Source organism: Homo sapiens, chromosome Y, assembly GCF_000001405.40.
Source record: "Homo sapiens chromosome Y, GRCh38.p14 Primary Assembly".
NCBI lineage: Eukaryota > Metazoa > Chordata > Mammalia > Primates > Hominidae > Homo > Homo sapiens.
The window spans coordinates 16924076-16996164 of NC_000024.10; positions in this window are offsets into that span (position 1 = coordinate 16924076).

The following is a 72089-nucleotide window of genomic DNA, read 5'->3' on the forward strand; positions in this document are numbered from 1 at the left end:
TGAGCCAAGATTGTGCCTCTGTACTCCAGCCTGGGCAGCTGAGTGAGATTCTGTCTCAAAAAAATAAAATAAAATAATTAAATAAACATTTATGTAGATCATGATGCTATATTGGTGTTTTTAAAAATATTTTAAAAATCTTTAGATTTGGATATCCACAGGAACAAGTCTAGGAAGATACATAAATGATTCAATAGCAGTTATTGCTACCTAACAGATTTATACAAACATTTGAATTTTATTCTGTATCTTTTTCTACCTTCATGAAAATTTTCACAATGAGCTCCCCTTTGACATTCAGGAAATACACTTTTAAATAGTCTGCATATTGTATTTCCGTGAAATCTTGTGTTTGGAGATGACTAACAATGTACAACTATTTAAGTAAAAAATGTGTGTATTCTAGTTTTAATGAATGATCCCTTTCAATTTGCTAAACTCATTACTCCTGTTTGATTAGGTTTTTAATTTCCCTCCAATATGTTTTCGACCATTTGAGAATCAAAAATGTTGTAGAATTAACAATGTTGCAATATAAAACTGAGTTAAAATGCTGCAATGATTGGCACAGTTTTCCCAGTGGAACAAAATGGCCTTCCTCCATACTAGCTTTTTTCCGGCATTAATTAAGAGGAGTTAAGCTATTATACATAGTGGAGTGTAGAAGCCTTATTTTTTGGCAGTAGGGATTATATGGGGGCTCAGCACGACAAAATTCTGTAATTGGAGAAAAGCAACTGCTCAAAGGTTTTTTTTTTTTTTTTTTTTTTTTTTTTTTTTTTTTTTTTAATTTGAGATGGATCTCGCTCTGTCGCTCAGGCTGGAGTGCAGTGGCGCGGTCTCTGCTCACTGCAAGCTCCGACTCCCAGGGTTCACGCCATTCTCCTGCTTCAGCCTCCTGAGTAGCTGGGACTACAGGAGCCCGCCACCATGCCCGGCTAATTTTTTTGTATTTTTAGTGGACACGGGATTTCACCATGTTACCCAGGATGGTCTCGATCTCCTGACCTGTGATTCGCCCGCCTTGACCACCCAAAGTGCTGGGATTACAGGGTTGAGCCACCGCGCCGGGCCTCAAAGGGATTTTTTCTAGTTAATGGCTTTCAATCTGTGGTTGGATATGTCTCTTAACAATTTCTTCACCTTTTCAATTTCCTCTTCGCTCTCACTGCCTGAGGAGTGTCCACTTAAAGTACACATTCTCTGCATCTCCACCGAGCGGAATCTGTGAATTACATCTTTGACTGAAAAGTCTCTATCTTTATCAAATCAATATCTTCTTACCCTGTGCCAGCAATGTTTAGCCCAGGGTCTGACAGATGGACACACAGCTAACATACAAATACGTTTTTGAACTAACTAACAAACAAAACAAAACATAACAAAAACACACAAAAAAACCTCTTGATCCTATATCTAAATTGATTTTGACAAAGAGCTGAAGGTCAATGCAGATCTTACGGTAAATGTCCAAGGATAGAGAATTGCTATTCTCATTCTCTAATTTTGTGTGTAAAAAGGTAAAACGATTTGACTATGAAGCACCAAGTCTGACTCCCATTACCATGTGTGTTATTATCATGGTAGGGTGGTGAGAATAAAGATGTGAGGCACAATGACCCTATTGTAAGGCACCCTTCCAATTCAAGCTGGTCTTTCAGTCAGCTGTTAAAAGCCCCTGAAAATTTAAAGGATGAAAACTCCCTTGTGGTTTAAAACAAAGTCCCATGGTGAAGGGACAAAGTAATACAAATATATTATTATGTATGTTTATATAAATATATATAATATAAACATGGTATAATTGTTTATATTATATATATCATATATCTATTTTATATTTATTTTATGTAGTTTTATATTTGATTTATGTTTATATATTTATATATTATATATTATAATTTATATATATTCTCTATATATAAATCTATGTAGTTTCTATATAAAAATATATATAGAATCTATATATTTACATATAAAATATATAATATTTATAATATAAATATTTCTATAATAAATAACAAATATATGTTATATAACTGTATATTTTATATAAATATATATTTTATATTTAATCTACATACTTATATATAAACTAATATATAGAATATAGAGATTCATATTTATAGAGAGAGTCTGTATATGCACACACACACATAAATTCATTCGGGTCACTTATTGAGTCTTTCTATAATGTGTAAGATATGTTTTCATTTCATGAAGTCACAATTTTATCCAGGTTGGTTTCTTTCAAAGACACAAAGATTTTCTTTTCAATAGTAAATCTCTAATCCATTTAGACTTAATTTTTTCTCTTTTTTTGCTTCTTGTGGTGAAGAAAATGAAAGTACTTCACCGCAATATGTGGCTCCCTTAGTATAATAAGTATTTCACATTAAATACCCTTGGAGACCAACAAGCACTGGAAGAAACTTTTCTCCTATCAATATAGAGAGAGGACTGACCTACCAAGGAGAACAATTGTTCTTATTCCTCTTGTTTTATCTCATTATCTATTACCAAAAGTATAATTACACCACAACAGACCCTTTTACAAGATAATCACTGTCTCCAAGGATCATTAAATCTTTTTAAATAACCCTATATACAAGTTAATCTCTGTCCCCCGATCCAATCATTTTCCCTACTAATCATTTATTGACCCTCAATAGAATTCCTCCTCTCCTCCTCCCATCGCCTGTATTCCCAGGACCCAGAGCCCATCCCTCCTGCAATCTCACAATGGTATTTAAGCTTCTGGTCCTGATTGGGAAGTTGTGTCTTCATTCTGATAGCTCCTGTGTATATGCATTACATACATTTGTAAGCCTTATTTTCTGTTCATCAGTCTGCCACATGCCAGTGATTTTTTTGTCAATCTTTAGCTGGTTCTATGAACCAGAGCTTTTGGCTCCTACAGTGAATAGCTCCATGTCCAGCTCTGCAGAAACATTCCACTCTCTTACACTGAATTTTGATACCTCCTCTGTTAATGCCATACTTAATGCCATTCAATGAACTCTTTGCTGGGCTCTCTCAGTTCAAAATTGAGTTAGTGGTCTATCCCTACATAAGCACCACATCATTTCAACTAATATTACTCTTGAATAAAATTTTATTTGTTCAAAATTTCTGCTTCTTCACATTTTTCATGGTTCAAGTTGCTCCTTACAATTTCAAATGCTTTTAAGTATCTTGTATTTATTTTTATTTTTCAAAACCCTTCTTAGAACATGATTGATTTGAATTAACTTTATAGGCTATTTTGGAAAGAATTTCCATCTTTATTGTGTCTTTTCATCTATGAATATTTAGTACATTTCCATTTACTCAAATCCAGTTTTATATCATTTAAAGTATATAATTTTAATATTTTTTGATAAGAGATTTGGATACATTAGATCTATATCTAAATACCCCACAAATTGTGGGGTCTATTGTAAATGTATTGCTTTCTTCTTTCATACTATATTGTCAAAAAGTAATGAGAACAGTTGCGTGTTTATTCTTATTTAATACATTTATTCCAAGACACAGGCAGGAAAGGGAACAGTGTCAACTCTGGAGAAATAATAAAGGCTTATGTGAGAAATCACATCCAAATGGATTTGTTACAGATATCTGAGTTAGTCAGAATAACATGTGTGAGGATTGCTGGCAAGATGGCCGAATAGGAGCAGCTCCTAGATCAAGGCAGAAGGCAGCTTATTTCTGCATTTCCAGCTGAGGTACCTGGTTCATCTCACTGGGACTGGTTGGACAGTGGGTGCAGCCAACAGAGCGTGAGCCAAGTACTGTGGGGCATCACCTCACCTGAGAAGCACAAGAGGTCGGGGAATTTTCTCGCCTATCCAAGGGAAACCATGAAGGACTGAGCCGCACACTCCAGCCAAGTTACTGAGCTTGTCCCATAGTGTTCACAGTCCTCAGACCAGAAGAATCTCTCTGGTGCCTAGCCCACCAGGACCCTGGGTTTCAAGCACAAAACTGGGCAGCCATTTGGGCAGGCACCAAACTAGCTGCAGGAAGTGTTTGTTTGTTTGTTTGTTTCCCGGTGGCACCTGGAAGCCAGTGAGACAGAATGGTTCACTCCCCTGGAACCGGGTGCTGAAGCCAGGGAGCCAAGCGGTCTGGATCGGCAGGTCCCAACCCAAGGGAGCACAGCAAACTATGATCCACTGGCTAAGCCAGCTCAGCAGCCATCTGAGATTGACCTGGGACATTCATGCTTGGTGGGGGAGGGGTTACCGCCATTGCTGAGGCTTGAATAGGCGGTTTAATCCCCACAGTGTATACAGAGCCGCCAGGAAGTTTGAACGGGGTGGAGCCCACTGAAGCTCAGCAAGGCTGCCGTGGCCAGACTGACAAATTTCTCCTCTCTGGGCAGGGAATCTCTGAAAAAAAGGCAGCAGCCCCAGTCAGGGACTTATAGATAAAAACCCCATCTCCCTGTGACAGAGCACCTGAGGGAATGGGCAGCTGTAGGTGCAGCTTCAGGAGACTTAAATGTCCCTGCCTGAGGGTGCTGAAGAGAGCAGTGGAACTCACAACACAGCATTAGAGCACTGCTAAAGCTCAGACTGCCCCCTCAAGCGGGTTACTGACCCCTGTGCATCCTGACTGGGAGACAACTCTCAGTAGGGGACGAGAGACATATCATATAGGAGAGCTCTGGCTGGCATCTGGCAGGTGCCCCTCTGGGAAGAACCTTCCAGAGGAAAGAACAGGAAGCAATCTTTGCTGTTTTGCAGCCTCTGCTGGTTACATCCAGGCAAACGGTGTCAAGAGTAGACCTGCAGCAAATGCCGGCAGATCTGCAGCAGAGGGGCCCAACTATTAGAAAGAAAACTAACAAACAGAAGAGAATAGCATATCCATGCAAAGACCCCATCAGAAAGTCACCAACATCAAAAACCATGGGTAGATAAATCCACAAAGATGGGGAGAAACCAGCACAAAAAGGGTGAAAATTCCAAAAACCAGAACGCCTCTTCTCCAAAGGATCACAACTCATCTCCAGCAAGGGAAAAAAACTGGATGGAGAGTGAGTTTAACGAATTACAGAAGTAGGCTTTAGAAGATGATTAATAACAAACTCCTGCAAGCTAAAGGAGCATGTTCTAACCCAATGCAAGGAAGCTAAGAACCTTGAAAAAAGGTTAGATGAATTGCTAACTAGAATAACTAGTTTAGAAAAGAATAAATGACGTGATAGAGCTGAAAAACACAGCATAAGAACATCATGAAGCATAGACAAGTATCAATAACCAAACGATCAAGTGGAAGAAAGGATATCAGTGACTGAAGATCAACTTAATGAAATAAAGTTAGAAGACAAGATTAGAGAAAACAGAGTGAAAATAAACCAACAAAGCCTCCAAGAAATATGGGATTATGTGAAAAGACCAAATCTACGTTTGATTGGTCTAACTGAAAGAGATGGGGAGAATGGAACACAGTTGGAAAACACTCTTCAAGATATTACCCAGGAGAACTTCCCCAAATTAGCAAGGCAGGCCAAAATTCAAATTGAGGGAATAGAGAGAACACCACAAAGATACTCCTCGGGAAGAGCACCCATAGACACATAATCATCAGATTTACCAAGGTTAAAATGAGGGAAAAAAATGTTAAGGGCAGCCAGAGAGGAAGGTCATGTTACCCACAAAGGGAACCCCATCAGGCTAACAGTGGATCTGTCTGCAGAAACCCTACAAGCCAGAAGAGAGTGGGGGCCAATATTCAACATTCTTAAAGAAAAGAATCATCAACCCAGAATTTCATATCCAGCCAAACTAAGCTTCATAAGCAAAGGATAAATACAATCCTTTACAGATAAGCAAATGCTAAGAAATTTTTTCACCTACAAGCCTGCCTTACAAGAGCTCCTGAAGGAAACACTGCACATGGGAAAGGTTCAACTGGTACCAGCCAGTGCAAAAACATACCCAATTGTAAAGATATCAACACTGTGAAGGGACTGCATCAACTAACAGGCAAAACAACAAGCTAGCATCATGATTACAGGATCAAATTCACACATAACAATATTAATCTTAAATGTCAATGGGCTAAATGCCCCAATTAAAAGACACAGACTGGCAATTGGATAAACAGTCAAGAGCCATCGGTTTGCTGCATTCAGGAGACCCCTCTCACATGCAGAGACACACATGGGCTCAAAAAGAAGGGTTGGAGGAATATTTACCAAGTAAAAGGAAAGCAAAAAAAAAAAAAAAAAGAAAAAGAAAAAGAAAGCAGGAGTTGCAACCCTAACTTCTGATAAAACAGAAAACAGACTTTAATCCAACAAAGATCGAAAGAGACAAGGAAGTGCATTACATAACAGTAAAGGGATAGATGCAACAAGAAGAGCTAACTATCCTAAATATATATGCACCCAATACAGGAGCACCTAGATTCATAAAGCAAGTTCTTAGAGACCTACAAAGAGACTTACACTTGCACACAATAATAGTGGGAGATGGCCGGGCACAGTGGTTCATCCCTATAATCCCAGCACTTTGGGAGGCTGAGGCAGTTGGATCATGAGGTCAGGAGATTTAGACCATTCTGGCTAACATGGTGAAACTCCATCGTTACCAAAAATATGAAAAAGTAGCTGGGTGTGGTGGCAGGCACCTGTAGTCCCAGCTACTTGGGAGGCTGAGGCAGGAGAATGGCATGAACCCAGGAGGCGGAGTTTGCAGTGAGCCGAGATCATGTCACTGCACTCAAGCCTGGGTGACAGAGTGAGAGTCCATCTCAAAAAATAAAAAATAAATAAATAGTGGGAGATTTTAACATCCCACTGTCAATATTAGACAGATCAATGAGACATAAAATTAACAAGGAGGTTCACGACTTGATTCAGAACAGAGAATTAACAAGGAGCTCTGGAACAAGCAGACCTAATAGACATCTGAAGAACTCTCCCTCCCAAATCAATAGAGTATACATTCTTCTCAGCACCACATCACACTTATTCTAAAATTGACCACATAATTAGAAGTAAAACTCTCCTCAGCAACGGCAAAATGACAAAAATCATAACAAACATTTTTCAGACCACAGGGCAACTAATTTAGAACTCAGGATTAAGAAACTCACTGAAAACCACACAACTCCATGGAAACTGAACAGCCTGCTCCTGAGTGACTACTGAGTAAATAACAAAATGAAGGGAGAAATAAAGACGTTCTTTGAAACCAATGAGAATGAGGACACAATGTACTGGATTTACTGGGACACATTTAAAGCAGTGTGTATAGGAAAATTTAGAGCACTAATTGCCCATAAGAGAAAGCTTTAAGGAAAGATTTTAAATTGACAGCCTAACATCAAAATTAAAAGAACTAGAGAAGCAACAGCAAACCAACTCAAAAGCTAGCAGAAAAAAATAAATAACTAAGAACAGAGCAGAATGGAATGAGAGAGAGAAACAAAAACTCTTTAAAAAATCAATGAATCCAGGGGCTGTTTTTTTTGAAAAGATCAGCAAAATAGACAGCTAGCCAGACTAAAGAAAAAAAAAAGAAAGAAAAGATAGAATAATCAAATGAATACCATAAAAAATGATGTAGGGGATATCACCACTGATCCCACAGAAATACGAACTACCATCAGATGATAGTATAAACACCTCTACACAAATAAACTAGAAAATCTAGAAGAAATAGATAAATTTCTGGAAACATACATGCTCCCAAGTCTAAATCAGGAAGAAATCAAACCCTGGAATAGACTAATAACAAGTTCTGAAATTGAGGCAGCAATTAATAGCCTATGAACCATAAAAATTCCAGGACCAGATGGATTCACAGCCAAATTCTACCAGAGGTACAAAGAGGAGCTTGTACCATCCCTTCTGAAACTATTCTAAACAATAGAAAAAGAGGGAATCCTCCCTACCTCATTTTATGAGGCCAGCATCATCCTGATTCCAAAGCCTGGCAGAGACAAAACAAAAAAAGAAAATGTCAGGCCAATATCCCTGATGAACATCAATATGAAAATCCTTAATAAAATACTGGCAAAGCGAATCCAGCTGCACAGCAAAAAGCTATCCACTACGATCAAGTTGTCTTTATACCTGGGTCTATTTTCAGATAATTTGCATTTCTTAGAGAAATGCATTTCTTAGAGAAATGCCAATCAAAGCCACAATGAGATATCATCTCACACCAGTTAGAATGGTGATGATTAAAAAGTCAGGAAACAACAGATGCTGCAGAGGGTGTGGAGAAATTGGAATCCTTTTCACTGTTGGTGGGAGTGTAAATTAGCTCAACCATTGAGGAAAACAGCGTGGCAATTCCTCAAGGATCTAGAACTACAGACACCATTTGACCTAGGAATCCCATTATTGAGTGTATACCCAAAGGATTATAAATCATTGTACTATAAAGACACATGCACACACATGTTTATTGCAGCACTATTCACAATAGCAAAGACTTAGAACCAACCCAAATGTTTATCAATGATAAACTGGATAAATAAAATATGGCATATATACCATGGAATACTATGCAGCCATAAAAAGGATGAACTCATGTCCTTTGCAGGAACATGAATAAAGCTAGAAATCATCATTCTCAGCAAACTGTCACAAGAACAGAAAACCAATCACTGCATGTTCTCACTCATTAGTGGGAATTGAATAACGAGAACACATTGACACAGGGAGGGGAACATCACACACCAGGGCCTGTCAGGGGATGGGGAGCTAGAGGAGGGATAGCATTAGGAGAAATACCTAATGGGTGCACAAAAACCACCATGGCAAGTGTATATTCATGTAACAAAACTGCATGTTCTGCACATGTACCACAGAACTTAAAGTATAATAATAATTTAAAAAAAAAGGATCCCGTGTGTGTATATAGGAACAGGTACCTCAAGAAAAGGGAAAAGTCTGTCAGAAATATGTATTTCTGGGGTGGGCATAGTGGCTCTTGCCTATAATCCCAGCACTTTGGGAGGCAAGGCAGGATGACTGCTTGAAGACAAGAGTTTGAGACCAGCCTGGGCAACGTAATGAGATCCTGTGTCTAAAAAAAAAAAAAAAATTACCTGGGCATGTGGGTGTATATCTGTAGTCCCAGCTTTTTAGGAGACTGAGGCAGGAGGATTGCCTTATTTTTTGAGCCTGGGAGTTCAAGGATGCCATGAGCTTTAATCGTACCACTGCAGTCAGCCTGAGTGACAGAGTGAAATGCTATTAAAAAAAAAAAATGAGAGAACAGCCACCCTATGGATTCTTCTCACCCACTGCACAGATAAAACCAATTCACTGAGACAGCAGTATTGCAGTAGGGAAATAGTTTAATTAATGCAGGACTAGCCAAGCAGAAGATGGAAGTTTATTATTCTAATCAGTTTCTCTGAAAGTTCAGAGACTAGGGTTTTTTAAGGATAGTTTGGTGGGCATGGGGCTAGGGAATACAGATGCTGATTGGTTGGGTCAGGGATGAAATCATATATTGTAGAAAATGTCTTCTAGCTGTGAGTCAGTTCCTGGGTTGAGCTCACAAGATTAGTTGTGCCGGTTTCTTGGCATGGGTTACCAGTCTAGGTGGTACTAGCTGCTCCATTAGAATGCAGGGTCTGAAAAATTATCTCAAACACTAATCTTACATTTTTAAATAGTGCTGTTATCTATGGTAGCAGTTTGAAAGATTACCTTTTGATCTCTGGTTACATGACTCGTAAGCCATGATGCCATAATTCTTTTTTTTTTTTTTTTTGAGTCAGGGTCTCTCTCTGTTGCCTAGGCTGCAATACAGTGCACAAACATTAGTCATTGCAGCCTAGAACTCTTGGCATCATTGGCATGAAGCAACCCTCCCACCTCAGCCTCCTGTGTTTCTGGGACCCCAGGCACAAGCCAACATGCCTGGCTAGTTTTTGTAAAATTTTTTGTAGAGATAAGATCTCACCATGTTGCTCAGGGTGGTCTCAACTCCTCAACTTTCAGTGGTTTCACAAAGTTAGTTTCAGTCCCCCAAAAAGGAATGGATAGCTTTTGAGAGGCTTTTATCATCCTCACTTTAAGCTTAAACTATAAACTGAACTGAATTATTAAAGTTACCTTGGCCTATGCCCAAGAATGACTAAGGAGAGCTAAGAGGTTAGAAGCAAGATGGAGTCAGGTGTGTTAGATTTCTCTTACTGTCGTAATTTTGCAAAGGTGGTTTCAATAGCTGGTAAGTTCCAACAATTCACTTTACCACTCAATACCAGTGGCTCATAGCATGTGGTGAGAATACATAACATATGAGGTTGAAGAGGTAGATAGGAGGAGGTCATGAGGGATCATTTACACATTTTCAAGGACAGCAGGCTATATTCTCTGAGAGTACTGTATCTAGTATGGTAGCCACCAACTGTATTGGGCTATTCAGCACAGGCAATGCCACAGGTCTATCTGTGATATGCTCTAAATGGAAAATACAACCTGTGTTTCAAAGAATTAATATGAAAAAATAAACTATTTCATTAATAATGATTATATTTTTTCATGTTAAATTTTGCCTATGTTAGGTTAAATAGTTGTATTTTAAAGTTATTTTTTCTTGTCTCTCTTTACAAACTTTAATGTCACTGCCAGACAATTTAAATGACTGTTGATTCCTCAAATTCTATTTCCAACTCATTGCATTAATTTAGAAAAATGCTTTTCCTGTAATGGCCTGACAGCACTACAGATGGGATAAGAAGGCTCTGAGAGGATGACAGTTTGGAATTTGGAATGGAAGTGATGAGAACACAGATCTTACCCTCACCTTACCTCCCCCAGAGTAGCCTCACACCATCTGTTTCAGACAGGATCAGGCTATGCTAGCAGCAGGTCACAACCTTGACTTAAAGAGTTGTGTCATGATGTGGCTTTGCAGATGACAAACACTCCCCAAATTGCCTGTGAACCAGCTGCAGAATTGGCAACATCTCCATCAGACCAGTTCATAAGCTTTATTTTAGGCATTGTTCCTTGAAGATTTTCCCATAGCCTGTTCCTCTAGCCCTTCCTAACAATTTTGGCATCTATACAATATATTTTCACAGACCTCTTTCTGCTTAATCAACTGCTTTAGATGGTTACAATTAAGAACGCTGGCTAGCATAAATCTAGGTAAACACTTGGCCAGAATCTCTCTTGGAGATATGAAGTTTTCGGCAAGGTCTACTCCAAAACAAATTGACAGTTAATGGGAACTTATATATTTTTCCTTCTCAGCTTTCTTCAACTTTGACGAAGGAGCCAATTTATTAATTTTATTTTTTGAGACAGGGTCTTGCTCTGTCACCCAGGTTGGAGTGCAGTGCGATGATCACACCTCACTGCAGCCTCTGCCTCCCAGGCTCAAGCCATCCTCCTGCCTCAGCCTCCTGAGTAGCTGGGACCACAGACATGTACCACCATGCAAAGCTATTTTTTTGTATTTTTAGTAGAGACAGGGTCTCATGATGTTGTCCAGGATGATCTCAAACTCTCGGGCTCAAAGAACCCTCCTCCTCAGTCTCCCAAGTAGCTGGGACCACAGGAATGTGCCACCACAGCAGCTAATTGTTTGTTTTTTTTTTTTCTTAGATTTTTGTAGAGATAGGGTCTCATCATGTTTCCCAGGCTGGGAAAAAGCCAATATTTTGTGACACACAGAATATGATTCTTATACTTAACACTCCCGCATATCGGCATACTACTATATCAGAACTCATAATCCATAAGCATGAGTAAATACTATTTTTAGCCACCTCACCAGTATTGAACCTTCTGCAAGCTCTTTACACTGCAGTCATGTTTGTCTTCTGATTAGACTGTGGGTTATTGCAAGTGAGGACAGCTTCCTTTATGTATACGTGTGTGTGTGTGTGTGTGTGTGTGTGTGTGTACGTATGGGGTGAGGGGTTAAGACAGAATCTTTCTCTGTCACCCAGACTGGAGTGCAGTGGTGTGATCATAGCTTACTGAAGCCTCAACCACCTGTGCTTAAGCGATCCTCCTGCCTCAGCCTCCCAAGTAGGTGGGACTACATGCACACACCACCACAACACCTGCCTAATTGTGTGTGTGTATGTGTGTGTATATATATATATAAATATATATATACACACACATATATATAGTTAAGTATATATAGTTATATATAGTTATAGATATAGTTATATATATGGTTATATATAGAGTTATATATATAGTTATATATAGTTATATATAGAGTTATATATAGAGAGTTATATATAGTTATATATGGAGAGTTATATATAGTTGTATATAGTTATATATAGTTGAGTATATATAGTTATATATACATAGTTTTATATATGTGTTTTATATATGTGTGTATCTAGATATATATGTCTATATATATATGTCTAGATATATGTCTATTATATATATATATATATATATCTAGACATATATATATATATATAGAGAGAGAGAGAGAGAGACAGAGAGAGAGATGGGTTCTTTTTGTGTTGCCCCAGTATAGTCTCAAATAGGGCTCACACAATACTCCTACCTCTGCCTCCCATAGTGTTAGGGTTACAGGTTTGAGTGACTGCACCAAGACTACATTTTTAATTTAGCAACATTGAGTCTATGCCTCTGGCACAGTTATATATTCAATGCATTTTTGAGGGATGAATGTAAGTAGCAGAGTTGAAGTTCAGAAAAGAAAGAGTCCAGCCACTGTGGCTCATGGCTGTAATCCCAGCTCTTTGGGAAGCAGAAGCAGGCGGATCACCTGAGGTCAGGAGTTCCGTACTAGCCTGGCCAATATGAGTAAACCTTGCATTTATTAAAAGTACAAAAAACAAAATAGCTGGGGAAGCGGTATGTGCCTGTAGTCCCAGCTGCTCAGGAGGCTGAGGCAGGAGAATCACTTAAACCCAGGAGGCTGAGGCTGCAGTGAGCTGACATCATGCCACAGCACTCCAGCCTGGGTGACAGAGCAAAACTCCATCTAAAAAAAAAAAAAAAAAAGGTAGGGCAAAAGGGAATAGCAAGAGTAACAACAAAATGTTAACCCATTGACACTTTAAGCTATAGTTTACCCACATTTAGGGAAAATCAACTCACTGATGCTTGTCAACCTGCAGAGGCAATGTTTCAGCTGTGAGCAAATGCTGAGGAGACAAAATGGTAGAATTCTCTTTATGACTTTGTGTCCTGAAAGAACATTATTTTTTTCTGTCAAGTGCAAAGAGAATTTGTCTCCAAACATAAGTACACCCTGATGGACACACATGCACAAAAACTAGCAGAATGGAAAACAGCCCGTATGATGTAGAGACCATATGTAGGTCTCTACTCTAAAATATATGTGAGCAAATCTCTAGTAAATGCTCCTCCTTTATTCTGTGGCACAGTGCATGTTTACAATTGCTATTTATAATGGATCAACTGTTATACTCTTTCTCCCCTATTTATAAACCTCTTGAAGACATCAACAACCTATCATCCGCATGGACTTCCACCCACTTAATGCTGTAAGTTCCACATTCTGAAATAATAATAATAATAATAATAATAATAATAATAATAACTGCAATAACAATAATAATTATTATTATTTGAGATGGAATCTGGCTTTGTCAACCAGGCTGGAGTGTGGTGGTACAATTTCAACTCACTGCAACCTCTGCCTCTTGGGTCCAAGGGATTTTCCTGCCTCAGCCTCTCAAGGAGATGGAACTACAGGTGCATGGCACCACATCAAGCCAATTTTTTGCATGTTAGTAGAGACAGTTTCATCATGTTGGCCAGGCTGGTCCCAATCTCCTGACCTCAGGCAGTCCACCCCCCTCAGCCTCCCAATGTGCTGGGATTACAGGTGTGAGCCACCATGCCTGGTCCACATCCTGAAATTATTTAAAGACTTGTGGATGATGAGGAAATTAACGGCTTGGAATATTTGTGCTGTTTTAATTTTAAAAGAGGGTAGTCCTGAATATGAGTGAATTTAAGAAGGCTGGTAGTCTCTACGTAACATTTTAATGTAAATGCTAATGGTGATTTAGCTCTTTGAAATTTACTATAGAGTGTTATTACTCGGACTCTGTTGTATTTTTCATAGCATTCATTTTAAAATTTATTTTATTCTTTATTATTTATTTTTATTAGTTTTTTTGAGACTCCACTCTGTCACCCAGTCTGGAATGCAGTGGCATGATATTGACTCACTGCGGCCTCAGCTTCCTGGGCTCAAGCAATTCTCCTACCTCAGCCCCTAAGAAGCTGGGTCTCCTGGTGTACACCATCATGTCTAGCTACTTTTATCATTTTTAGTAGAGACAGGGGTTTCACCACATTGCCTACGTTGATACCAAACTCCTGTGCTGAAGTGATCCCCCTGCCTTGGCCTTCCAAAGTGCTGGGATTACAGGCAAGAGACATTTGACTATACTTGGACTTTTTTTTTTTTTTTTTTAAAGAAAGGCCAAAAGAGAAGTTGGCTGAACAGTGGAAGCATTATATGCAAAATATTATGAAACTGAAATGGGGCTTGGTGGTAAATCTAACTACTCACCACAGTTTGGAGCTGGCTGTAGATAAATTTATGTCCAATAACATGGTTCCTTTTTAGATCACTGACCAGGTACAAGACAGTGGTAAGATGGATTCCTATTTACTTTATTATCAGAACGCTTACTGTATAGCTTAAGAGGAAACTACACATAGAGAAAAATAAGTCTATCAAGATATATTTGAAATGCAGGGAGACTACGGTGCCATTATGAGTTCTGAAATACAAGGGGTTTTGCCTGTTTCCTAAAGACTTGCTCCACTGACCTTTTAATGCAGAACCTGCTTACACTCATACATGTCCAGAAATCCCAATTCAGTTCATTCAAACATTTTGCAGTGTTGGTGCAACAAATGTGGTTACTTCTCATTCATTCAGTCTTCCTCTTGTGTTTCAAGATCTTTTCTTACTGTGTCATGTGTCTTCGTTGTATCCATCCTGTGGTAACTCTACTAATACTTTCTGTAAATCAAAAATAAAATCATATATGCACAACTGACTGAACAGATGCCTCTTGACCAAGGGGGCCTAGAAAGGGAGGTCAGACACACCACACTTTGTATCCCATCCCCTTTGTGGTTTAGACACAAAAACTGGCCGGCATTAACGTTGAAATAAGACTGACATAATAGATGCTTTGAGGCAATAAGACACCAAATTATGAAAATGACCTAACTCCATGCTAGGGGAAGGTTAAGTCACACACCCCTACAGGTTTCTCTGACCCAGTGTATTGGTTAACAAACTTCCTTGTCTTAAACATTTTTTTCTACAGACTCCAAGTTTTTAGACAAAGCTTTACTCTTTTGCCTAAGTGCAAGTGAAAGCATCTCTGAATCCATCTCTGACTGCTAAGCCTCTGCTGCAAGATGTCCTGCCTTTTGGGGGCTAAACAACTGTATACCTTCCATGTATTAATTAATGATTTTGCCTATAACTTCTGCTTCTCTAAAATGCATAAAACAGTGTTGTGACCTACCAATCTCAGGACCACTTGTGCAAGGTTTCTTGCATTTGGGTTTTCTCCAGGCAGTTATCACTCTTACTGGCTAAAATAAATCTCATTTTTCCCTCCCTCCATCCTTCCTTTCTTTTTTCCTGCCTTTCTTCCTTTCTTGAATGTGATTCATTGATCAAGTTGTTTCAGCTAACAAAGAACTTCATTCTTTCCCTCCAGTCACATTCTGTCCCTAAAACTCTATGTTTAGATTATATTCAATGCACTTCTAAGCCATTTATCTCTCTTCCTTTAGCTGTAGACTCTTCAGTATTCTACCAGTAACTAGCTCAACTTTGTAGCTATGCTCATGGCCAGGCAACAGATTAGCTGTCAGGTCCTGGAGTGGCTGCCTTAAAAGACAGGATGAGGTGAGGTCAGATGTGGTGGCTCCTGCCTGTAATTGCAGCAGTTTGGGTAGCCAAAACAGGTGAATCACTTGAGCTCAGGAGTTCAAGACCAGCCTGAACACATGGCAAAACCCCATTTCTATAAAAAATATGAAAATGAGCTGGGCATGGTGACATGAGCCTGTGATCCCAGCTACTTGGGAAGCAGAGGTGGGAGGATCGCTTAAGCCCAGGAGGTTAGGCTACAATCAGCCAAAATCATGCCACTGCACTGCAGCCTGGACAACAAAGCCAGTTCCTGTCTCAAAAGAAGAGATGAGGGTCGGGCCCAGTACTTTGGGAGGCCGAGGGGGGCAGATCACAAGACCAGGAGATCGAGACCACCCTGGCTAACACGGTGAAACCTGTCTTTACTAAAAATACAAAAAATTAGCCGGGCATGGTGGCAGGTGCCTGTAATCCCAGCTACTCAGGAGGCTGAGGCAGGAGAATGGCATGAACCCAGGAGGTGGAGATTGCAGTGAGCTGAGATCATGCCACTGCACTCCAGCCTGGACAACAGAGTGAGACTCCGTCTCAAAAAAAAAAAAAAAAAAAAAAAAGAAAGAAAGAAAAGAGATGAATCTGGAGAACACAGGCAATGAGAGTTGCTTGTATACACCCAAAAAGTAAAATCAAGGAATAGGTAAAATCTCAAAAGCTCAATTTTGAATTTAAATGTGATATGCAATGGAAAGCATAAAATAAACTATTGGAAACAGCAGAATATCACTAAATTTTATTTTATAATAATTAGTTTATTTTAAGTATGCTGTTAGGTAAAAAGTAAGAATAATAAAAAGTTGAGCTATGGCAGAATAACTTAACACTTCTATCTAGGCTTATGTTCTTATAAACCAGAGTACAGGTTTTTATCAGGATGAGACATGCTGTATTGGATTTGTACATTTGTCCCTGGTAATAAAATATGACTATATTTCCAAAAGTGTTCCAGATTGTGTTTTGATGTTTGTGTTATTTTAAGATGCAATGTTTGGTATAAACAAGCTAACAAAAACTGTATGGATTTGTTAAAGTAAATAATACTTAAATATTTTGGCTTTATCCTGTACACTGATGCAGTGTTTAAACATTTGTTCTTTACTTTACTTTACTTTTCTTTTCTTTTCTTTTTCTTTTTTTTTTTTGAGGTGTGGTCTCACTGTGTCAACCAGGCTGGAGTGCAGTGGCATGATCTCAGCTCACTGCAACCTCTGCCTCCTGGGTTCAAGGGATCCTGCTGCCTTAGCCTCCCAAGTAGCTGGGATTACAGGCATGTACCACTACACCCAGCTAATTTTTTGTACTTTTAGTAGAGATAGGGTTTCACCATGTTGGCCAGGCTGGTCTCGAACTCCTGATCTAAGATGATCTGCCCACCATGGCCTCCAAAATTGCTAGGATTTCAGGTGTGAGCCATCACAACTGATCTATCATTTTCTAAGAGCTAAATTATTATTATCTATATATAATTCCTAAAGTGACTAATTATTTCCTGATATTTAAAATGGTGTATGGTGCCCTGACAGCTCAGGCCTATAATGCCAGCACATTGGGAGTCTGAGACGAGGATTGCTGGAGCCCGAGATTTTGAGACTAGCCTGGGCAACACAGGGAGACCCTAGTTTTACAAATAAAAAGTAAAAAATAAATTAGTTGGACATGGTGGCTGATACCTGTGTTCCCAGCTACTCAGCAGGCTAATATGGGAGGATTGCTTGGTACCAGGAGGTTGAGGCTGCAGTGAGACATGATTGTGCCACTGCACCCAGCCTTGGTGACAGAGTGAGATCCACTGTGTCATCTCAAAAGATAAAAAATGTAAAAAATAAAATAATGCATGATTTTCACTGATGCAGCATTTATGCTATCAGGAGATAGAACTTATTTTGGGAATCAAAATAATAAAATCAAACACACCCTGATGACATTATTTATTGAGTTCTTACAATGTTTATCTCAATAGTATTACATATAGTTTTCCAATTTTATAGCTAACACAATGGTGTGAACCTAAACCACAGTTGTAATTATTATCACAGACAATTTATTTATTTCATATTGTGGTATGTTGAGGATTTCTAATGCTTTAAATGTAGCAGTGATATGTTGTATATATTAATGATTGAATTTAATTTAAAAAGAAAATGTAGTTTTTGAAAAGGAAAGGTATAACAAAACACTCCCCTTTCTTGATAAAATGGCACAGGTGCTGTGATTTTATCAGTTGTCTATTTTTCAAAAGTAAAATAAATTTGACTTTTCCTATTTTAGTCTAATAAAGTCTTAGAGAATCTACCCAATTATTTTAAAAAGCAAGTAAAACAGACATCAATGGCTTATTTAAAAAACATATAGCATTTTCTTGTAGGTAGAGCCGTTATTCACCTCCTTGAGCTGTTTAACTTTTGTCCAATTCTGTACCCTCATTCAGAAATATATCTTTTGTACTACCTCCACAGAGTTCTTTTTTTTTTTTTTTTGAGACAAAGTCTCACTCTTTCATCCATGCTAGAGAGCAGTGTCACAATCTCAGCTCACTGCAGCCTCCACTTCCTGAATTCAAGTGATTCTCCTGCCTCAGCCTCCCAAGTAGTTGGGATTACAGGCATGCACCAACATATCTGGCAAATTTTTGTATTTTTAGTGGAGACAGGGTTTCACCGTATTGGCCAGGCTGGTCTCGAATTCAAGTGATCTGGCCAACCAAAGTGACAGGCTTACAAGCATGAGCCACCATACTTGGCTGCTTTTCCTTAATTTCTTACTTTATATTACTATCCCTATAACTTAAAATATAATTTTACATGTTCTTTTATTTTTATAACCCAATTGAACAAACTCACATCGACAGGATGCTCAGCATCAGCATTTTTTTATTGGCACTATTTCACTTTAGTTTTAACGATGCTTGGTAGAAAATATTGTCATAGTCTAGCCAGGAAAACAAGTTAGAGAATTTGCTTTAAATAGAATAGAAAAATGTAGGCAAACAGAAACAACTGAGTTGACTTGACAGCAGTGATGTTGAAAACCAGCCTCCAGTCCCTACACCTAGGACAGGAAAGAAAGAAGTTGATTTTATAAAATGTAGCAGCTTGTGTCATTTTCTATAGCATATTCCTAAGATAATATCATTGATCTGATTACAGTATCATTATAGCATGTCCTGTATGTGGTGGCAAATGATCTATATCATGTATTATGTCTCTCATTGATTTTCTCACTGTATTTTTATAATATATGATCCTATATGAACTATAAGATCATTTTCTCAATGCAAAAGATAAAACACCTTGCTAAGATACATATTTTTATTGGGGGAACCGCCCCTAATACATCAGTGTAGGTTATTTCTATTTTCCATAAGTGTTGGCTGGCTGAAAAATAATGAGAGACAGTACAAAGAGGAATTTTACAGCTGGGCCACCAGGGGTGACATCACATATCATTAGGACCATGATGCCCACCTGGGTCTCAAACCAGCAGGTTTGTATTAAGGGTTTAAAAAGTGAGGGGGTGTAAGAACAGGGAGTAGGTACAGACATCACATGCTTCAAAGGGCAAAAAGCAGAACTACTAATAAGGGTCTAACAAAGATCACATGCTTCTGAGGGAACAGGACAAAGGGAAAAAGCAGAGCCACTGATAAGGGTCTGTGTTCAGCAGTGCACTTATTGTCTTGATAAACATCTTAACAGAAAACAGGGTATGAGAGCAGAGAACCAGTCTGACCACAAATTTACCAAGGCAGAGATTTTTCTCCACCCTAGTAAGCCTGATGGTACTGCAGGAAACCAGGGCATATCTCAGTCCTTATCTCAACTGCATAAGACAGACATTCCCAGAACAGCCATTTATAGACCTCCCCGCAGGAATGCATTCCTTCCCCAGGGTATTAATATTAATATTCCTTGCTAGGAAAAGAATTTACCAATAACTTCCCTTGCATGTCTGTTTACAGGCTCTCCACAAAAAGAAAAATATGGCTTTTTTTGCCAGACTCCACAGGCAGTCAGACCTTATGGTTGTCTTCCCATGTTCCCTAAAAATCGCTGTTATTCTGTTCTTTTTCAAGGTGCACTGATTTCATATTGTTCAAACACACATGTTTTACAATCAATTTGTACAGCTAACAATTATCACAGTGGTCTTGAGGTGAGGTAAATCCTCAGCTTAAATCCTCAGGATTAAGAGACTAAAGTAAAGACAGGCATAAGAAATTATGAAAGTATTATTTAGGAACTGATAAATGTCCACATAATCTTCACAATTTATTTTCCTCTGCTGCGGCTCCAGCTGGTCCCTCCATTCGGGGTCCCTGACTTCCTGCAACATATATTGGCCGGGCATGGTGGCTCATGCCTATAATCCCAGTACTTTGGATGTGGGTGGATCACAAGGTCAGGAGATCAAGATCATCCTGGCTAATACAGTGAAACCCTGTCTCAACTAAAAAAAAAAAATAAAAAAATACAAAAAAGTAGCCAGGATTGGTGGCAGGCAACTGTCAGTACCAGCTACTTGGGAGTCTGAGGCAGGAGAATGGCATGAATCTGGGAGGTGGAGCTAGCAGTGAGCCAAGATGACAACACTGCACTCCAGCCTGGGTGACAGAACGAGACTCCATCTCAAAAAAAAAGAAAAAAAATCCATATTTTTATGACAACTGATTCATACATTAATTTTGGTAGAGGTGGCATTTTCATGATATATAATTTAAGCATTTGAGAATAAAACATATACTTCTATTTGTTTGGGTATTCTGTGTCCCAGTTTAATTTAATATATTTCTTCCCAGGGTCATTTTTATTATATGCACTGCTAAGTTTTTTTAAAAAATTACTGAATTATCAACAGAATGTTCCCATATTTCTTTCTAGGTTCTTATTGCAGCATGTAAAAAAACCTGATAATTTTTATTTATTTACTTTCTATTCAGCAATGTTACCAAATTAGTCTATTTTTCTAACAGGCTTTAATAGATTTTCTCAGGTAAGCATTTATGCTATCAGCAAAAGTGCTCCAATTTTATGTTCTTTTCCAATAGTTATCACAATGTTCATTTACTCATTTCACTGCATTTACCACAATCTTCCAGAAGTCACTGGATAATAACAGAAATAAAAGGCATTCCCATATGCCCTCTGATTTTTCTTGAAATTACTTTTCTTGAATTTGCTTTTTGTGTTTTAGGCTGCAGTTGATATTCGTCTTAGAAAAGCACTTTTTTTTTTTATTTGTTTCATTTGAGACTGTTTCTTGCTTTGGTGCCCACGTTGGAGTACAGTGGTGTGATCCCAGCTCACAGCAGACTCAACATCCTGGGGTCAAGCAATCCTCCTATCTCAGCCTCTTTACTATGTGGAGCTATAGGCATGTGCCACCACACTCAGCTAATTTTGATTAATTTTTGTAAAGGTGGAATTTTGCCATGTTGCCCAGGCTGCTCCCAAATACCTGGTCTCAAGCAATCCTCCAAACTGAGTCTCCCAAAGAGCTGGGATTATAGGCACAAGCCATGCACATAGCTGAGATGCTTTTCTTATTTGTGTGTTTGTTAAAATGTCTTATCCTTTTTAAAATGTCTTATCCTTTTTAAAATGTCTTATCCTTTTCTTCTTACTATTTTAGATTCAGTTATAATTCTTCAGTGCCTATTGATGGACTCACACACTTGTCTTTCATTGGTTGAATTAATGGATTATATTGACAGATTTTCTAACATAGTGCATTTTTCTAATGCATTGTAATTTTTGCAGCTACTCTTCTTAACCACATAGAGTGTCATTCCATGCTATGATACTAGATTTTAAACAAGTTTCAAAGGCACCAATATCATTAGGAAGATTGAATTATATTTACCTACACTAAAATCATTATTTTGTATCAAAAATGAATATATGCTTTATGTAGAAAGTACCGTATTTCATATATTAACTCATTTTATTCTAAAAAGTAGTCATCTAGCCTAAGCAATATAGGAAAACATTGTCTCTACAAAAAAAAAAAAAGAAAAGAAAAAGAAAAAGAAAAATTAGCCAGGCATGATGGTGCATACAGGTTGTCCCCGGTTACTTGGGTGGCTGAGGTAAGAGGTTTGCTTGAGCTCAGAAGGTCAAGGGTACAGTCCATGGGCTGGGTGTGGTGGCTCACACCTGTAATCCCAACAATTAGGGAGGCTGAGGCAGGAAGATTTCTTGAGGCCAAGATTTCCAGACCAGCCTGGCCAACATGGTAAAACCACATCTCTACTAAAAATACAAAAATTAGTCAGGCTTGGTGGTGGGTAATCTCACCCAGCAAGTAGCCTGTAATCCCAGCTACTCAGGCATCTGAGGCAGGAGAATTGCTTGATCCCAAGAGGTAAAGGTTGCAGTGAGCTGAAATCATGCCACTGCACTGCAGACTGGGAAATGGAGCTAGACTCCATTTTAAGAAATAAAAATAGAAGTCTACACTCCACGATCAAACCACTGCACTGTATCCTGGGCAACAGAGTAAGAACCTGTCTCTAGAACAAAAAGTCAAAAAACAGTCATAAAATGGCTAGTTTACCTCTCAATCTGTGGAGTGGTAAAACCTCCCTGGATGTCTCAGTGCTTCTGTGAGATGACTTAGCCTTTCTTAGAAAAATGTTTGCTTTCATTTCCGTTTGAAGCATCTCCTCATACTGTGAGAACTGGATAAGCAGCCATGTATCTAGTTAATTTCTCTTATTGGAAATCATAATAAAACTTCTTATTTCCCCAAAGCCAAATGCTAACAGCTCTCACTTGTTCTTAGGCTAAGTGCCTAGAAACTTGTCAGACTGGTGCAAGTACCCAAGTACCCAAGTAGGTATTTAGATTTCAAGGAGGAAAACACCCAGATGCTGGCAGCATCTCTAGGTGATAAAAAACACAGGCTCCTTCAGCTTCTGGAGAGGTTTTATTTTATATTTCAAAGGGCTGGAGAAAGGAGGTGATCCCTTCAGCAGCAAAGGGACATCTCCTTCCTTTTCTTTTATAAACAGTTTAAAAAATTTTTTATCTCTCAACCTAAGAAGTGTGTTAGGTTGCTTGCTTAAGACAATTGACCTGGTTCTCATTGTATTTCCCCAGGATAAAGACTAGCAGAGAGATTGAGAACACTCTTCTTATGTGCTGTGTGGTTTTGTGGTTTTTAATAAAAAAATCTATCTCTGAACCAGAACATCTTGTGTGCACATTCAGAATAAAATTCATAAAGATGAATAACTAAAGCCTAATGCATCCCCTTTCTTGTTAACCAATGAAGATGCTAAAATTCATGCTGCTAGATGCAAAGCTAGCTGGAACCTACAACTTGTATTCATCATATTTCTATAGTGTACTTATCAGAGGCATTTGAACAAAAGCAATTCCATCTTGAATAGGGGCTGTGTTAAATGAGGCTGAAACATGCTGGGCTGCATTCCCTGGAGATCTGGCATTCTAAGTCACAGTATAAAAGGGGAAGTAGGCAGAACCAGTATCACAAATCAAAAGACCAGATAAAACAGGATACGTAAAAGAAGCTGGCCAAAACTGGCCAAATCTAAGATGGCAACACAAATGACCTCTGGTCATCCTTCCTGGTCATATGCTAATTATAATGCATTAGCTGCTTAAAGACTTAAAGACATGTCCACTATTGCCATGAGAGTTTGCAAATGCCATGACAATGTCCATTAATTATCATTACCCTCTAAGGTATATAAAGGGGAAGAACACTCAGTTTAAAGAATTGCCCACACCTTTTCTAGAAAACTAATGAATAAACCACTCCTTGTTTGGCACATAATCAAGCAGTAACTGTAAGTATATTCAGTCAGTAGCCCATGCCACTGCTCTACCTATGGAGTAACCATTCTTTTTTTTTTTTTTTTTTTTTTTTTGATTGGGAGTCTTGCTCTGTTGCCCAGGCTGGAGTGCAGTGGCACAATCTCAGCTCACTGCAAGCTCCAACTCCTGGGTTCATGCCATTCTCCTGCCTCAGCCACCCGAGTAGCTGGGACTACAGGAGCCCGCAACCACACCTGGCTAATTTTTTGTATATTTAGTAGAGATGGGTTTTCACCGTGTTAGCCAGGATGGTCTCGATCTCTTGACCTCGTTATCTGCCCACCTCGGCCTCCCAAAGTGCTGGGGTTACAGGTGGGAGCCACCAAGCCTGGACTGGAGTAGCCGTTCTTTATTCCTTTACTTTCTTAATAAGCTTGCCTTCACTTTACTATACAGACTCGCTCTGATTTCTTTCTTGTGTGAAGTCCAAAAACCCCTTCCTGGAATCTGGATCAGGAACTCTTTCTGGTAACATCCTCATCAAATAAATTAGTGGGCTCCGTATTATTTCTGTGGAATGAAAGAGTTTAATATCAAGATTTATGGTTTTTTATTTGAATATGAGTTGCAATTCAGCTGTAAAAAGGCCTATTTCTGTTGCATATTTCAATGGTAGATCTCTAGTGGGCTTGACATTTATTTCCATGAAAACCAGCCAACTTTGTTTTCTCAATTTTGTTCCATCAAACTTAGTAATTTTTATTTCCCACAAAATCTTCTGCTGCTTCTGTTTGCAAATTAAGTGTAATAGATTTTCATGTAATTTTTTTATCATTGGTATCCATTTCTTTAAATTCCCCTGTGTCTGATGTAAGCCCCCCCTTTTTTTAATAATGTAATCTTGCTATTTGTTTCTTCACAATCCATCAGACTCACAGAGACTTTATCTGTTTTATTTCATTGCAAAATTTTAAGAAACTATCTTGGGTGGTAGGTATGATTTTTATTTTCCATTCCATTAATTTCATCTTCAATCTTTATTATCATTTTTCTATTCAATTTTATCTTATTTTGTTCTTTATTCAAATAAATACTTAGTTTGTTTGCTTCTCTCATTTCTTTTAGATAATATAGACATTTGAGGCTGTGTTTTCCTTTGAGTGCTCTTAAAACTGCTTTTGGAAAAATTGTAACAGTGAGAAAATTATGACAGCGAAAGGGATCTACTGTAATGGACTCCATCTTCCTTGTAAAAGCCAAGCTGCCCTTGTTCATTCCCAGGCATCTGAACTAACTTTGGAAGGAACTTAGTTTATAGTTTAACTGTGACAAAGATAACAGCCCTTTCCCAAAGCAAACTACCATCTTGCCTGGAGACAAGACTTCCTTTTTAGGATGAATAAGTTAAGCCCAAAATTAGAAATTATGTTTTAGGACTCATGAAGCCAGAAGCCACAATATTCTAATCCTTTCTGGTTACTCCTAAGAATAGCATCACTATTGTAAAACCTAAGATTCAAGGATTCCTGGCAAGATGGCCAAATAGGAACAGCTCTGATCTGCAGTTCCCAGTGAGATTAACACAGAAGGCTGGTGATTTCTGCATTTCCAACTGTGGTACCTGGTTCCTCTCACTGGGACTTGTTGGACAAGTGTGTACAGCCCAAGGAGAGTGAACTGAAGCAGGATTGGGCATCGCCTCACCTGGGAAGTTCAAGAGGTTGGCGAACTCCCTCTCCTAGCCAAGGGAAGCAATTAGGGATGGTACTGTGCACTTCCGCCCAGATATTGCACATTTCCCACCATCTTCACAAGCTGCAGATCAGGAGAATCCCTTCAGTGCCTATTCCTCTAGGGGCCTGGGTTTGCGGCATAAAACTAGGAAGCTGTTTGGGTAGATAACAAACAATCCACAGGAGTTTGTTTTCATACCCCACTGGCACCTGGGATGCCAGTGGAAAAGAACTGTTCACTCCCCTGGAAAGGGGGCTGAAGCCAGGGAGCCAAATGGTCTGGCTCAGTGGGTCACAGCCCCATGGAGCCCAGCAAGCTAAGATGCACTGGCTTGACATTCTTGCACCAGCACACCAGTCTGAGTTCAACTTGGGATGCTCAAGCTTGGGGGTGGGGAGGGGCATCTGCCTTTGCTGAAGCTTGGGTAGACAGCTTCACCCTCACAATGTAAACAAAGCTGCAGGCAATTTCAAATTGGGCACAGCCCACAGAGGCTAGGCAAGGCCACTGGAACAAGACTGCCTTTCTAGATTCCCTCCCATTGGGACAGGGATCTCTGGAAAAAAGGCAGCAACCTTAGTCAGAGGCTTATAGATAAAACACATCCCTGGGACAGAGGACCTGGGGAAAGGGGAAGTTGTGGGAACAGCTTCAGCAGACTTAAACATCCCTGCCTGGCCATTCTGAAGACATTAGGGGATCTTCCAGACATCGTTCACTAACTGATAAGGAACAGTCTGCCTCCTCATGTGGGTCCCTGATCCCCATGTATCCTGAGAGGGAGACACCTCTCAGTAGGTGCCAACAGACACATCATACAGGAGAGCTCTAGCTGTCATCTGGTGGGTGCCCCTCTGGGATGACACTTCCAGGGGGAAGAACAGGCAGCAATCTTTGCTGTTCCCCAGGCTCTGCAAGTGATACCAGAGCAAACATGGTATGGAGTGGACCTCCAGCAAGCTCCAGTAGACCTGCAGCAGAGGGGCCTGACTGTTAGAAGGAAAACTAACAAACAGAAATGAATAGTATCAACACCAACAAAGGACATCCACTCAGAGACCCAATCAGAAGGTCACTGACTTCAAAGGCCAAAGATAAATAAATCCAGGAAGATTGGGAGAAAACAGTGCAAAAAGCCTGAAATTTCCAAAAGCAGAATGGTTTTTATCCTCCAAAGGATCACGACTGCTCACCAGCAAGGGAACAAAACTGGATGGGGAAGGAGTTTGATGAATTGACAGAGTAGGGTTCAGAAGGTGGGTAATAACAAATTCATCCAAGCTAAAGGAGCATGTTCTAACCCAATGCAAGGAAGCTAGGAACATTGAAAAGAGGTTAGACAAATTGCTAACTAGAATAACCAGTTTAGAGAAGAAAATAAATGACCTGATGGAGCTGAAAAACACAGAATGAGAACTTCATGAAGTATACATAATTATCAGTAATCAAATTGATCAAGCAGAAGAAAGGATATAAGAGATTAAAGATCAACTTAACGAAACAAAATGGGAAGACAAGATTAGAGAAAAAAGACTGAAAAGAAACCAACAAAGCCTCCAAGAAATATGGGGCTACGTGAAAAGACTAAACCTACATTTGATGGGTCTACCTGAAAGTAACGGGGAGAATGGAACCAAGTTGGAAAACACTCTTCAGGATATTATCCAGGAGAACTTCCCCAACCAAGCAACGCAGGCCAACATTTGAATTCAGGAAATACAGAGAACACCACAAAAATAATCCTTGAGAGGAGCAACCCCAAGACACATAATTGTCAGATTCACCAAGGTTGAAATGAAGGAAAAAATGTTAAGGGCAGCCAGAGAGAAAGGTCGGGTTACTCCCAAAGGGAAGCCCATCAGACTAACAGCAAATCTCTCAGGAGAAACCCTATAAGACAGAAAAGAGTAGGGGCCAATATTCAACATTCTTACAAGAGCTCGTGAAGGAAGCACTAAACATGGAAAGGAACAACCGGTAACAGCCAGTGCAAAAACATACCAAACTGTAAAGGTCATTGTCACTATGAATAAACTGCATCAACTAACTGGCAAAGTAACCACCTAGCATCATAATAAAAAGATCAAATTCACATATAACAATATTAAATATGAACAGGCTAAATGCCCCAATTAAAAGACAGACAGGAAAATTGGCTAAAGAGTAATCCATCAGTGTGCTGTATTTAAGAGACCCTTCTCACATGCAAACAGGCACATAGCCTCAAAATAAAAGGAGAGAGGAATATTTATCAAGTAAATGGAAAATAAAAAATTACGGGTTGCTATGCCATCCTCTGTTAAAACAGACTTTAAACCAACAACAATCAAAAGAGACAAAGAAGGGCATTACATAATGGTAAATGAATCAATTCAACAAGAAGAGATATAATAAATAAATATGCACCCAATTCAGGGGCACCTAGATTTATAAAGCAGGTTCTTAGAGCCCTTCAAAGAGACTTAGACTCCCACACAATAGTAGTGGGAGACTTTAACACCCCACAGTCAGTATTAGACAGATCAACAAGACAAAAAATTAACAACGAGATTCAGGACTTGAACTCATCTGTGAACTGAGCAGACCTAGTAGACATCTCCAGAACTCTCTCCCCTAAATCAACATAAGGTACATTATTCTCTGAACCACATTGCACTTATTCTAAAATTTACCACAAAATTGGAAGTAAAACAGTTCTGAGCAATTGCAAAACAATGGAAATCATAACAAGCTCTCATATCACAGAGGAACCAATTTAGAACTCAGGATTAAGAAACTCAAAACTGCAAAACTACATGGAAACTTAACAACCTGCTCCTGAGTGACTGCTGGGTAGACATAAAAGGCAGGCAGAAATAAAGATATTCTTTGACACCAATGAGAACAAAGACTCAATGTACCAGAATCTCTGGGACACATTTAAAGAAGTGTGTAGAGAAAAATTTATTGCACTAAATGCCCACAAGAGAAAGGAGGAAAGATCTAAAATTTACACCCTAGACTAAATGAAGCTTTCAGTTTTAGGTCATGCCTTTGAAATACTTAAAGAGAAATTTTAATGTAATACATTTACGAATGCAATTTTAAAAAAGGAACTAGAGAAGCAAGAACAAAGCAATTCAAAAGCTAGCAGAAGATAAGAAATAACTAAGATTCAGCAGAACGGAAGGAGTTAGAGTCACAAAAACCCCTTCAAAAAATCAGTGAATCCAGAAGCTGTTTTTTATAAAGATTAAAAAAAAAAAAGGATAGACCACTAGCCAAGCTAATAAAAAAGAAAAGGAGAAGATTCAAATAGATGCATTAAAAAATGATAAATGGCAAAACACCACCGTTCCCACAGAAATACAAACTATGATAAGAGAATACTATAAACACCTCTCACCTCTACTTAGGTAAATAAGCTAGAAAATCTAGACAAAATGGATAAATTCTTGGATATGCACAGCCTCCCAAGACTAAACCAGAAAGAAGCCAAATCCCTGAATAGACCAATAACAAGTTCTGAAATTGAGGCAGCAATTAATAGCCTACCAACAACAAAAAAAAGGCCAGGATTATATGGATTCACAGCTGAATTCTACCAGAGGTACAAAGAGGAGCTGGTAACATACCTTCTGAAACTATTCCAAACAATAGAAGAAGAAGGAATCCTCCCTAACTCATTTTACGAGGCCAGCATCATACTGATACCAAAACCTGGCAGAGGCACAACAAAAAAAGAAACTGTCAGGCCAATATCCCTGATGAATATTGATGAGAAAATCTTCAATAAAATACTAGCAAAGTGACTCCAGCAGCACACCAAAAAGCTTGTCCACAACAATCAAGTCAGCTTCATATCTGGGATGCAAGTCTGGTTCAACACCTATAAATCAATAAATGTAATCCATCACATAAACAGAACCGACGACAAAAATCGCATGATTACGTTAACAGATGCAGAAAAGGCCTTGACAAAATTCAGCATCCCTTCATGCTAAAAACTCTCAATAAACTAGGCATTCATGGAACATAACTCAAAATAATTAGAGCTATATATGACCATCCCACAGCCAAAATCATACTTAATGGGTACAAACTGGAAGCATTCCCTTGGAAAACCGGCACAAAACAAGTATGCTATCTGTCACCCCTCCTGTTCAACATAGTATTGTGTGGTAGGCAAGCCACCCAGGTGCCGAGACGAGAGACCGAGGACATGAGCTCTTCCAGTATAATAAAATATACAATAAGAATAGTTATACCAGACATAGATCTTAGATATGATTATATATGAATATCATTAATCAATAGTGGGTAACAATTACTCTTTATTCCAATATTATAATAATCCTCACTCTATAATCATAACCCAGGAAAAGCCAGGCCATACAGAGATAGGAGTTGAGGAGACATAGTGAGAAGTGACCAGAAGATAACAGGGTGAGCCTTCTGTTATGCCCAGCCAGGGCCACCATAGGGCTCCTTGTTCTAGTGGTAACTCCAGCATCTGGGAAGACGCACATTGCCAAGTGGACCATGGTCTAGTGGTAGACTTAAGTGTCAAGGAAAAACACCCGCTACTTAGCAGACCAGCAAAGGGAGTCTCCTTTTCCCAGGGGGAGTTTAGAGAAGACTCTACTCCTCTACCTCTTGTGGAGGGCCTGACTTGTGAGGCCCACTTTCAGTTATCCAGAGGCCTAACAGTCTCCCAGTGATGCTGTGCTTCAGTGGTCATGCTCTAGTCTGCCTTCATGTTCCTTCTTGTACACCTGGCTCTGCCGTTTAGTTAGCGGTAGCAAATTAGTGAAAGTACTAAAAGTCTCTGATAAGCAGAAATAATAATGTAAGCTGTTTCTCTCTTTCTCCTCCCTCTCTCTGCCTTGGCTGCCAGGCAGGAAAGGGCCCCCTGTCCAGTGGACAAGTGATCCATGTGGCCTTACCCATCATTGGAGATGGCTCACACTCCTTATCCTGCCCCTTTCTCTTATATCCAATAAATATCAGTGGCATTTGGGGCCACTACCAGTTTCCGCTTCCTGATGGTAGTGGTCCCCCTGGCCCAGCTGTCTTTTCTTTTATCTCTTTTTTATCTCTTGTGTCTTTATTTCTATGCTGTCTCATCTCCACACACAGGGAGAAACCCAGCAACCCTGTGGGGCTGGACCCTACATCTGGCGATCCGACGTAGGGCTCTCCCTCACTGTGTGAAGTTGCACACAGAGTGTGGGATTCAATGGAGGATTTTGACCAGAGATTTTTGAGGATTGCGATCAATAAGCTTGGTGGTAAGCTTGAGAATTCAGAGTATTCTGGGGACACCATGGGACAAGTCACTACTAAGTAACTGGACTCGGCTACAGTCACAGGCTCCCTTGAGGCCTGGTTCCTCTCCTCCTAATCAGGCTCTGTTAGAGTCACAGGCTCCCTTGAAGCCTGGTTCTTTTCCTCCTAAATGGATGCGGTTAGAGTCACAGCCTCCCTTGAAGCCTGGTTTCTTCCTCCTAATTGGACTCGGCTAGAGTCACAGGCTCCCTTAAAGCCTGGTTCCTTTCCTCCTACTCAGACCCAATTAGAGTCACAGTCTCCCTTGAAGCCTGGTCCACAGTTGCGATGGCAGCCTGAATTTCAGGCCCATGAAAGACCTGCTCAGCAGGTAATCTCATCTACCCTTGTGGCTCACAAGCAACAAGTTACATACATTCCTCAAAATGACACTCCACTTGTGAGGGCTATAGCACAGGCAAGAGAATATGGGGGTCCCAAAGCCTGGCAATTTCCTGTAATTTTACAACCTCCAGTACCTGCCACCCCAGCAGCAGAAAATCACTCACAGCCTGTTGTTAGTCTTGCTCAGCAGGTGGCTGATCTCATGGTACTTTCATACTCTATGTTAATATCTTGTTTTTCTACAGTACAACAAGCAGTTGCAGTAGCCTTTTTAGTTATTGCCCCAGAAAAAATCCAGACCTCTTCTCCTTATCACTATTTAGGAATGCAGCTAAAAGACAAGGTTATTAAGCAACCCCCCCAAAAAAAATATATTGTTCCTCTCACCAAATTACAAGTTCAACAAACTTTTGCAACTTGCATTGCTTGCAAGTATATTTGGCAGGTTTCCTGGTATAATTGATAATAACTCTCCTAATGTAAAATTATTTCAGTTCCTTAAACTCACTTCTTGGATTTTATCTAACATTACTAGAAATACCTCATTAGCTGAAGCTATCACTGTTTTCACTGATGCTTCCTGTAATGGCCAAACAGCATATACAGGGCCAAGAGGACGTGTTCTTACCACAGGAACTATCTCAGCACAAAGAGCTGAGCTGCTTGCTGTTATGGCTGTCCTTGAAGATTTTCCTGAACCAGTTAACATTGTCTCTGACTCAGCATATGTCATACATGTTGCTCTCAAAATTGAAACTGCCTTAATCAAATTTGTGCCTGTTGATAATCTATTCTTTCTTTTTCAAAGATTTCAGTCTGTGCTCAGAGCAAGGTCTTCTCCTTTCTACATTACTCACATTTGGGCCTACACACCCCTCCCCAGACCCCTCTCAGCAGCAAATGCCAGAGCTGATATATTAGTTACTCCCATTTTTATAGATGCAGAAAATTTTCATGCTTTACCTAATGCCAATGCTGTGGGACTCTGAAAAAAGTTCCCCCTTACATGGAAACAAGCTAAAACCATTGTATGTCACTATCCTACCTGTCAGGTGTGAATTTTACAGGCACTTTCTTCAGGAGTCAAGCCTGCAGGACTTTCACAGAATGCTCTCTGGCAAACGGACATGACTCATTATCCTGCTTTTGGCAAGCTTTCTTTTATACATGTAACTATTGGTACCTTTTCTCATTTTATTTGGGTCACTTGTCAAATAGGAGGAAGAACAGCTCATGTTAAATGGCATACGCTTTCCTGTTTCTTGGTTATGGGTTGTCCTGAGAAACTAAAAACTGATAACAGGCCCTGCTACACTAGTGCTGCTTTTAAAAAGTTCACTCAAACATGGGCAATTATTCATACAACTGGCATCCCCTATAATTCTCAAGGACAGGCCTTGGTTGAATAAGCCAATAAAACACTCAAAGATCAACTTTGAAAACTGGATACTAAATCAAAGGGAGACGCTGCTTCTCCTCATGCCCAACTAAATATGGTTCTTTTTACACTAAATTTCTTAAGTCTAACAAGAAATCTACCTTTTACAGTGGCAGAACAACATTTCACTGGAAATAAATTTGATCCACAAAAATCAATGTGTGTACGGTGGAAGGATGCAAAAACTAACACATGGGAATTAGGCACGGTCATAACTTGCGGTAGACGTTTTGCTTGCGTTTCCCCAGAAAAAGGACTACAGCCTGTGTGGGTCCCCTCCTGAAAATTAAAATTGCACCATAACTCCAAAGATGAAATGCTCCCACAAACAAAAGGCAAAGACCCGTCTGAAACCAAAGAGCAACTTTCACCGCCTGACACATAAACTTCATGACCTCCACATTGAGACAAGATCTTGCCATGTGACATACAACACTGCTCGTTCAACTCCACCAACATGGGGTCAAATAAAGGTTTCATCTCATCAAACAGAAAATTTCTTAAAAGAAAAAGTCACTCCAAAAACGACCAGTAATATGATTCTGGCTGCCTTTATGGTAGTCAGTGCAGCGTTAAGTATACCACCGGTTAGGGCAATACATAATTATACTTACTGGGAATATGTTCCTTTTCCCCCTCTAATTCGGTCTGTCTCCTGGATGGACTCCCCAGTAGAAGTTTACACTAATAATAGTGCATTCATGTCGGTCTCTAATGATGATTGGTTACCAGCTCAACCAGAAGAAGACGGTATGCACTTTAATCTGTCAATTGGCTATAAATATCTACCACTATGCATTGGGGTGTTGCCTGGCTGTTTAGCTTATTCTCACCAGAATTGGATGTGGACCATACCATCCTTTACAAATGATTCTTATTAAGTACATAATGTGTTCAGGACCAATTCTTTTCAACTTCTCACTGTCAAACTTGCTCCTCATGAGGAATGGAGAGTTCCTGTCACTACCAAAATTAATAAAACAAAAGGACTGCCAGACTGCCTAAAGAAACCTACAAAGGGACCTTTTATAGTGACTTCAATTTTATGGAATAATTGTAATGCTCCCAAGGCCATTGTGCTCCAAAGTCTAGCCATGGGTATTGTTATTCATTGGGCTCCAAAAGGGCATTAGTGTCAAGATTGCTCTGGCAAAAATACCTCATGCTTGGAATTTAATTATTTGTTAGATTATATACAGGCTGAGACAATGGATGCCTCCTTACCCATTTAAATGGATGTACGCAGACACTGCTCCTCCTAGACCAAAAACGATTCATCCCTTTCTTACCCCAAAACATCCTCAACTATGAAAATTAGCTGCAGCTATGACAGGAATAAGGATATGGAACACTACCTATCAATTCCTTCACACTAATTCCAAAACACCCACATTCAACATCACCTTCATATCTGAATGGGAGATACCCATCAGGAGCTGCGTCAAACACCCTTACATGCTGTTGGTTGGAAAAATAATTATCATTCCCAACACACAAACTGTAGAATGTGGTAACTGTAAGCTGTTCACATGCATTGATGCTACTTTTAATCCCACTACAAGTATTCTCTTGGTAAGGGCTAGGGAGGGGGTATGGATACCAGTTTCTTTACATCATCCTTCAGAGTCTTCCCTGTCTATTCACATAGTCAGTGAAGTTCTTAAAGGTACCCTCAAAAGAACAAGAGATTTATTTTTACTCTTATTGCAGTCATTGCAGGACTAATTGCTGTTACTGCAACAGCAGCCGCTGCTGGAATTGCCATACAAAATTCTGTTCAATCTGCTTAATAAGTTGAAGCATGGCAAAAAAACTCCTCCAGACGTTGGAATTCTCAGGCTCAAATTGATCAAAAATTAGCTCATCAAATTAATGATCTCTGCCAAAGTGTAATCTGGCTGGGAGTTAGAGTTATGAACTTGGAACATCGTATAAAATTACAGTGTGATTAGAGTACTTCTGATTATTGCATAATGCCTTATACTTATAATAAAGATCAACAGAGCTGGAAAAAGGTCTCAAGGCATTTAAAAGCCTGGGATGATAACTTAACCTTGGATATTTCAAAACTTGAGCAAATTTTTGAGGCATCACAAGCTCATTTATCCTCTCTTCCTGGCTCACACATTTTTGAAGGCATAACTAAACAATTATCTGATTTTAATCCCTTCAAATGGATCAAACCCCTTAGAGGATCATTGTTGTTACTGGCGTTCTTATTATTGTATGCTTATGTTGTCTCCTTTTGGTCTGCAGATGCCTCCAAGGAGCCCAAAACCACGTCTGAAGTCAATGACAAGCAATGATGGTGATGGCGATCTTAGTTAATAAAAAGAGGGGAGATGTGGGTGGCAAGCCACCCAGGTGCTGAGGCAAGAGACAGAGGACATGAGCTCTTCCAGTATCATAAAATATAAAATAAGAATAGTTATACCAGATATAGATCTTAGATATGATTATATATGAATATCAATCATTAGTAGCAGTTACTCTTTATTCCAATATTATAATAATCCCCTCTCTATAATCATAACCTAGGAAAAGCCAGGCCATATAGAGATAGGAGCTAAGGAGACATAGTGAGAAGTGACCGAAGACAAGAGTGCGAGCCTTCTGTTATGCCCAGACAGGGCCACCAGAGGGCTCCTTGGTCTAGTGGTAATGCGAACATCTGGGAAGACACCCATTGCCAAGCGGACTGCGGTCTAGCAGTAGCGTTAGTGTCAAGGAAAAACACCCTCTACTTAGCAGACCAGGAAAGGGAGTCTCCCTTTCCCAGGAGGAATTTGGAGATCACTCTACTCCTCCACCTCTTGTGGAGTGCCTGACATTAGTCAGGCCCACCCACAGGTATCTGGAGGCCTAACCATCTCCCTGTGATGCTGTGCTTCAGTGGTCATGTTCCTAGTCCACCTTCATGTTCCATCTTGTACTCCTGGCTCTGCCATTTAGTTAGCAGTAGCAAATTAGTGAAAGTACTAAAAGTCTCTGATAAGCAGAAATAACAATATAAGCTGTTTCTCTCTTTCTCCTCTCTCTCTCTGCCACAGCTGCCAGGCAGGGAAGAGCACTTTGTTCTGTGGACACATGACCCATGTAGCCTTACCTATCATTGGAGATGGCTCACACTCCTTATCCTGCCCCTTTTTCTTGTATCCAACAAATACCAGTGCAGCCTGGCATTCAAGGCCCCTACCGGTCTCTGTGCCTTGGTGGTAATGTTCCCCCAGGCCCAGCTGTCTTTTCTTTTATCTCTTTGTCTCGTGTCTTTATTTCTATGCTCTCTTATCTCCGCACATAGGGAGAAACCTACCAACCCTGTGGGGCTGGCCCCTACAGTATTGGAAGTTTTAGTCAGAGCAATCAGGCAAGAGAAAGAAATAAAGTGTATTCAAATAGGAAGAGAGTAAATCAAATTTTCTCTGTATGAAAATGACATAATGATGTATTTAGAAAAAACCATTGTGTCCGCCCCAAATCTCCTTAAGATGATATGCAATTTCAGCAAAGTCTTAGGATACAAAATCCATGTGCAAAAATCACAAGCAGTCCTATGCACCAATAACAGACAAACAGAGAGCCACATCATGAGTGAACTCCCATTCACAATTGCTACTGAGAGAATAAAATACCTAGGAAAACAACTTACAAGAGATGTGAAGGACCCTTCCAAAGAGAATTACAAACCACTTGCTCAAGGATATAAGAGAGAACAAAAACAAATGGAAAAGCATTCCATGCTCATGGATAAGAAGAATCAACACTGTGAAAATGGCCATACTGCCCAAAGTAATTTATAGGTTCAGTGCTCTCCCCATCAAGCTGCCATTGACTTTCTTTACAGAATTTTATATTTAAAAAACTAGTTTAAATTTTGTATGGAACCAAAAAAGAGCTCATATAGCCAAGAAAATCCTAAGCAGAAAGAAAAAGCTGGAGGCATCATGCTACCTGACTTAATACTACACTAAAAGTCCACAGTAACCAAAACAGAATGGCACTGGTACCAAAACAGATATATAGACCAATGAAACAGAATAGAGGCCTCAGAAATAATGCCACACATCTATAACAATCAGATCTTTGACAAACCTGACAAAACCAAGCAATGGTAAAAAATTCCCTGTTTAACAAATAGTGTTGGGAGAACTGGCTAGCCTTAGGCAGAAAACTGAAACTGGACCCATTCCTCAAACCTTATACAAAAATTAACTCAAGATGGATTAAAGACTTAAATGTGGGCCTAAAACTATAAAAAACCTAGAAGAAAACCTAGGCAATAACCATTCAGAACATAAGCATTGGTAAAATCTTCCTGACAAAAACACCAAAAGCAATGTCAACAAAAGCCAAAATTGAGAAATGGGATCTAATCAAGCTAACAAGCTTCTGCACAGCAAAAAAATAAACTATCATCAGAGTGGACAGGCAACCTACAGAATGGGAGAAGATTTTTGCAAAGGGATAATTTGACAGAGGGCTAATATCCAGAATCTACAAAGAACTTAAACAAATTTACAAGAAAAAAAAACAATCAGATCAAAAAGTTGGTGAAGGATATGAACAGACACTTCTCAAAAGAAGACATTTAAGCACCCAATAAACGTTTGAAAAAAATCTCATCACTGGTCATTAGAGAGATGCAAATTAAAACCACAATGAGATACCATCTCACTCCAGTTAGAATGGCAATCACTAAAAAGTCAGGAAACAACATATGCTGAAGAGGATGTGGAGAAACAGGAACAGTTTTATACAGTTTATGTGAGTGTAAATTAGTTAACCCATTGTGGAAAACAGTATGATGATTCCTCAAGGATCTAGAACCAGAAATACCAATGGACCCAGCAATTCCATTACTGGGTATATACTCAAAGGATTATAAATCAACCAACTATAAAGAAATATGCACACATATGTTTATTGCAGCGTGTTTCACAATATCAAAGACTTGGAACCAACCCAAATGTTCATCAATGATAGAATAGATAAAGAAAATGTGGCATGTATATGCTGTGGAATACTATGCAGCCACAAAAAGGGATGAGTTCATGTTCTTTGCAGTAACATGGATGAAGCTGGAAACCATGATTCTCAGCAAACTAACACAAGAACAGAAAATCAAACATTGCATGTTCTGACTCATAAGTAGGAGCTGATCAATGAGAACACATGGACACAGGGAGGGGAACATCACATACAGGGGTGGGGGGTTGGAGGGGTTTGAGAGGGTTAGCACTGGGAGAAATACCTAATGTAGATGATGAGGGTTGATGGGAACAGCAAACTACCATAATACCTGTATACCTGTGCAACAAACCCGCACGTTCTGCCCATGTATTCCAGAACTTAAAGTATATATATATATATATATATATATATATATACACACACACACACACACACATACACACATATATATACATACACACACACATACACACACACACATTATATACACACACACACACGCACATGTATATTTTATATATATATAAACTTGGAATCTGTGTTTTTTCTAAGTTTTCACATAAGCTAGGGTCCTCTGGTAATTACTACAATTACTACCAACCCTCCAATTCAGCAATTAATCCATTTACTCAGGAAGGTTGAGAACATTGTCACCTGGTTACTTTGTTGTTTCATTAATATCCCTCATTCTGTCGTTAAACACTCCTGCTACTTTCTGTTGTTAAACTCTCCCTTTCCTTAAAAATGCAAGAGGCATCTCTTTCTACCTGCTTTCTCAATGTAATGGCTTTCTCCCTGAAGATAACTGTTTTCTTTTTCTCCGGGTATTCTCTCACAATTCTAATTACTGGTCCTGGAATTTAAGTCTTTATTTTTTTTGTAATGGTGTTTGCCTGGCTATGACTTTTGTAGCCTCTTCTAAAATCTCTGCTACTCTAAAATTGAACATTTGGCCTCATCATTATCTATGGACCCTTTCCACCATTTTATCTACCAATACATTTTCAATGATTTTAATTTTGAATCAAATGTCCAACATCACTAGAAAGTTGTTGCATCCTGTGGAAAATTGTCTAGGGACTTCATTGAAAATATCTTTTGCATTTTTAAAATTATTTTTAGTCTATTTATCATACTTTTCTAATCAGATTTTTTCATAGCTGGAACAATGATTTAATTCTTCCATCTTTCTCTCTGTGTGTGTGAGAGAGAATGTGGACAACAGCCACCATATAACTGGCTGTGTCATATGCTCAGATACTGTGAAAAATAATGAGACATTGTTTAGGGATTTTAGATTTCAGATGACTAATTTTGTTTATCTCTTTGACTGTTAAGAATAATACTTCTAATTAAATTCATTTTAGATTTACTAAAACATTTTTAAGAGATGCCATCTAACAGAATGGCTACTAATAAAATGTCAAAAAATAAAAAATACTGGTGAGATTACGGAGAAAAAGATATGCTTGTACACTGTTGGTGGGAGTGTAAATTAGTTCAGTCTTTGTGAAAGACAGTGTGGCAGTTCCTCAAATATGTAAACATCAAAATACCGTTCAACCCAGAAATCCCATTACTGGGTATATACCCAAAGGAATATAAATTATTCTGGATGTTTACTGCAACACTATTCAAAATAGGAGGGAAATTGAATTAATCTAAATGCCCATGAGTGATAGACTGGATAAAGAAAATGTGATGACTGGGCATGGTGGCTCACACCAGTAATCCCAGCACTTTGGGAGGCTGAGGCAGGCAGATCACAAGGTCAGGAGATTGAGACCATCCTGGCTAACGTGGTGAAATCCCACCTCTACTAACAATACAAAAAATTAGCCGGGCATGGTGACTTGCACCTGTATTCCCAGCTACTCTGGAGGTTGAGGCAGTAGAATCACTTGAATCTGGGTGGGGGAAGTTGCAGTGAGCCGAGATGGTGCCACTGCTCTGGAGCCTGGCAACACAGCAAGACTTTGTCTCAAAAACAAACAAACAAACAAAAAACAAGAACAACAATATATACAAGATGGAATATCATGTAGTCATAAAAAAGAATGAGATTATACCCTTTGTGGGATCATGGATGGACCACTATACTTAGCAAACTAATGTGGGAACAGAAAAACCAAATACCACATATTCTCATTTATAAGTGGAAACTAAAAGGCAAGAGAATACATGGACACCCAGAAGGGAACAACACATAAGGAGGCCTTTTGGAGACTGGAGGTAGGAGAAGGGAGAGGCTCAGGAAAAATAATTAATGGATATTAGGCTGAATACCTGAGTGATGAAGTAATCTGTACAACAAACCACCATGATGGAAGTTTACCTATGCAACAAACCTGCACATGTGTCCTTGAACTTAAAAGTTTTTTAAAAAATTATCCAGTTTACTGTCATTAATTATTTCATAGCAAACAAACATTGTATTTTCTTTTTTCCAGTAAGAGAAAATTTCAAGTGACATTCCGGAAATTTGCATTCTTTAGATCTCTTTGTTTCTTCCAATTCTGGTCTTCATTTCAGCTTTAGCTAAACCCTAGCTCCAGGTCCCATGAGTGACCATCATAGTACGTCCTCTATCTTTGTTTCCTGGTGAGCTCACGTTTGTGTCTCTCTGAAGCACCCAGAATTCTTTCACTTGCAATGCCTAAGTCCAGACTTCCTATTCTTTATAGTCCAGAAACTTGAAATTTGCATTTTACAGACCCAAGCATCCATATTGTCTAGGAAACTGATGGATATGTCAGAAATAATGTAAGTCAGACTCCATCTCCAAGCCTACTTCTCTTGTATGTAACCCAGCTAGGAATTTATTTAGTTGGTCTTCACTGATCTGTGGCATTCTTTCTCCTTTCACAACTTTGCACATCAGTCCAGTGTGGATCGAAGTTTAAGAAACCAGAGCCCAAACCAGTAAACATTCTTGTCATAGGTCTCATTTCTTCTCACATAGTCTGCTTACTAGAAAGGCATTTTAGATATATCTTCTCATGCGGTTAAATGTCAGTCTTGAAGTTAGTAAAAATGAATCATGAACTGTAAGATGTCTGAAGTGTTGCAGATCACTGAAGTTTTGTTCAAGCAATCCTATACCTACCTATTCTAGGCAGATCACAGTTCTATTTGTATACACAACCCACCTTGAGCTTGAACATAGGCTTGATAAAGGATATGCACTGAACATCTCTTTAGTCAGTAGAGCAGTTCTTTGCTGAATGCAGTAAACCTGTTGACACTGAAAGTGTTCTACAAAGAAAGAAACAACATACATTGGGATCTACTTGGGGAGAAGGATGGGAGGAGGGAGAGGAGCAGGAAAGAACTGTTGGGCATGGGTCTTGATACTAGGATGATAAAATAATCTGTACAACAAAATCCTGTGATGTGTGTTACTGATGTAAAAACCTTCACATGTACCCCCAAACCTAAAAGTCAAGAAAAAGAGAAAATGTTCTATTACTTTAAGCAAAAACTCTGATTTTGACTTATTAGCAAATTTTAATAATGCCATATTATAATACTCACCATCTGTTTATTTGTGAGAAAATGACTGTTTAAAGTACTTGGTATTTCTTCAAATGTTACACATAACTAAGATTTAAAGCAGTAGTCCCCAAGTTTTTTGGCACCAGGACCAGTTTAGTGGAAGACAATTTTTCCATGGACAGTGGTGACAGGTTTTGGAGTGGGTGATTTCTGGATGATTCAAGCACATTACATTTATTGTGCACTGTATATCTATGATTATTATATTGTAATATATAATGAAATTATATATATACATAAAATATATAATGAAATAAGACACTTCACCATAATGGAATTGGTGGGAACCCTAAGCTTATTTTCCTGAAACTAGGTGGTCCCATCTAGAGGTGACAAGATACAGTGAAAGATCATCAGGCATTAGATTTTCGTAAAGAAGTTGCAGCTTATATCCCTTGCATGCACAGTTCATTATGGAGTTATTGCTCATATGAGAATCTACTGCTGCTGCTGATCTGACAGGAGGCAGAGCTCAGACAGTGATGTGAGCAATGAGGAGGGACTGTAAATACAGATCTAGCTTTTCTTGTTGAACCACCAATCACAGGCCCTAGACCAGTAGTGGTCCATGGCCCAGGGGCTGGGGACCCATGATTTAAAGCATCCTTGTGTCTTAAATATTGTGCAAATAGCACATGTCTAAAGTTTAGTTCTTAAGCAACAGGTCCTGGGTCAAGTATTCTTGTGTGGTGAGGTGCTGAGAAAATGCTCCCTGGAGAAACTCATAGAAGGCAAAGACAAGTAGGTAGAGAAGACCAGGAGCCCTCAGTTTGATCCCATAGGGAACTGTAGAGCCTAAGTGGTCCCAGAGGACATTTCTCAACTAAAACAAATGAAGCAGAGCACATTGGTCAGGCGTGGCTAGTAGTTGACTTAGGGTGTGCCCAGGAGTATCAACTCCCAGGGATCTCCAGGTAAGGAAGAAGCAAATAAATGGTTCTCTTAAAAATAGTGCAGGTATGAATTTGTAGTAGCAATAGCACAGCATCTCTATGAAGAGGATTTGCATGGAGAACCCAGCTTCTAGTAGCATGAAAAGTCTATTTTCAGCCTCAATTTTATGTGGTCTATAAAACTCTATCGGTACACAGCCTCTTGACTTACTCTTGAATAAAATGCCATTTCCTAGCCAGAGTTTCTCTTTCTCCAAGGTATTCAGCTGCTTTCTTCCTATGTCTTCACTTGTTACTTCGAGTTTGGCACAAGCAATTAATTTCTGTCTCTGAATGCAACCCTGTTTAATTCACCAAGGAGATATGCCTCTTAAGAGCATTTTAGCCTCACAATTAACACATAGTTTTTTAGTGGGTTTATAATCTGCTTCTCCTCAAGAAGAAGAAAAATCAGGATGAAAGCCCCCTGCAATTATTCATGGTATTACTATAATTTTTTTTGAGATGGAGTTTCACTCTTGTTGCCCAGGCTGCAGTGGCAACAGCGGGTCTCGGCTCACTGAAACCTCTGCCTCCCAAGTTCAAGCGATTCTCTTCTCTCAGCCTCCCAAGTGGCTGAGATTATAGGTTCCTGCCACTACACCCAGCTAATTTTTGTATTTTTGGTAGAGACAGGGTTTCACCATGTTGGTCAGCCGGGTCTCAAACTCCTGACCTCAGGTGATCCACATACATTGGCCTCCCAAAGAGCTGGGATTACAGGTGTGAGCCACCACGCCTGGTCTATTCATGGTATTTTTAATAGGCTCAGGGAAAGAAAAGTCACCATAGAAATACAAATTGCCCAATGTTTTTCTTTAATTGTACATATCACATATCAAACCTCCAATATCCATGTAACTCTTCTCTATTTTACCCCTCCAAATAAGAATACAGAAGAAAAAGTTTTGACAATTGATACCATCTTGATTTCAATATTTTATATGACCAAGTGCAGTGGCTCATGCCTGTAATCCCAAGATTTTAGCAGGCCCAGGCAGGCAGACCATTTGAGGTCAGGAGTTTGAGACCAACCTGGCCAACATGGTGAAACTCTGATTCCACTAAAAATACAAAAATTTGCCAGGCCACAGTGGCACACACCTGTCTCAGCTACCTGGGAGACTGAAGCTGGATAATTACTTGAAACCACAAGGCAGATATTGCCATGAGCCGAGATCATGCCACTACACTCCAGCTTGAGGAACACAACAAGAGTCCTTCTCAAAAAAAGTAATTTTTAAATTAATTTATTCACCTTCACTCTGGGGGTTTCTCCACATAAGCAATGTCTTTTTTTTTTTTTTTTTTTAGAGGGAGTCTTGCTCTGTCACACCCAGTCTGGAATGCAGTGGCATGATATTGGCTCACTGCAAGCTCCACCTCCTGGGTTCAAGCCATTCTCCTGCCTCAGACTCCCAAGTAGCTGGGACTACAGGGGCCCACCACCAGGCCTGGCTAATTCTTTTGTATTTTTAGTAGAGACAGGGTTTCACCACGTTAGCCAGGATGATCTCTATCTCCTGACTTCATGATCTGCCCACCTTGGCCTCCCAAAGTTCTGGGATTACAGGCTTGAGCCACCACACCCGGCCCATGTCTCTTCATTTTTAAAATTTGAAATCTGCTTTGTTGTCATGTTTAGGAAATGCTCCAATGACATATATTCCTCATTTTATTTTTATACTCACTTTCCACACAGAGTAACAGATTTTATTTGCAATTCTACCTATTTAAATTGCAGGTTACTATGAAAATTAGACCAGACTAGACATTTTCAGGCTTTGCAGCATGTAAGAATAAATTGGATGAACCATTCTACTTGGAGATTCTATGTCCTCATGTGGAGCAAGACTAGCTCTATCAGAGTGGTTGGAACAAGGATGGGTCTATTTAACAGTTAGTCCCATGTGATTGTGCAGTGAGTTGCCCATGGTGCAAATACTAAGACCTGCTGTGAGGGGATCAGTTTTAGGAAGACAAAGGATCATCTAACTTGTTTGCATTTTCTTAGTTGCATTAATGGGTGCTGAAATAACATTTTTTTCCCCTTAAATAGACCGTGGATAATCAATGCTTCCCTCATTCTCATGAAATCAAGCAGAGCAAAACCGTAAAATCCTTTCATTTCCTATTTGCATGTAAAGGTCTGGGTCAGGTTTTCCTGCCCTGATAAATGTGTGGCCTTCCTGTTTTTACTATTTTCCACATTTTCTGAATCTTATGAGATTTCTGCTTTGCATAATGTTGCACTACATGATATGTGTCCTGTTGCTTTCCAAACTTTTCATGTTTCAAACTTATTATCCTCAGTACTGTATTTTGTTTTACTCACAGCTCATTCATGGATAACTTACTTACACTTATATGCCCCTCCATATGACAGTGAACTCCTATTCATCCCTCAAAAACCTAAATAGCTAGTACCATCTCTGGAAAGTTATTTTCTTATACATTATCTCTTCATTCATCCCTGTATACCTCTTTATTTTATTTTTTCTGTCTGTACTCTCCCTATAATTTCAGTATTTCCATGTCTGCACTCATTTATTGAACATGAACGTGCATATCACCCCTCTAAAACTGCAAGAGGTGTTGGAGGGACATTATTTATTTTTCTGTTTATTCATTCATTTACTTACACATTTGCCTTATTTTCAGTGGTTAGTATATTGTCTGGTATATGGTAGGGATATAATTTTTTAGTTGAATTTATCTAAATCATCTTGTATCAGCAGTCATTGGCTGTTACAGTTGAGAGATTGGGCCCTACTCGTGTCCAGTTTGTAGAGACCAGGGGTGATGATAAAAATCCTACACTGTACAGTACAGTCCCCCTAGCAAACAATCATTGGGTCCAAAATGTCACCTGGCCAGAGGTGAGAATTCCTGACTGTGTTGTGTGCTTCCTGATGGTAAGCTCTACATAACTTGTAAGTTATGTTAGAAGTCACATAATTCGAGATTTTTGCAAAGAACACAATGAAGTATACTTCCAGAGTAGTGACAAGACAATGTGCCAAAGTCAATCTTATTAAATAAGTTGATGTCTGTTAATTCTGATGATAGTTTATTTTGCTGTGCAGAAGCTCTTTAGTTTGATTATATCCCATTTGTCAATTTTGGCTTTTGTTGCCATTGCTTTTGGTGTTTTAGTTATGAGGTATTTTTTCATGCCTATGTCGTGAATGGTATTGCCTATGCTTGCTTCTAGGGTTTTTTATGGTTTTGGATTTTGCCTTTAAGTCTTTAATCCATCTTGAGTTAATTTTTGTATAAGGTGGAAGGAAGGGGTCTGGTTTCTGTTTTCTGCATATGGCTAGCCAGTTTTCACAGCACAATTTATTAAATAGGGAATCTTCACCATTGCTTGTTTTTGTCAGGTTTTATGGAGGTAAGATGGTTGTAGATATGTGGTGTTATTTCTGAAGTCTCTGTTCTGTTCCATTGATCTGTATATCTGTTTTGGTACCAGTACCATGTTGTTTTGCTTACTGTAGCCTTGTAGTATAGTTTGAAATCAGGTAGCATGATGCCTTCAGCTTTGTTCTTTCTGCTTAGTACTGTGTTTTCTTTTTATTATTATTATTATTATTATTATTATTATTATTATACTTTAAGTTTTAGGGTACATGTGCACAATGTGCAGGTTAGTTACATACGTATATATGTGCCATGCTGGTGTGCTGCACCCATTAACTTGTCATTTAGCATAAGGTATGTCTCCTAATGCTATCACTCCCCAATCCCCCCACACCACAACAGTCCTCAGAGTGTGATGTTCCCCTTCCTGTGTCCATATGTTCTCCTTGTTCAATTCCCATCTGTGAGTGAGAACATGCGGTGTTCGTTTTTTTGTCCCTGTGATAGTTTTCTGAGAATGATGATTTCCAATTTCATCCATGTCCCTACAAAGGACATGAACTCATCATTTTTTATGGCTGCATAGTATTCCATGGTGTATATGTGCCACATTTTCTTAATCCAGTCTATCATTGTTGGACATTTGGGCTGCTTCCAAGTCTTAGCTATTGTGAATAGTGCCACAATAAACATATGTGTGCATGTGTCTTTATAGCAGCATGATTTATAGTCCTTTGGGTATATACCCAGTAATGGGAGGGCTGGGTCAAATGGTATTTCTAGTTCTAGATCCCTGAGGAATCGCCACACTGACTTCCACAATGGTTGAACTAGTTTACAGTCCCACCAACAGTGTAAAAGTGTTCCTGTTTCTCCACAACCTCTCCAGCACTTGTTGTTTCCTGACTTTTTAATGATCGACATTCTAACTAGTGTGAGACGGTATCTCATTGTGGTTTTGATTTGCATTTCTCTGATGACAAGTGATGATGAGCATTCTTTCATGTGTCTTTTGGCTGCATAAATGTCTTCTTTTAAGAAGTGTCTGTTCATATCCTTTGCCCACTTTTTGATGGGGTTGTTTGTTTTTTCCTTGTAAATTTGTTGGAGTATATTGTAGATTCTGGATATTAGCCCTTTGTCAGATGAGTAGGTTGCAATAATTTTCTCCCATTTTGCAGGTTGCCTTTCACTCTGTTGGTAGTTTCTTTTGCTGTGCAGAAGCTCTTTAGTTTATTTAGATCCCATTTGTCAATTTTGGCTTTTGTTGCCATTGCTTTTGGTGTTTTAGACATGAAGTCCTTCCCCATGCCTCTGTCCTCAATGGTAATGCCAAGGTTTTCTTCTAGGGTTTTTATGGTTTTAGGTCTAACATTTAAGTCTTTAATCCATATTGAATTAATTTTTGTATAAGGTGTAAGGAAGGGATCCAGTTTCAGCTTTCTACATATGGCTAGCCAGTTTTCCCAGCACCATTTATTAAATAGGGAATCCTTTCCCCACTGCTGGTTTTTCTCAGGTTTGTCAAAGATCAGATAGTAGTAGATATGCTGCATTATTTCTGAGGGCTCTGTTCTGTTCCATTGATCTATATCTCTGTTTTGGTACCAGTACCATGCTGTTTTGGTTCCTGTAGCCTTGTAGTATAGTTTGAAGTCAGGTAGTGTGATGCCGCCAGCTTTGTTCTTTTGGCTTAGGATTGACTTGGCGATGTGGGCTCTTCATTGGTTCCATATGCACTTTAAAGTAGTTTTTCCAATTCTGTGAACAAAATCATTGGTAGCTTGATGGGAATGGCATTGAATCTATAAATTACCTTGGGCAGTATGGCCATTTTCAGGATATTGACTCTTCCTACTCCTGAGCATGGAATATTCTCCCATTTGTTTGTATGCTGTTTTATTTCTTTGAGCAGTGGTTTGTAGTTCTCCTTGAAGAGGTCCTTCACATACCTTGTAAGTTGGATTCCTAAGTATTTTGTTCTCTTTGAAGCACTTATGAATGGGAGTTCACTCATGATTTGGCTCTCTGTTTGTCTGTTATTGGTTATAAGAATGCTTGTGATTTTTGTACATTGATTTTGTATCCTGAGACTTTCCTGAAGTTGCTTATCAGCTTAAGGAGATTTTGAGCTGAGACAATGGGGTTTTCTAGATATAGCATCATGTTGAGTCTGCAAACAGGGACAATTTGACTTCCTCTTTTCCTAATTGAATTCCCTTTATTTCTTTCTCCTGCCTAATTGCCCTGGCCAGAACTTCCAACACTATGTTGAATAGGAGTGGTGACAGAAGGCATTCCTGTCTTATGCCAGTTTTCAAAGGGAATGCTTCCCGTTTTTGTCCATTCTGTATGATATTGACTGTAGGTTTGTCATAGGTAACTCTTATTATTTTGAGATACATCCCATCAATACCTAATTAGTTGAGAGTTTTTGGCATGAATGGTTGTTGAATTTTATCAAAGGCCTTTTTTGCATCTATTGAGATAATCATGTGGTTTTTGTCTTTGGTTCTGTTTATATGTTGGATTACGTTTATTGATTTGCATATATTGAACCAGCCTTGCATGCCAGGGATGAAGCCCACTTGATCATGGTGGATAAGCTTTTTGATGTGCTACTGAATTCAGTTTGCCAGTATTTTATTGAGGATTTTTGCATCCATGTTCATCAAGGATATTGGTCTAAAATTCTCGTTTTGGTTGTGTCTCTGCCAGGCTTTGGTATCAGGATGATGCTGGCCTCATAAAATGAGTTAGGGAGGATTCCCTCTTATTCTATTGATTGGAATAGTTGCAGAAGGAATGGTACCAGTTCCTCCTTGTTCCTCTGGTAGAATTCAGCTGTGAATCCATCTGGTCCTGGACTCTTTTTGGTTGGTAAGCTATCGATTATTGCCACAATTTCAGATCCTGTTATTAGTCTATTCAGAGATTCAACTTCTTCCTGGTTTAGTCTTGGGAGAGTGTATGTGTTGTGGAATTTACCATTTCTTCTAGGTTTTCTAGTTTATTTGCATAGTGGTGTTTGTATTATTCTCTGGTGGTAGTTTGTATTTCTGTGGGATCAGTGGTGGTATCCCCTTTTTCATTTTTTATTGCATCTATTTGATTCTGCTCTCTTTTTTTAATTTATTAGTCTTGCTGGCAGTCTATCAATTTTGTTGATCGTTTCAAAAAACCAGCTCCTGGATTCACTAAATTTTGAAGGGATTTTTGTGTCTCTATTTCCTTTTGTTCTGCTCTGATTTTAGTTATTTCTTGCCTTCTGCTAACTTCTGAATGTGTTTGCTCTTGCTTCTCTAGTTCTTTTAATTGTGATTTTAGGGTGTCAATTTTGGATCTTTCCTGCTTTCTCTTGTGGGCATTTAGTGTTACAAATTTCCCTCTACACACTGCTGTGAATGTGTCTCAGATATTCTGGTATGTTGTGTCTTTGTTCTCATTGGTTCCAAAGAACAACTGTATTTCTGCCTTCATTTCGTTATGTACCCAGTAGTCATTCAGGAGCAGGTTGTTTGGTTTCCATGTAGTTGAGCGGTTTTGAGTGAGTTTCTTAATGCTGAGTTATAGTTTGATTGCACTGTGGTCTGAGAGATAGTTTGTTATAATTTCTGTTCTTTTACATTTGCTGAGGAGTGCTTTACTTCCAAGTATGTGGTCAATTTTGGAATAGGTGTGGTGTGGTGCTGAAAAAAAAAATGTATATTCTGTTGACTTGGGGTGGAGAGTTCTGTAGATATCTATTAGGTCTGCTTGGTGCAGAGTTGAGTTCAATTCCTGGGTATCCTTTTTAACTTTCTGTCTCATTGATCTGTCTAATGTTGACAGTGGGGTGTTAAAGTCTCCCATTATTATTGTGTGGGATTCTAAGTCTCTTTGTAGGTCACTCAGGACTTGCTTTATGAATTTGGGTGCTCCTGTATTGGGTGCATATATATTCAGTGTAGTTAGCTCTTCTTCTTTAATTGATCCCTTTACCATTATGTGGTGGCCTTCTTTTTCTCTTTTGATCTTTGTTGGTTTAAAGTCTGTTTTATCAGAGACTAGGACTGCAACCCCTGCCTTTTTTTTGTTTTTCATTTGCTTGGTAGATCTTCCTCCATCCCTTTATTTTGAGCCTATGTGTGTCTCTGCATGTGAGATGGGTTTCCCGAATACAGCACACTGATGGGTCTTGACTGTTTATCCAATTTGCCAGTCTGTGTCTTTTAATTGGAGCATTTAGTCTATTTACATTTAAAGTTAATATTGTTATGTGTGAATTTGATCCTGTCATTATGATGTTAGCTGGTTATTTTGCTCATTAGTTGATGCTGTTTCTTCTTGGTCTCAATGGTCTTTACATTTTGGCATGATTTTGCAATAGCTGGTACTGTTGTTCCTTTCCATGTTTAGTGCTTCCTTCAGGAGCTCTTTTAGAGCAGGCCTGGTGTTGACAAAAATCTCTCAGTATTTGCTCGTCTGTAAAGTATTTTATTTCTCCTTCACTTAGGAAGCTTAGTTTGTCTGGATATGAAATTCTGGGTTGAAAATTATTTTCTTTAAGAATGTTGAGTATTGGCCCCCACTCTTCTGGCTTGTAGAGCTTTTGCCAAGAGATGAGCTGTTAGTCTGATGGGCTTCCTTTTATGGGCAACCCGACCTTTCTCTCTGGCTGCCCTTAACATTTTTTCCTTCATTTCAACTTTGGTGAATCTGAAAATTACGTGTCTTGGAGTTGCTCTTCTCGAGGAGTATCTTTGTCACATTCTCTGTATTTCCTGAATCTGAATGTTGGCCTGACTTGCTAGATTGGGGAAATTCTCCTGGATAATATCCTGCAGAGTGTTTTCCAACTTGGTTCCATTCTCCCCATCACTTTCAGGTACACCAATCAGACGTAGATTTGGTCTTTTCACATAGTCCCTTATTTGATTCCACATAAAATTTAGAGTAGTTTTTTCTAAATCTGTGAGGAAAGTCAATGGTAGTTTGATGGGAATATACTTGGTGATAGATTGATTAATTGCATAATTGAAGAATTAATTTTTTTTGTAAAAATTTTATGTGAGGTTTTTGAAGATGTATGTCGGCTATATGCTAGAAGAATCTCATTCATTGCCTTCATTTTCAGAGTAAAATCCAGTGAACTTTGTCTGATATAGTTCATTCCTCCTTCATAGCCTTATCTCATGTTAGCAACAAATCCAAGGATATTTCTTCCATATGCCATATTCTCACTCACTTGAGTCAGAAGAATAGTATAAAATTTTTGTTTTGTTTTGTTTTGTTTTGCATTTTGCTTTTATTGATTCTACATTCTTTCTGACAAAGTGAAGAATATACCAAAAGGGAAAATTCAGCAAGTATTTCCAATGGAACAATCTCAGAGCTGTGTTGGAAATGGGAAAAGTCTGCCATTATGATGATATAGTTCTGCCTTCCCCATGGGACAACACAGGCAAAATTAGTTTTGGATTTATTTATTCTGTGTTATTTACAAGATTTGAAATACTTGTAACATTAACAACTCAACTCTTACCGAATGCTGAAAGATGCATTCATTTAGCCTTCACGTATACTTGAAGGTAAGCAGGCGATACGTGTTATTAAGAGAGGAACCATCTCAGCTCTCACAAATTATGCAGATCCGAGGAAGAATGAGAGATTTAATCCTTACATTATATTAAGTGTGCTGATGAGAGATCATACCTGATCAAGTCTGGTGAGTCAAATAAGGTTCGCAGAAATGAAAGATGGCTGAACAGCATGCAGAAAAGGTTGAGTGTAGCCTTGAGTAGAAGTTGAGTACCAAGGAAATAGTCAAGCTGTTATTAAACAATAAAACATGTTCCTCTATGAGGGCAATCTCAACATGTTTTATGGGCCAAATAATGTCCTATATGGCTGATATTTAGCACGCTAGAGGGATGGGAAAAAGTACGAGGAAGAATTATGTCATGGGAGCAGTAGGCAGAAGGCTTTGTAGTATTCCAGAAGACCTGATTCACATGAAAATAATTCACATGGAAAGAAATGTGGACATTTTTAGCGTGGGAGTAGTGTGATTCATGCTCTGTCTTAGAAGGACAACTCCGGGTACATAATGTTGACTGGTTTGGATGGGAAGGAAGATGGCACCAATGAGAAGAAAGTGGATGCTCTTTTTAGCATCAACCAGGCTTCCTCTGATCTTTGCAACCTTCTTATTGTAGTAATGTGATATAGTAGTGGTTAGAGTGTATGAGTGTCATGGGTAGGCATGTAAGAAACAGATGTGTTCACATGGTATTTACCAAGTGGAATTGACAGGATCTGCTGACGCATAGGGTCTCAGATGAGGGAAGACAGCAGGGTCCAGAAAAAAATCTTGTGAGCTTTTGACTAGGAAAGGGATAGCAAAGACATGAATTGAGACAATGTACACCAGGGTGGCAATAATCACCTGTGGCATAATGGCAAAGAGGGTTAGATGATGCACTTGGTCAGGTCAGTTAAAGAGGAAGAAGACATCCAAGTTAGGATGTCCTTTAGGTGGTAGAAAATGAGGTGTTGTTTTTTTATTTTTATTTTTATTTTTTTACATGTTGTGTAGATATACAGTGGGATTTCATTCAGCTTTAAAATAGAAAGAACCAGTGTCATCTGCAACAGCATGAATGAAACTGGAGAACATTAAGTGAAATAAGCCATCCATAGAGAGACAAATACCACAAAATCTAACTTATAATGTGAAATTTGAAAAAATCAAACTCATAGAAGTAGAGAATAGATGGTAGTTACCAAGTACTGGGGTGGAAGCCTTGGGGAGATATTGGTCAAAGCATACAAATTACAAATTAGATGACAAGAATAAGTTTGATAGATCTATTGCACAGCATGGTGACTATAGTTAATTATAGCATAATGTATATGTCAAAATTACTAAAACAGTAGATCTTAAATGTTCTCACCAAATGATAGGTTTTTGAAGAGTTGAAGATGTTAATTAGCTTAATTTAATCATGATATATACATATATATGGATATTAAGGCCTCCCATTGCAACCTATAAATATATACAATTATTGCCAATTAAAAACAAAATAAAATAATACTTTTAAAAGCTCTAGGCCAGGTGCAGTGGCTCATGCCTGTAATCCCAGCGTTTTGAGAGGCCAAGGCAGGTCGATCACCTGAGTTCAGGTGTTTGAGACCAGCCTGGCCAACAGGGCAAAAACTCACCTCTACTAAAAATAAAAAAAAAATAAGCTGGGCATGGTGACAGGCACCTGTAATCCCCGCTACTTGGGAGACTGAGGCAGGAGAATTACTTGAATCTGGGAAGTGGAGGTTGCAGTGTGCTGAGATAGTGCCACTGCTTTCCAGCCTGGGTGACAGAACCAGACTCTGTCTCAAAACAAAAAGAAGCTCTGAAAAGGTAACTTGAGGTTTCAGAATAATATACACTTTTCCTTCCTTCATGTAATTTTTTAAATCTTTAAACAACCAATTTATTTAATTAGAAAGCCACAAACATGCAAATGGCAGGTGTATAGAAATTTATTTGAATCAACATTTTCATTGTGGTGAAAATTATTTTTCAACATTGATCCAAGCTCCCACATCTGAAGGTTAGGGAAAATATTGAACTTTGCACTTTCTAATACTCCTCATACAGCACAAAAACTTTTAAAAACATTCTGCTAGTTTTGTTTTATAGTTTAGTTTTGTTTTATAGTTTAGTTTTGTTTTATACCATCACCCAAATTCATGCCTTCATGTAATTTTTTAAATGTTTTCTCTAGAGGTTTTCATCATCTTGAGTGAAGAGACCTGGATTTGCCAATTTCTTGTGAAAGTACTTGAACTTGAGGAAGACAACTGGAAAATATTACCTGTTATTTCCTATCATGAAAATGAACTTGAAGCAGAATCTTGCCATTCTGGGCTGGGTGTGGTGTCTCATGCCTGTAATCCCAGAACTTTGGGAGGCCAAGGCAGGCAGATCACTTGAGCTCATGAGTTTGAGACCATCCTGGGCAACATGGCAAAACCTCATCTCTACAAAATTCCAAAAAATTAGCTGGGTGTTGTGGTGTGTGCCTGTAATTCCAGCTACTTGGGAGGCTGAGGTGAGAGGATGGCTTAAGCCCAGGAGGCGGAGGCTGCAATGAGTCAAGATCACACCACTGCACTCCAGCGTCGGTAACAGAGACCTTGTCTCAAAAACAAAAAGCAAAACAAACATCTCTGTAGAACAATTGACCTCCCAGTAGTAAGATTAGACAAGGTCAATATGTGGTCACAATTGGTATGAGCAATATTTCTTCAGTGTAAGACATTTCTGCATTATTTAATTGGCCCTAACTATTGGACAACTATGTCTTTCATTTAGCCTGTCTTCATTGAACTCCATGTTCTTAGGAAAATGTGTGTTGTTTGCATATTTTTTCCAAACAATCTTTGAATATTTTAAGACAAGGGTATTTTCCTCATATTGCTTTATTAACTTTATATGAGTAGGCTGATTTTCCAAAAACTGGGTACTGTATACAGTTGTACTGCTAATTATTGCTTTTCTGGAAAGATATTTGGAGTGCTTGGGGGAAAATTATGTTGGCATGAAGCTGTTTGGTTGTAGTACCTAAAATGGGAAAAAGATGCTTCAATTCTTTTTTTCAAATACTGTTATGGGATGATAAAGTCTGGAGATCTGGGTTCAAACAGCAGCAATCTTGATAATTTGGTGGATCATTCTTTGTTTTGACATTATACTGTCCCATTCATTTGTCCTGGATCATTCTTTGTTGTGGCATTATACTGTCTCATGCACTGTGGGATGTTTATCTCCCTTCCTGCCCTCTACACACTGGAAGCAAATAGCACCCCTCACTCTGAACCTTGCCAAGGAAAAATGTCTCAAGATTAAAATTAAAAGTCAGGAAGGAAGGCATCCAAGTTAGGATGTCCTCTAGGTGGTAAAAGGAGAGTAGAACAATGATGCATATATACACAATAGGATTTTATCAGCCTTAAAATACAAGAAAATTCTGTCATATGTAAAGGCATGGATAAAGCTGGAAGACATCATGCTAGGTGAAACAAGCCAGGCACAGAGAGACCAATACCACATGATCTCACTTATATGTGGAATCTGAAAAAGTCAAACTCATAGAAGTAGAGAGTAGAAATGACCCAGTGGGGATTCCGTTGCCAGGTTTGGCAAATAAACAGAGCAAGTTAATTTTGAATATCAGGAAAACATGAGTAATTATTTAGCATATGTATGTCCCTTGCAATATTTTGTCTGGAAAGCCCACCTGCTGTATAAACATCACATGCAGCTTGCTATACTTGTTTCTTTCTCAGTACATTTACAAATATCTCAGGATCTCAGTTCTTGCGGGAAGACAAGGCATTCTGCATTAGGAGAGTACTCAACATTATTCAACCTGTATATTTTTAGGTAGTATCACAAATTCAAAACAATCAAGTGCCCACATTCTCCCCATTTATTGTTAATTGAATATTTTTCACCTTCCCTTATACACCAAACTCAGATGGTGTTAAACGCTGATATTTGCTAAATTAACCCATGTCTTGAGGAGGATGTTGTATGGCAAATTTCTCAATGACCCTTTAGAAATCTTCTTGTGGGAAATGGCTGAAAATTCTAATTATATGTTACGGGCTTGATAAATTTCTTGTCTGTAATAGTTTTTCCACCAGATTATTTCTGCTGGGAAATCTTCATTTGGTAAAAATAAAGTGTATTCTTTTGCTTGAGGAAGAGAGTGGCCTTTATCTTCCAGCCTGCTGGTCCTAATCTAATTACGTGGTGTGAAGAGCCATTTTGAGCAGTGAGACCAGACTGCACTGGCAATGAGTAATAACTCCTAACACAACAGCCAACAGACTCACAAAATTAAAAGGTACATTCACAGACTGCACTGGCAATAGGTAATAACTCCTAACACAACAGCCAGCAGACTCACAAAATTAAAAGGTATCATTTCACATTTCTGGCAAGTTTTACAGCTGATGTAAACATCAAGTAGTTTTTACTCAGAGATTAATGCATAAAGTAGATGCATAAAAGTTGCAATGTATATACAAACTAAGTACACGTATCTGTGTGTTTTTTTTTTTTTTAAATTGGGTCTACTGGCCAGGTGCAGTGGCTCATGCCTGTAATCCCAGCACTTTGGGAGGCCGAGGTGGGTAGATCATGAAGTAAGGACTTCAAGTCCAGCCTGACCAACATGTTGAAACCCTGTCTTTACTAAAAATACAAAAATTAGCTGGGTGTGGTGGCACACACCTGTAGTCCTATCTACTCAGGAGGCTAAGGCAGGTGAATTGCTTGAACCAAGGAGGTAGAAGTTTCAATGAGCCAAGATCACACCACTGCACTCCAACCTGGGTGATAGAGTGAGACTCTGTCTCAGAAAAGAAAAATGTGTCTATCTCCATTCCCTGAAACTCTGAACATAGAAAGAACTCAATAAATGCTAATTGCTAAATGGAGATTAAAATAGAGGGTCTCCATCTTAAGCAGAAGCTTATACTTTTCTCCTGGTGAATCACATGATTCTTAGCCTTTCTCCTGTTTTCTTTCTACAAAATAAATTGTCTGTATCTATGATAGTGATGATGGTGATGATGGTGACAGTGATGTTGATGATGGTGATGATGACGGTTATAATGACGATAGTGATGGTGATGATGGTAATGATGGTGATGCTCATGGTAGTGACTATGATGTTAATGGTGATGGTGATGATGGTGGTGGTGATATCAATTACGGTTATGGTAATGATAATAATGGCAGTGATGATGGTAATAACGATAATGATAATGTTGATGATCATGATGGTGGTGCTGGTGATAATGATAGTAATGATGGGGATGGTGATGATGGTGGTGATGGTGATGGTAATGGTAATGATAATTATGATGATGATAATAACAATGGCAATGGGATGATAATGATGATGATGATGGTGACAATGTTGGTAATGATAATGATAAAAATGAGATGATGCTTTTATCTATGTTTCATTTATTTATTTAAAATTTTAACAAGCTTTTAGGAAGTATTCTGCACTAAGATTTTTAGCAACTTAAAACACCCCATGCACAAGTCTAAAATCTTTTTAAGGAAGCAAAATGTCTGCTGGGCTCTGTGGCTTATGCCTGCAATCCCATCACTTTGGGAGGCCAAGGTGCATGGATCACAAGGACAAGAGATTGAGACCATGTTGGCCAACATGGTGAAACCCTGTCTCTACTAAAAATAAAGAAAATTAGCTGGGTGTGATGGTGCATGCCTGTAGTCCCAGCTACTTGGGAGGCTGAGGCAAGAGAATCACTTGAACCCAGGAGGTGGAGGTTGCAGTGAGCCAAGATCGCACCACTGCATTCCAGCCTGGTGACAGTCAGAGACTCCATCTTGAGGGGTAAAACAAAGAAAATAAGTAAACAAGATGTCACATACATAAAAAGATAAGCAACACTGTGAGTGATGAGTAATTGAGAAGCAGTCTTGAAGTGAAGGGAAATGTACTGTAAGTTTCCTGTATCTGGGCTCTCCTATATGTATCTGTACTAGTTCATGCTATGCTCTAGTCCCAGCATTTTATCTCTCCTTTGTAACACATTGTTTCATCAGGCTTATTCATCTCTGATGTGAAACCACTCTACTCTCTCTAGCAAATAATGGCTAGCTGTAATGACTACCCACTAGCTGTAATGACTTTGCCCGTTCCTCACCTTTATTTAAATTCTTTCTATCATTCAAAAATGATTCCTCAACATCGGCCTCCTCTGATTTCCACATCCAACCTACATCGATATGCTTTCCTTTAGGACACACTATTTCTGGGGTCTAGTTTGGATGGAATTACAAACAAACTAATTTACCTTGGCGCTTAGCAATTCCATTAATATATGCATTAATTTAACCATCTAATATAACATACAAATAAGCAACTGGGTTTGGATGACCAGAAAAATTGAAAGAGAAAGGATCTATGTGTTTGTATTTTTAACTTTTAATCAATAGATATAAGCAATTTTTTAAAATTCTGCCTCATAAATTTAGGATAGAAATGAATGAAAAGCAACAATGGAGCAATTCCTTCCCTGTGCTTACCAAATCACATCTATTAACAACATATTGATAAATTTCAATAATTTGATAATTCTATATGATCAGTTGCCTTTCTGAAGGCTAAGTTTTCCTTTACTGTATTATTTTTCAGGCTTTGACAAACAATTTTGCTTAAAAATTCTAATAACTCTTCTTGTATTAGTGTATTCATATTTTAATATTTTTAAAGATTGTAAGTAAATAATGTGAAAGGAGGAGAAAAAGAAACAAAGGGGAGAATAACAGCACTAAGTCATCAATCTGTACTTCTTAGTGTTGACTGGGGCAAAATTATCTTCATTTTTTTTAGAAAAGAAAAAAATATTGTCTTTTTTCCACTTGTATTATGTGGTCCACAGCACATAGTCAACACTCATTGGACACCTGCCCAGTGAGCACATAGTCAACACAGCACACAGTCAACATTCATTGGACACCTGCCCACTCTGTTTCCAGCATTGGGTACACACTTGAGCCACTAACTAGGGGAAGAGGACACTTCTGTCCTGGAATGCAGCTGGTAACTGGATTCTTGCATGGAGAAAAGACGGGCATTGTTTGAAAGTTATTTGGCTTAATAAACACTTGTAAGTAAGCAACAGTCAAGGTGACATTTGATACCAAGTTTTGAAGAAGAGTGAAGTGCCCTCAGTGAACATGAGGCAAAGGTTTTTTCTACTTCTGGGAAGAAGGGATAAAAGGAGACAGTAGAAAAGGAAACCGGATAAGAGAAGAATCAAAGGAAGATGAACATTGGGTATTGCTGTGTGTGTGTGGTTTGTATGGAAGAAAACTCCACATGGTTAAGATATTGGGATTTAGAGAAGAGACATTTATAAAATACAGTCTTATTTACTGATTTAATAATTTTGACTTTTATTTGGATTTGGGGGGAGTGTGTGCAAGTTTGTTACATGGGTATACTGCATGATGCTGAGGTTTGGGGTTCAATTGATCCCACCGAGTTAGTAAGTATAATATCCAATAGTTTGTTTGTAACACTTGTCACCCTTTCTCCTTCTGCTTTCTAGTAGTTTCCAGTGTCTATTCATGCCATCTTTTTGTCCATGAATATGTGATGATTAACTCCTACTTAAAAGGGTGAACATAGAGTATTTGTTTTTCAGCTCCTGTGTTAATTCTCTTAGAATACTGGTCTCCACCTGCATCTAGGTTGCTGCAAAGGACATGATTTTATTCTTTCTCATGGCTGTACAGTATTCCATGGTATATATTTATCAGATTTGCTTTATCCACTGTATTGAGTTTCATAATAATGAAAGAAAGCAAAACAGTTCTTCAGGAAGATACATTGGAAAAAATATGAACATGTGCTAAAAACAAAATGCTACACTGTAAAAATAGGTATTGCCACTTATTTTTCTTCTCTGAAATCAGAAAAATTGATATTTCCTACTATGAATGCATCCATAAGAAGATCTGGTTCCGATAGGTTGAATCATCAATATTATCATGATGTGCTTTTGTAAAGTAAGGGAAAATGTAGTTTTAGTAATTATTATAAAACAAATTCCCTAGCTTCTCCATTAATCTTTAGAAGCTCCAAAATGAAATGATGAGATTTTTGTCTTATATTAGTTCAAATTATGATGTATGTTGAAAGTCATAAAATAAGTCAGATTTCTAAAGATATTTCCCAAGGTAGTATTCCTTCTAAATTAAAATAATTTGCTATAAGTATGTAAAGATGCAACTTTGGAAGAGTAATCTGGAATTAAAATTGTATGAAAAATATTCAAATATTAGGCAGGTGCAAAAGTAATTGCGGTTTTTGCCATTAAAAGTAATGACATTGAAAGTAGTGGCAAAAACCACAATTACTTTTGTGGCTTTTGCAATTAAAAATAATGCCATTGAAAGTAGTGGCAAAAACCACAATTACTTTTGTGCCAACCTAACACAAACTTCTTGCTCTGGAAATTAGTACATACATATTTCTCATACAAGTCATGTGTAACTTAACATACTATGGAGGAATAATGAGATTTCTTTTGGTAGATAATCTGACAAATCTGTTGCACAATGAATATGAGCTGTTATATTTTGCTTCTAACCTAAATGGGGGCTTTATTGTAAAAGTAGAACATTACACGGCAAGTGTCATAAAACACAAAACTTGAAGGGACTGAAACCACACTGCTAAAGCATCCTATATATTTTCTTCCTCATATTCTAGAAAAGCACAAATTCAGTAGAATCCACTATTCAGGAATCTCCAGGTTTGCTTTTAGTACAAGTTAGTGTTAATATATCAACATATTCATATTGGCCTTAGGTCAAGTCAGTGATGGGGACACCTTGACTCAACAGAGACTTAAACCTAAGTCATTTTGGGTGACAAAGATGCTACTGTTGCTGATCTTTTAGTTTTGGAGCCACTTTCAGAATTTGACAGATTATTGTAACAGATGTGGTAAAATTTTACGAAGCCTGGTTCAGTGAATAGAATCATTAAGATGTTTCTCCTAAAACAGAGGTAAGTAAATGATGCTTTATGTAGTTCTATGTTGGTCCTCTGTTTAAGGATGATGTTTAAGGATGGCCAGCCCTAAAAGGATGAGCAGCCACTTGCCTTCCAGTTTTGTAGATAACGATTAATATATCTTCCCTTCATTCAAAGGAATCACTTGGCTGTCACTTCCGATGATCCGCAAACTTCAGACCTCCAGGGACATTAAAGCCGGTCACAGGTGATAAACTCCATTCTTAGCACTTTGTCTGATTATTTAGAAACAAAACAATAAACAATAACAAAACAATGGTTCCCTGTTAAAATGTGAATTTCAGATAAACAATGAGCACATTTTTAAAGGTATGAGTATATCCCAGATATTACATGGGACATGCTTATACTAAGAAAAAAAAATTGTGAATCTGAAATTTAAGGGCATCTTTCATTTTAGGTACCAGCTCTTCCTAATTGTCAGTCCCAGAGGTGACCCATTGTCAGGTCAACCTATTTGAAAGCCCTGGCAGCAGATAAAACTTGGCCACATTTATCCCGCGAATGTACCTTGTTCCTACTACAAAGCAAATCCACTAGTGTTCAGATGTGTCATAAGGAATCTCAGTTGCATATCACTTGCTGGGAGGAGACTGATTAAACTTCAGTTATTTGCTTATAACCATAACCTATATCTACATCATATAGCCAGCTCATTTAGCAAGCTTCAGGAATTTGTGAAATAAGGCTCAAAACATCACATGTACCACATAAATATGTACACCTACCATTTACCCACAAAAATCTAAAAAAAAAAACTCAAGAGAAACAATAACCCATTGGAAGACATCAGTGTGAAAACACGCACACACACACACACACACACACACAGATACACACACAGCACAACAGGATTTTGGCAGTTATTTTTGTCCCCCCTAAAAAGCTAACATTTTCACAATTCAACTGGAAAAAAAATGTGTTATTTGATGGAGTCCTAGGTGGCATTAGAAAAAAGCAGCTTGAAATCTTACTGTCGGGCGGAGGAGCCAAGATGGCCTAATAGGAACAGCTCAGGTCTACAGCTCCCAGCATGAGCGAAGCAGAAAACGGGTGATTTCTGCATTTCCATCTGAGGTACCGGGTTCATCTCACTAGGGAGTGCCAGACAGTGGGCGCAGGTCAGTAGGTGCGCACACCATGAGCGAGCCAAAGCAGGACGAGGCATTGCCTCACTCAGGAAGTGCAAGGAGTCAGGGAGTTCCCTTTCCTAGTCAAAGAAAGAGGTGATGGACGACACCTGGAAAATTGGGTCACTCCCACCCGAATACTGCACTTTTCCAATGGGCTTAAAAAATAGCCCACAAGGAGATTATATCTCACACCTGGCTCGGAGGGTCCTACGCACACCGAGTCTTGCTGATTGCTAGCACAGCAGTGAGATCAAACTGCAAGGCAGCAGTGAGGCTGGGGTAGGGGCGCCCGCCATTGCCCAGGCTTGCTTAGATAAACAAAGCAGCCAGGAATGTCAAACTGGGTGGAGCCCATCACAGCTCAAGGATGCCTGCCTGCCTCTGTAGGTTCCACCTCTGTGGGCAGGGCACAGACAAACAAAAAGACAGCAGTAACCTCTGCGGACTTAAATGTCCCTGTCTGACAGCTTTGAAGAGGGCAGTGGTTCTCCCAGCACGCAGCTGGAGATTTGAGAACCAGCAGACTGCCGCCTTAAGTGGGTCCCTGACCCCTGACCCCAAGCAGCCTAACTGGGAGGCACCCCCCAGCAGGGGCAGACTGACACCTCACACGGCTGGGTACTCCAACAGACCTGCAGCTGAGGGTCCTGTCTGTTAGAAGGAAAACTAACAAACAGAAAGCACATCCACACCAAAAACCCATCTGTACATCACCATCATCAAAGACCAAAAGTAGATAAAGCCACAAAGATGGGGAAAAAACAGAGCAGAAAAATTGGAAACTATAAAAAGCAGAGCGCCTCACCTCCTCCAAAGGAACACAGTTCCTCACCAGCAACGGAACAAAGCTGGACGGAGAATGACTTTGACGAGTTGAGAGAAGAAGGCTTCAGATGATCAAATTACTCTGAGCTTTGGGAGGACATTCAAACCGAAGGCAAGGAAGTTGAAAACTTTGAAAAAAATTTAGAAGAATGTATAACTAGAATAACCAATACAGAGAAGTGCTTAAAGGAGCTGATGGAGCTGAAAACCAAGGCTCGAGAACTATGTGAGGAATGCAGAAGCCTCAGGAGCCGATGTGATCAACTGGAAGAAAGGGTATCAGCGATGGAAGATGAAGCGAATGAAATGAAGCGAGAAGGGAAGTTTGGAGAAAAAAGAATAAAAAGAAATGAACAAAGCCTCCAAGAAATATGGGACTATGTGAAAAGACCAAATCTATGTCTGATTGGTGTACCTGAAAGTGACGGGGAGAATGGAACCAAGTTGAAAAACACTCTGCAGGATATTATCCAGGAGAACTTCCCCAATCTAGCAAGGCAGGCCAACATTCAGATTCAGGAAATACAGAGAACACCACAAAGATACTCCTCGAGAAGAGCAACTTCAAGACACATAATTGTCAGATTCACCAAAGTTGAAATGAAGGAAAAAATGTTAAGGGCAGCCAGAGAGAAAGGTCGGGTTACCCTCAAAGGGAAGCCCATCAGACTAACAGTGGATCTCTTGGCAGAAACTCTACAAGCCAGAAGAGAGTGGGGTCCAATATTCAACATTCTTAAAGAAAAGAATTTTCAAATCTGAATATCATATCCAGCCAAACTAAGCTTCATAAGTGAAGGAGAAATAAAATACTTTAAAGAGAAGCAAATGCTGAGAGATTTTGTTACCACCAGGCCTGACCTAAAACAGCTCCTGAAGGAAGCGCTAAACATGGAAAGGAACAACCATCACCAGCCACTGCAAAATCATGCCAAAATGTAAAGACCATCAAGACTAGAAAGAAACTGCATCAACTAACGAGCAATATAACCAGCTAACATCATGATGACAGGACCAAATTCACACATAACAATATTAACTTCAAATGTAAAGGGACTAAATCCTCCAAATAAAAGACACAGACTGGCAAATTGGATAAAGAGTCAAGACCCATCAGTGTGCTCTATTCAGGAAACCAATCTCATGTGCAGAGATACACATAGGCTCAAAATAAAAGGATGCAGGAAGATCTACCAAGCAAATGGAAAACAAACAAAAAAAGGCACGGGTGGCAATCCTAGTCTCTGATAAAACTGACTTTAAACCAACAAAGATCAAAAGAGACAAAGAAGGCCATTACATAATGGTAAAGGGATCAATTCAACAAGAAGAGCTAACTATCCTAAATATATATGCACCCAATACAGGAGCACCAAGATTCATCAAGCAAGTCCTGAGTGACCTACAAAGAGACTTAGACTCCCACACATTAATAATGGGAGACTTTAACACCCCACTGTCAACATTAGACAGATCAATGAGACAGAAAGTAAACAAGGATACCCAGGAATTGAACTCAGCTCTGTACCAAGCAGACCTAATAGACATCTACAGAACTCTCCACCCCAAATCAACAGAATATACATTTTTTTTCAGCACTACACCACACCTATTCCAAAATTGACCACATACTTGGAAGTAAAGCTCTCCTCAGCAAATGTAAAAGAACACAAATTATAACAAACTGTCTCTCAGACCACAGTGCAATCAAACTGGAACTCAGGATTAAGAATCTCACTCAAAACCACTCAACTACATGGAAACTGAACAACCTCCTCCTGAATGACTACTGGGTTCATAACGAAATGAAGGCAGAAATAAAGATATTCTTTGGAACCAATGAGAACTATGACACAACATAGCAGAATCTCTGGGATGCATTCAATGCAGTGTGTAGAGGGAAATTTATAGCACTAAATGCCCACAAGAGAAAGCAGGAAAGATCCAAAATTGACACCCTAACATCACAATTAAAAGAACTAGAAAAGCAAGAGCAAACACATTCAAAAGCTAGCAGAAGGCAAGAAATAACTAAAATCAGAGCAGAACTGAAGGAAATAGAGACACAAAAAACCCTTCAAAAAATTACTGAATCCAGGAGCTGGTTTTCTGAAAGGATCAACAAAACTGATAAACCACTAGCAAGACTAATAAAGAAAAAAAGAGAGAAGAATCAAATAGACACAACAAAAAATGATAAAGAGGATATCACCACCAATCCCACAGAAATACAAACTACCATCAGAGAATATTGCAAACACCTCTACACAAATAAACGAGAAAATCTAGAAGAAATGGATAAATTCCTCGACACATAAACTCTCCCAAGACTAAACCAGGAAGAAGTTGAATCTCTGAAATGACCAATAACAGGATCTGAAATTGTGGCAATAATCGATAGCTTACCAACCAAAAAGAGTCCAGGACCAGATGGTTTCACAGCCGAATTCTACCAGAGGTACGAGGAGGAATTGGTACCATTCCTTCTGAAACTATTCCAATCAATAGAAAAAGAGGGAATCCTCCATAACTCATTTTATGAGGCCAGCATCATCCTGATACCAAAGCCGGGCAGAGACACAACCAAAAAAGAGAATTTTAGACCAATATCCTTGATGAACATTGATGCAAAAATCCTCAATAAAATACAGGCAAACTGAATCCAGCAGCAAATCAAAAAGCTTAAATCCACCATGATCAAGCGGGCTTCATCCCTGGGATGCAAGGCTGGTTCAATATACGCAAATCAATAAATGTAATCCAGCATATAAACAGAACCAAAGACAAAAACCACATGATTATCTCAATAGATGCAGAAAAGGCCTTTGACAAAATTCAACAACCCTTCATGCTAAACACTCTCAATAAATTAGGTATTGATGGAATGTATTTCAAAATAATAAGAGCTATCTATGACAAACCCACAGTCAATATCATACTGAATGGGCAAAAACTGGAAGCATTCCCTTTGAAAGCTGGCATAAGACAGGGATTCCCTCTCTCACCACTCCTATTCAATGTAGTGTTGGAAGTTCTGGCCAGGGCAATTAGGCAGGAGAAGGAAATAAAGGGTATTCAATTAGGAAAAGAGGACGTCAAATTGTCCCTGTTTGCAGATGACATGATTGTATATCTAGAAAACCCCATTGTCTCAGCCCAAAACCTCCTTAAGCTGATAAGCAACTTCAGCAACGTCTCAGAATACAAAATCAATGTACAAAAATCACAAGCATTCTTATACACCAACAATAGACAAACAGAGAGCCAAATCATGAGTGAACTCCCATTCAGAGTTGCTATAAAGAGAATAAAAAAACTAGGAATCCAACTTACAAGGGATATGAATGACCTCTTCAAGGAGAACTACAAACCACTGTTCAAGGAAATAAAAGAGGATACAAACAAATGGAAGAACATTCCATGCTCATGGGTAGGAAGAATCAATATCGTGAAAATGGCCATACTGCCCAAGGTAATTTACAGATTCAATGCCATTCCCATCTAGCTACCAATGACTTTCTTCACAGAATTGGAAAAAACTACTTTAAAGTTCATACGGAACCAAAAAAGAGCCCACATTGCCAAGTCAATCCTAAGCCAAAAGAACAAAGCTGGAGGCATCACACTACCTGACTTCAAACTATACTACAAGGCTACAGGAACCAAAACAGCATGTTACTGGTACCAAAACAGAGATATAGATCAATGGAACAGAACAGAGCCCTCAGAAATAACGCCGCATATCTACAACTATCTGATCTTTGACAAAAGTGAGAAAAACAAACAATGGGGAAAGGATTCCCTATTTAATAAATGGTGCTGGGAAAACTTCCTAGCCATATGTAGAAAGCTGAAACTGGATCCCTTCCTTACACCTTATACAAAAATCAATTCAAGATGGATTAAAGACTTAAACGTTAGACCTAAAACCATAAAAACCCTAGAAGAAAACCTAGGCTTTACCATTCAGAACATAGGCATGGGGAAGGACTTCATGTCTAAAACACCAAAAGCAATGGCAACAAAAGCCAAAATTGACAAATGGGATCTAATTAAACTAAAGAGCTTCTGCACAGCAAAAGAAACTACCATCAGAGTGAACAGGCAACCTATAAAATGAGAGAAAATTTTCACAACCTACTCATCAGACAAAGGGCTAATATCCAGAATCTACAATGAACTCAAACAAATTTACAAGGAAAAAACAAACAACCCCATCAAAAAGTGGGCAAAGGACATGAACAGACAATTCTCAAAAGATGACATTTATGCAGCCAAAAGACACATGAAAAAATGATTACCATCACTGGCCATCAGAGAAATGCAAGTCAAACCACAATGAGATACCATCTCACACCAGTTAGAATGGCAATCATTAAAAAGTCAGGAAACAACAGGTGCTGGAGAGGATGTGGAGAAGTAGGAACACTTTTACACTGTTGGTGGGACTGTAAACTAGTTCAACCATTGTGGAAGTCAGTGTGGCGATTCCTCAGGGATCTAGAACTAGAAATACCATTTGACCCAGCCATCCCATTACTGGGTATATACCCAAAGGACTATAAATCATGCTGCTATAAAGACACATGCACATGTATGTTTATTGCGACATTATTCACAATAGCAAAGACTTGGAACCAACCCAAATGTCCAACAATGATAGATTGGATTAAGAAAATGTGGCACATATACACCATGGAATACTATGCAGCCATAAAAAATGATGAGTTCATGTCCTTTGTAGGGACATGGATGAAATTGGAAATCATCATTCTCAGTAAACTATGGGAAGAAAAAAAACCAAACACCGCATATTCTCACTCATAGGTGTGAATTGAACAATAAGAGCACATGGACACAGGAAGGGGAACATCACCCTCTGGGGCCTGTTGTGGGGTGAGGGGAAGGAGGAGGGACAGCATTGGGAGATATACCTAATGCTAGATGACGAGTTAGTGGGTGCAGCACACCAGCATGGCACATATATACATATGTAACTAACCTGCACATGTGCACATGTACCCTAAAACTTAAAATATAATAATAAAAAAATATAAAAAATAAAAATAAATTTAAAAAAGCAGCTTATCTTGGTACATTAAAAAATTGACTGGTAGAAATTATTTGAGAATATTGTCCTTTATGTGTATAAGCAGCTGCCAATAGTTAAATTTAGATTATAAAAAGTATATTTCTTATTAGTTATTTAAAGTTGTATTTCTTTTTACTTTACTTTCCGTGTCTATTTTTACCCTGGGAAAAAAGTAAAATGGTGTTTTACGTGTCTAAGTAACACCTTTGTTCCTGGTCACAACTGCTTCAAAGATGGAAAAATACAAATTTGGAGTTTCTCTAATTGGACTACATTGTTCAATGACAGAAGGATGCTTCATGCCAGAAGGATGCCCAGATTCCACTGGATTTGAGCAGCGGTGAGACTTTAAAATACTAGGTTTGAAGAATTTGATGACTTACTGAAATGTTGACATGTAAACTTACATTAAGATTTATTTTGAATTTCTATCCCCACAGTAAAAACCACAAGGAAGGAAATCTGGCTTGTATTTATTGCTCAGTAAGAGTTGTTATATCCGTTAAAATAATGCTGCAAGGTACTGGTCTGTGCTTTCTGAGGTCTTTGCAGAGCGGGATCTTTAAATTTTCATTTTGGTGGCATTATTAAAGTCAGATGTAATCTCACAGGGTGGAGCACATGGTTCATTTTTCCATGTTGTAGACACATTTTTCATCATAACATAATACCACAAATAAAGTCATTTTCTGACCAGTGGATCTGAACTAGGAGTAATTTTCCTCACTAGGCAAAATTTAGAAAGGTTTTACAAGTCATTCTCACATTGCTTGTTGGGACGCAGTATTCAGGTTTGCTACATAAATTGTGTGTCATGGGAGTTTGGTGTACAGATTATTTTGTCACCCGGGTGATAAGCATCATATCGAATAGTAGTTTTTTTTTTGTTTTTTTTTTTTTGTTTGTTTGTTTGTTTGTTTGTTTATTGCTGTGGTTGTTGCTGTTGTTGTTCTTTGAGATTGAGTCTTTCACTCTGTAGTCAGGCTGGAATGCCGTGGTGAGAACATGCAGGTTTTGGATTTCTGTTCTTGCATTAGTTTGCTAAGGATGATAGCCTCCATATGCATTCGTCTTCCTGCAAAAACAGGATCTCATTCTTCTTAGGACTGTCCATTGAGTATAGGCACTATGTTTTCTTTATTCAGTCTACCGGTGATGGGTATTTAGGTTGATTCTATGTCTTTGCTATTGTGAATAGTACTGTGATGAACATGTGAGTGCATGTGTAGTTTGATAGAAGGACTTATCTTCCTTTGTATATATATCCAATTATAGGATAGCTGGGTCAAATGGCCATTATAAGTTCTTTGAGAAATTGCAAAGCTGCTTTCCATGGCAGCTGAACTAATTTACACCCACATCAGCAGTGTACAAGTGAGAGGAGAAGCCAGCTGGACTTTCTGGGTCGAGTGGGGACTTGGAGAACTTTTCTGTCTTACAAGAAGGTTGCAAAATGCACAAGTCCACACTCTGTAAAAATGCAGCAATCAGCTCTCTGTAGCTAGCAAAGCAACTGTAAAATTCACCAATCAGTACTCTGTAAAAACACACCAATCAGCAGTCTGTAGCTAGCAAAAGGATTGTAAAATGCACCAATCAGCCCTCAGTAAAATGGACCTATCAGTGCTCTGTAAAACACACCAATCAGCAGAATCATAAAAGTAGCCAATCACAGGAAGGATTGAAAAAAAGGCATTCTGATAGGACAGAAACAGAACATGGGTGGGGTCAAATAAGGGAATAAAAGCTGGCCACACAAGCCAGCAGCCTCAACCCACTCTGTTCCCATGCCATGGTGTGGTAGCTTTGTTCTTTCACTTTTTACAGTAAACTTTTCTACCACTCACTCTTTGCATCCTTGCCATCTTTAAGAGCCGTAACATTCACCTCAGAAGTTCATGGCTTCATTCTTGGATTCAGCAAGACCACGAACCCACCAGCAGGAACCAACTCCAGATACACAAGCATTCTCTTTTCTCAACAACCTCATCAGCATCTGTTATTTTTTTACATTTTTAATAGTCATGCAAGAAGCACTATTTTAGGTAACTGATTTTATTTCGGCGAAAAAATAAAATCTCTTTAGATGGGATAAAATTAAGACTTTATGTATTTGCAACATTATATCTTATCTGTCGATCTATATTCATCTATATCTATTTATATTTGTACGTACATATGTGTAAATTCACATAGAAATTTACGTATTTTAAGTATAAATCACAATAAAATATTAATTTTATCAATATTTGCGTATTTCTTTACTTATTTACTATTTATTTAAAAATATATTGTTTATTTCAATATTTATTAATATAAATTCATATGTGTGTTTTTAAGCATTTTTAAAACTTTTTTAAGACTTTTCTTGTTATCCCCAAAACACAAATGACAGAGTGGTAAGTCCAAAAACTCATTTTAAATACACACATCCCTCAAAATAGTATAAACTTTTTTCTCCTGTTAAAAGCACTATTTTAGGTATTCTATTAACCAGCCCTAGTTGTCTATTGAATGAAGGGGTCACCCATAATTTTTTCTTCACCTGCTGCTGAGCAGTTCAGCCACTGCAGGGATTCCCCTCACTTCTAAGGGAGCCCAGCAATTTCTGCCTTGCTTAGCTGCTTGCATTCTTCACACTCCATAGGGAAAATCCAGCCCCCGCTGGGGTCGCCAAATCATGTCATGAGTCTGCATCCACCTGGCTAACTCCCTACAACAAAGCAGAGTCAATAATGAATAGTACTGCCTCCAAGAAACCCTGCTGTCCTGAAATTCTAGGTGTCCTTGCACTGTGGCAACTGCTGAGAGTTCTACTTAAGTTTGGCCATTTTTAACTTCCCTGCGCATATCTTACATAAATCCCCATCATCTGAAATAATTTGTTTGCATCCCCATCCTCGTGATCTAAAATTGCCAAAATGCATCATTTACACATACCATTTTCTAGGAGGTTTGGACCCATCAATGCCGATGACTAATATACTTGGGGTCAAGGCTTGATGTCATGAATCTTGAAGAATTTTCTGCAAACATGTACTTCAGACTTGTCATAAAACAGCGGGATATCCTGTCCATGTTTATTATTTTTAGTTTTGTACTGGGGCAGGTAATGATTAAAACACCATTCAATAAAATTGAAAACAAAAATTGGAAAGAAATTTAAAGAGATGTTTATAATTGTTAAAAAATGACTGAGACTGACAGAAAGCGCAGATTACCAAAGTAAAAAATCAAAAGGAGAACTACAGATCATGGACACTGAAAGGAAAATAAGAGAGTATTATAACCAACCAAATTTATGACTATGTATGACTATACATCTGATGACTTAGAGGAAATAGAAACATTCTGAGAAAAGCATAACATTGTGAAACCAACACAAGAAGCCACAGAAAATTTGGGCACTATATCTAGTAAAGAAAGAAAAAAAATTATTAATTATGGATTTCAATATTAATTTGGGTCTCAAAAATTGAAGATGGGTTTCAACATTTCCCATAAATGAAACTTCAGATACTGATTGTTTTCCTAGTAAATTCCACCAAATATTTATGATGGAAACAATGCTAAATGTATACAAACTCAATGTTACAGAATTACAGAATAAGGAAAATGTATGTAACTTCTTTAATGTCATTAATATAATCCTAATACCTAAATCTTACTACAACATTATCCCTTCCCATCCCATCAGGCCATATCTTTCATGACATACATACCAAAATTCTTTATAAAAATGAGCCATATGTAATATGGACTGTACATAAAGACAGTCCATATTTCAAACAACAATTATTTAAACTGATTTCTGTGACAAAATATAAAAGAACTATCAATATAGAAAAATTGTGGACCACATGAATTTGTTTATTTTTAAACCAGCAAATGAATTTTAAGCTGAGAAATCAACACTTTTATCCTAAACCATCTGGATAAAACATGTAAAATATTGCATATCTAAAACTATAGTATGAATAAAGCTGAAGAGACATCCCCAAAGGTAAACACCTTTAATAATAAACAAATGAACATGAATCAATTATACTCAACTTGTTTAAAAGAAAACAAAATATTATTAAATAGATAAGAAAAAAATAATTCTTAAATATAATAACTTCCTGCTTAGTTGAGGGGTTGGTTCTGTTGGATACAAAATCAAAGTTATATAAATAGCTAATCTCTCTGAGAAAAAGAAGAAAAGAATCAATGGAAAAATTTATAAAAAACAAAAAGGAAGCAAATAGAAAAACTAAATTTAACACAATTAAGAGTGTGACAACAGGCTGGGCATGGAGGCTCATGCCTGTAATCCCAACTCTTTGGGAGCCCAAGGCAGATGGGTCACCTGAGGTCAGGAGTTCGAGCTCAGCATGGCCAACATGGTGAAACTCCATCTCTACTAACTATAAAAAAAAAAAAAATTAGCCAGATGTGGTGGTGGGTGCCCATAATCCCAGCTACTCAGGAGGTCAATGCTACAGTGAGCCATGATTGCACTCTGCATTCTGGGTGACAGAGAGAGACCCTGTCTCAAACTAGGTTAGAAACGGACTCTTTTTGTAAAAAATAAATAAATAAATGTAAGTGTACTGATTGCTTAATGAATTGATGAGTATTTACTGGAAGAGTGTGTCATAGAATTTAGGTTTGGAAATTCTGTGTTAGAGCAGCACTTTTCTACCATGCTTCAAGTATTTCAATCCCCTGGGATTCTGCTTAGTGCAGGTTTCAATTCTTTATTTCTAGGGTCGTGTCTTTGATTCTGCATTTCTAACAATCTCCCAGCTTAGACTAATTCTATCCATTCATGGACCACCCTTGGAGTGGAATGAGGTCAGAGCAGAAAGTTAAGAGGTAGAGAGTATGGAGAAATGAGGCTTGCACAGCTTGGACTAGTGTGTTAATTAGTTTTGATGATATCCTGCAGGTGACAGGCAGCCATTGAAGAGTTAGAAGGAGCTAAATGATCATGCATGTTTTCAGGAGTATCTTCTGAATGGAGGGTAGGTTTGACATCATTAACCTTAGGGGAAAGACCCATGTAGACA